Below are 72,089 nucleotides of genomic sequence, written 5' to 3' on the forward strand. Positions count from 1 at the left end.
AATGTGAGGAGAAATGGGGTAGGGGTATTTCTGAAGGAAGAGTATGTCAAGAGTGTGCTGGAGGTGAAGAGAGTGTCAGACAGAGTAATGAGTATGAAGCTGGATATCGAAGGTGTATTGATGAATGCTATCAGCGCATATGCCCCGCAAGTTGGGTGTGAGATGGAAGAGAAAGAAGAATTCTGGAGTGAGTTAAATGAAGTGATGGAGAGTGTACCCAAGGAGGAGAGAGTGGTGATTGGAGCGGATTTCAATGGGCATGTTGGTGAAGGGAACATATATGATGAGGAGGGATGGATAGGTATGGTGTCAAGGAGAGAAATGTGGAAGGACAGATGGTGGTGGATTTTGTGAAAAGGATGGAAATGGCTGTGGTGAATACATATTTCAAGAAGAGGGAGGAACACAAGGTGACGTACAAGAGTGGAGGAAAGTGCACACAGGTGGACTGTTGACTAATCCGGCGAAGTACCGGAAGTTAACAAGTCGCCATTACTGCGGTGGCACTTCCCTACAATACGCGCATGTTTGAATGCAAGCTGTGCTAAGAAGTGTACAATTTTCTACTTTTATCTTTTTAACATTATTCAACGTTACATTTGACAACGATGTCTAGGAAGTCGGGAAGAAACTGTGCAGTTCTCGGCTGCTCCAAAAGTAGTGGCAAACTTCAAGTTTGGAAAAAGACTGAATGTGAAATACACAAGCCTTTACTTCATGAAGATTGCCCCTGTCTGAGACCATACAGTTTACATAGATTCCTTGGCCGTGCAGAGGACCAAGATATTTTTCAGAAGTGGATTAAGAATACCAACAGAAAGGACTTTGTTCCCAATAAAAACAGCATGGTAGGTTTTGGTTAACAGTCGACAATCTATATTCATCTCACAATGACTAACGTTAGCATGCAGCTGCCTAGCCTAACATAGTGAAACATGTCTTTAAGCTAACACTGCTTAGCTTATTGTAACGTGCATGGATAAGTAGACACGTTAGCCCTTAGCTAATGGGTCGGACCCTTTAGTCGAGCAGTTAGCGATGTCTCCCGCGATGCAGGAGATACGGGTTCGCGTCCCGGCTGGGGCAGTTGCCCCCCAAATTTGCTACATTATGTTAAGCTAACTAACGTTAATGGGCTGCGGTTTTACATCATGAAAAATGGAACAATTTTTCATGATGTAAAATGGTTCCAGGTATCATAGCTAAGTCAGCCATCTCAGGGGATGAAAAGTGTTGCATAACATCTGCATCTGTCTCAAATGCTATACCTGTAACTTTCATAGTTTTCCTATGTCCATGATCTGGCCCTTGAATGTTCTCAACTGTGTCTGGCACCATATATTTTCCAGGTGGATTGATTCCAGGCACACACTTTGTAAGTGCAGGCTGTGCCTGTGAAGCCTTGGGTCACATCTTTGACCTTGTAAAGTAGTCTTGTTGTATGACTGCAGCACTTCCCTCTGTTGGCTATACAGTCACAGTTCACACCTACAACTTTGCCACCCTTTCTCTGCAGAGTTAATTCAACATTATGATGGTTGCTAATGGACTGTGAGTATCGGACAGGTCCTTTTAGAATTATGTGTTCATTATCTGGCAGAGTGTGCAATATTTGGCCAACCCATCTGGAGCTCAGCTAATTTTGACCCTCTATTATAGACCTGTAGTTGGCATTTTGTTGCTCATCACAAGCCAGTCGATTAATGAAATAATCTTGAATACCTACAAAAAACACATTCGTATCGTTAAAACCTGTTTTACTAATATAACTGATCTGTGATTAAATGCAACCCTTGAATGTTTACTAGCTATCTAGTACAGTCACGTTAGCATATTAGCTAGCGACACAAATGTTAGTTACTTCATCCTTCGAAATGCGGCGGATGGTTAAGTGGTCATTTTTTTTCTCTCTATCTGACACGATCACTGGCCAGGGGATCAGCAGCCAACAGGTGATGCGTCTCCCTATCGGCCTGCAGTCAGCCAGTATGAGTGGCACCTGCCCTTGATTGGCCTATGATTAGGTGCACCTGTGCTGGGGACTACTTGACCGAGTACTTTGCAGACATTCGTTGTCGAGTCTTGGAGAAGCTTAGCGTCGGTCTGCGGAAACCTGTGTCTCCTGAACCCTCGTCTGACTCCTGTGTGTGTGAGAGAGTGTTTCCTGTGTTTAGTATTTTATGTTTATATTTGTTTGTATTTTTGCCTGCCCTGTTTAGATTTTTTTTTTTTTTACTGTGCGTTTGTCTAAGTTCAGTAAAGCGACTTAGTTCTTACCAACTGCCTCTGCCTCGTCTCTGTGATTTGGTCCAAACGCCTGGCGTTACACTGTCTGGCTATTGACGTAACCGATGTCTAACTAATATGTTGAATAACGTTAAGATCGCCATCCATAAGGTACCTTCATCAGTAACTGGGGGCCACTATTTAACGTCGTCAATCCAACTACCCATGCTGCTGTCACTTAGCAGGCAGTAGCAAACACTGCTACTTGCCACCGCAGTAATGGCGGCGTCGCTAGATGGCGGGACACACAAATTGGTCGGCAGATTAGTCTGTCTCTTATGTAGAAGGAGCGATTTGAAAGGGATTGGAGATTGCAAGGTGGTGACAGGGGAGAACGTAGCTAGGCAGCATCGGATGGTGGTCTGTAGGATGACTTTGGAGAGCAAGAAGAAGAATTGAGTGAGGGCAGAGCCAAAGATCAAATGATGGAAGTTGAAGAAGGAAGACTGTTGTGTGGAGTTCAGGGAGGAGTTAAGACAGGCACTGGGTGGTAGTGAAGAGTTGCTGAATGGCTGGGTAACCACTGCAGAAATAGTGAGGGAGACAGCTAGGAAGGTACTTGGTGTGTCATCAAGACTGAGGAAGGAAGACAATGAAACCTGGTGGTGGAATGAGGAAGTACAGCAAATTATACAGAGGAAGAGGTTGGCAAAGAAGAAGTAGAATAGTCAGAAAGAAAGTAGACAGGAGTACAAGGAGACAGCGTAAAGCGAAGAGAGAGGTGGCAAAGAGAAAGGCATATGGTGAGTTATATGAGAGGTTAGACACTAAAGGAGGAGAAAAGGACTTGTACCGATTGGTTAAACAGAGGGACCGAGATGGGAAGGATGTGCAGCAAGTTAGGGCAATCAAGGATAGAGATGGAAATGTGCCGACAAGTGAGGAGAGTGTGCTGAGAAGGTGGAAGGAGTACTTTGAGGGGCTGATGAATGAAGAAAATGGGGGAGAGAGATGGCTGGATGATGTGAGGATAGTGAACCAGGAAGTGCAGTGGATTAGTAAGGAGGAAGTGAGGGCAGCCATGAAGAGGATGAAGAGTGGAAAGGCAGTTGGTCCTGATGACATACCTGTGGAGGCATGGAGATGTTTAGGAGAGATGGCAGTGGAGTTTTTAAATAGATTGTTTAACACAATCTTGGACAGTGAGAAGATGCCTGAGGAGTGGAGAAGAAGCATACTGGTACCGATTTTCAAGAACAAAGGGTGATGTGCAGAACTGTAGCAACTACAGAGGTATAAAGCTGATCAGCCACAGCATGAAGATATGGGAAAGACTAATAGAAGCTAGGTTAAGAGGAGAGGTGACGATTAGCGAGCAGCAGTATGGTTTCATACCATGAAAGAGCACTACAGATGAGATGTTTGCTTTGAGAATGTTGATTGAAAAGTATAGAGTAGGCCAGAAGGAGTTACATTGTGTCTTTGTAGATTTAGAGAAAACATATGACAGGGTGCTGAGAGAGGAGGTATGGTATTGCATGAGGAAGTCGGGAGTTGCAGAGAAGTATGTAAGAGTGGTGCAGGATATGTATGAGGGAAGTTTGACAATGGTGAGATGTGCGGTTGGAATGACAGATGGTTTCAATGTGGAGGTGGGATTACATCAAGGATTGGCTCTGAGCCCTTTCTTGTTTGCAATGATGATGGACAGGTTGATGGACGAGATCAGACAGGAGTCTCCGTGGACTATGATGTTTGCGGATGACATTGTGATCTGTAGCGAGAGTAGGGTGCAGGTTGAGGAGAGCCTGGAGAGGTGGAGGTATGCACTGGAGAGAAGAGGAATGAAAGTCAGTAGGAGCTAGATGGACTACCTATGCATGAGTGAGAGGGAGGACAGTGGAATGGTCAGGATGCAAGGAGTAGAGGTGATGAAGGCGTATGAGTTTAAATACTTGGGGTCAACTGTCCAAAGTAATGGGGAGTGCAGAAGAGAGGTGAAGAAGAGAGTACTGGCAGGGTGGAGTGGGTGGAGAAGAGTGTCAGGAGTGATTTGCGACAGCAGGGTACCAGCAATAGTTAAAGGGATGGTTTACAAGATGGTTGTGAGACCAGCTATGTTATATGGTTTGGAGACAGTGGTACTGACGAAAAGACAGGAGGTGAAGCTGGAGGTGGCAGAGTTGAAGATGCTAAGATTTTCATTGGGAGTGATGAAGAAGGACATGATTCGGAATTAGAGGGACAGCTCAGGTTGGACAGTTTGGAGACAACGTGAGAAGTAAGATTGAGATGGTTTGGACATGTGTGGAGGAGAGATGCTGGGTATATTGGGAGAAGGATGCTGAATATGGAGCTGCCAGGGAAGAGGAAAAGAAGAAGGCCAAAGAGGAGGTTTATGGAGGTGGTGAGGGAGGACATGCAGGTGGCTGGTGTGACAGAGGAAGATGCAGAGGACAGGAAGAAATGGAAATGGATGAGCCGCTGTGGCGACCCCTAACGGGAGCAGTTGAAAGTAGTAGTAGTAGTAGTAGTTGTTGTAGTAGTAGTAGTAGTAGTAGTAATAGTGGATCTAAATCATCTCATCTTCAGCCACTTTTCCGGGGTCGGGTCGCAGTGGCAGCGAGCTAAGTAGGGCACTCCAGATGCCCCCCTCACCAGCAATGCCCTCTAACTCCTCCTGGGGGATCCCAAGGCATTCCCAGGCCAGATTGGACATGTGGTCCCTACAGCGAGTTCTGGGTCTACCCCAGGGTCTCCTCCCAGTTGGCCGTGCCTGGTAAACCTCCAAAGGAAGGCGCCCAGGAGGATCTTAATCAGATGCCCAAACCATCTCAACTGGCTCCTTTCGATGCGAAGGAGCAGCAGCTCTACTCCAAGCTCCCTCTGGATGTCCAAGCTCCTCACTCTATCTCTAAGGCTGAGCCCAGACACTCTATGGAGCAAACTCATTTCAGCCGCTTGTATCCGTGATCTCACCCTTTCAGTCACTACCCAAAGCAAATGACCATAGCTGAGGATTGGAACGAAGATTGACTGGTAAATTGAGAGCTTTGCCTTCCGGCTCAGCTCCTTCTTCGCCACAACAGTCCGGTACAACATTCGCATTACTGCTGATGCTGAACCAATCCGCCTTTCAATCTCCCGCTCCATCCTACCCTCACTCATGAACAAGACCCCGAGATACTTGAACTCCTTCAGTTGAGGCAACAACTCATCCCCAACCCGGAGGGAGCAATCCACGATTTTCCAGTAGAGAACCATGGCCTCAGACTTGGAGGTGCTGTCTCTCATCCCAGCCATTTCACACCCAGCTGCAAACCATCCCAGTACAAACTGGAGGTCGCGTTCTGATGAAGCCAACAAAACCACATCATCTGCGAAGAGCAGAGATGCAATTCTAAGGTTCCCAAAATGGACACACTCCTCACCTTGGCTGCACCTTGAGATCCTGTCCATGAATATCACAAACAGAATCGGACACAAGGGACAACCTTGGTGGAGTCCGACACCCACCGAAAACGTGTTTGACTTTGTGCCAAGAATGCGGACACATCTCTCACTTTGGTTATACAAGGACCAAATGGCTTGTAGAAATTGCCCCAGTACCCCATACTCCCGCAGTACCCCCCACAGAGTGCCCCGGGGTACACGGTCATCAGCCTTGTCCAAGTCCACAAAACACATGTAGACTGGCTGGTCAAAACACATGTAGACTAGGTGGTGGTTCCCATATTCAGAAAGGGGGACTGGAGGGTGTGCTCCAATTATCGAGGCATCACATTGCTCAGCCTCCCTGGGAAAGCCTACTCTAGGGTGCTTGAAAGGAGGCTCCGACCAATTGTCGAACCCCAGATCCAGGAGGAACAATGCGGATTCTGTCCTGACCGTGGAACAATGGACCAACTCTTTACCCTTGCAGAAGTGCTGAGGGGGGCATGGGAGTTTGACCAGCCAAATCTAAATAATAAAAAAAAATCAAATATACAGTGCCTTGCAAAAGTATTCAACCCCCTTGACAGCCATCACTAATTTCTGGATTATAAAAGATACTCATACATCTGTTCCTGAACAATATTGTTTTTGTGAACCCATGAGCTCTAACAGCATCTTCCCAAAGCCAAAACAAGTTATGTTTTACTGACTTTTTATTAATAAATTAAAAACTAAAATATAATGCTTGCGTAAGTATTCAACCTCTTGTGCTCTGTAAGCTCCAGGTTTACACAAATGACAAATAATTCCTAAAACAAACACAGGTAAACACAATTGGACACAATTAGTGTGTATAAAATGCACTCTGTGAAAAGTGGGCATGAACTCCATCAGAAAAGGAAGACAAAGGAGCATAATACTGAAGTAAGAGACAAAGTGATTAAAATGCAGAAGGCGGGAAATGGATACAAAACAATATCCAAGTGTTTGGATGTCCCATGCGTTGTAAGTGTTATAATGAGTTAAACAGGACTAGTTTTATTATTGTTCTTTTATGGGGTCCCTGGACCCTTTAGGACATCACACAGGAAGTAAATGTGTTCTGTCCATCAGTCTATTGTGTGTGTGCCATGTCAGTGCTTGCGGACGGTTAGTGCACTGCAATTCGGCTATGCATCGGTCCCATTCAGTCAAGTAAAGCTTTCTTATTATAAAGTATACATGTCGTTCAAGTTACTACACCACGGATCACTGTTGTATCCATTGTCAGAAGGTGGAAGCTGTATCACACCATCCAGACATCTTGTAAGATGTGTGACTATTTTTCTTTTTGTTACATGGTGATGGTGGTGCTGTGACTCAGGTTCAAGGCTGTTCTGGTGGTGTCTGGACACTGCTTGGCATCCTCATCATATTCTTCATATATTTTATAATTCCATTATAATTCTGTTTTCCTCTTTCAATGTTATATTCTATAAATTGTGTAAACCCATCCAATGCACATTGTCCATCTTGGGAGAGAGATTCCTCCTCTGTATCTCTCCCTGAGGCTTCTTCCGATTTTTTTTCTCCCTGTTAAAGGGTTTCTTTTTAGTTTTTTTTTAGGGAGTTGTTCCTTATCTGATGCGAGGGTCTAAGGACAGGATTTTGTGTTGCTGTAAAGCCCACTGAGGCAAATTTGTGATTTTGGGCTATACGAATAAAACTGACTTGACTTTGTAGGACAGGTCGTCCCTCAAAGCTAAGTGTCTGAGCAAGACGTGGGCTGGTGAGGAAAGCCACAGATAATCCTGCAATCACTTTGAAGGAGCTCCAGAGGTCAGTGGCTGAAACTGGAGTAAATGTGCATGAGTCAACCATATCATGGGCTCTCCATAAATCTGGCCTGTCTGGGAGGGTGGCAAGAAAGAAGCCGTTGCTCAAAACTCTGCATATAAAAGCATGCTTGGAGTTTGCTACCAAGCATGAGAGAGACCCAGTTGGGATGTGGGTAAAGGTTTTGTGGTCAATTGAGATGAAAGTTGAGCTTTTAGGCCAAAACTCAAAGCATTATGTGTGGCGCAAACCTAACACTGCTCATGCCCTGAAAAACACCCTCCCTACGGTGAAGCATGGCGGCAGCATAATGCTGTGGAGTTGCTTTTCATCTGCAGGCACTGGGAACCTTGTTCAAATTGAGGGAAGAATGGATGGAGCTAAATAGAGGGAAATATTGGAAGAAAACCTGTTGCAGTCTGCCATAAAACTGAAGCTTGGGAGGAGGTTCACCCTCTACCAGGTCAATGAGCCTAAGCACAAGGCTAAAACAACAATGGCATGGCTCAGCAACAAAAAGGTGAACGTTTTGGAGTGGCCAAGTCAAAGTCCAGACCTCAACCCCATTGAAAATCTGTGGCAAAGTCTGAAAATCGTAGTCCAGGGGCGCCATCCCACCAACCTGGAAGACCTGTACCTACTCTGCCAAGAATGGGTAAAAAAAATACTTCAGAAGAATGTGCAAAGCTTGTACATACTTACCCCAAGCGAATCGTGTCTGTTATTGCAGGAAAAGGGTACTCTACAAGTATTTATATGTGGGTTGAATACTTATGCAAGCATATAGTCATTCATTAATTCATTATCCAAACCGTTTATCCTTAACTCAGGGTCGCAGGAATGCTGGATTCTATCCCAGCAGTCATGGGAGACACCCTGGACAAGCCGCCAGTCCATCACAGGGCCGACAAACACACACACACACACACACACACACACACACACACACACACACACACACACACACACACACACACACACACACACACACACACACACACACACAAACACACACACACACACATTCACACCTAGGGACAATTTTAGTAAGGCTGATTCACCTGACCTGTATGTCTTTGGCCTGTGGGAGGAAACCAAGCACTATATTTTAGTTTTTAATTTATTTTTAAAAAAGTCAGCAAAACATAACTTATCTTGGCTTTGGGAACATGCTGTTAGAGCTTATGGGTTCGCAAAAATAATATTGTTCAGGAACAGATGTGTGAGTATCTTTTATAATCCAGATATTAGTGATGACTGTCAAGGGGGTTGAATACTTTTGCAAGGCAACGTACCTGTGTGGGGGCCCATGTAGGCCATAATTCAAACTCACCTCTTGTACACACCATTGAAAACATTTTGCTTCTCACAAACACTACTGAAATCCACTCATTCACTACTGAACACCTCTCACATAATAGTGAAAATGAAACCTCACACAATGACAACTGAAAACCTCTCATACTCATGAGTAAGAACCTCTCATATACCACAATGAACACCACTCACATTCACAATTGAAGCTGTTACCTCTCAAACTCACAACTGGAAATGTAACCTCTCACACTCACCGCTGGAAATGAAACCGCTCACATATACAAATGAAAATGTAACTTCTCACACACACCTAATTATATGATCATTTACTAAGGAAGCTAAGGCAATTTTATTGATATACTTTTTGTATATGTTTGCATGCACATAAATTTGCTTCACATATACAGTACATGCAAACAGTGAATGTCATATTGGTATTGTCAATAGACCAGTTTACTGAACATTCTGCATGACCAATGTTACAGTCTAGTCGATAAATGTGTCTTCTAACCAAATGTAATGTATCGTGCTGCAATTTGGATTCAGGCTAAAAATAACAGGGCAATAAAATACAACTGTGCATGAGGTGTGGATTCACTTGTGGCAGTGGTTCTCAACCTTTTTGAGTCATGACCCCCCCAGAATAATCACGTTGGTGTTCGCAACCCATCAATAGCAGTGGGACATTTAACTCACAACACCCAGGTGCAAACACGCTCATCAATCATAAACTGTCTGCCCGAGACTGTTCAGGGATTACTATAATGTAACACATGAAAGCTACCATACTCACACAGGAAGACCATCGCTTTGCCAACAGACAAAACAACAACTAATTCGATTTTGGCTTTAATTAGTGTTTTTAGATTTATTGAAATAACCTCGTGCATTCTAATGCAAATTATATCACTGGTAATGTAATGTAAAAACCATTCACCAGGCTGAAGTACTTTATCATATTTTTCCTACAGTGCTGCAGAACTGCCGCCATGGGCTATACGTCACAAATTGTGGTCACTCACGCATGAGCGCATCCTACTAAATGGTAATCTATGTGAACTATATACCTTAACCTTGTTGTTCTGGACTATATCTGCTATTAGTCTGTTGTGTCTGCGCTCTTCTTCACGCTTCCAGAGCTGAGTTTGAATTGTGAACCACACAGCCCCCCATGTATGTATACAAAGGACTGTATAATGTACTCGTGTGCCTGCCCTAAAAGCTGGCCAGAGGAGAAGGAGGGGAACAGAAAAGTATAGATTAAAAAAAGGACAAAAGGTAAATGGAGAAAGGCAAAAAATGGGCTAGCGTGTAATAGGAAAGAAAAATACAGTTGAGTGGTTAAACTTCAGGTTTTAGGTGATTTTATAAACTATTATATGTATATAGTACTATATATATTATCTGCATGTATGTATGTATACATGTATGCATGTAACTATATTTGTACAATATGTATATCATCCTTATTTTTATTGTATTAAGGTTGGTCATTGTCAACTTAATCTTCTTCAAACGGTGTTTTGTTCATTTTATCATGGCTTGCCTATAAAAATCAATAAGGTCTTGGTCACAAAAAAAAAAAACGTTTTCATAATAGGAGTGTTTATCCTGTAGGCCATCTATCAACGGATAGATTTCGGAACGCCTTGCAAAGCCTGCTGGCAGGAAAAAGAAAAAAAAGGCCAACAGGCTTTCTGTGTTTAGTTAATTGACAGAGTTTTGGTTTGTTCATTTTTTTTTTAATCAGGCACTTTTTACCCTGTGGCTGTTTGCCTACCCAAAGGCATACCTCCTTCATTAAATTAAGTGCCTCATTAAACGAAAATTACGTCTGTTTGCATTGGCACCTCTCGCTTTGGCTCGTTTTGCCTCTTCCATCATATATATGAGTAGTTTTGAGCTCTCCTTATCTTTCTGTTTTCTCGCACATCACCAACTTGGCCAGGTAAGAGAACACAACAGAAAATGTTTGACAGGATGTCTCATAGACCGTATCCACGTCTGTCCGTCCAACCATCAAGAGGGCTGGTGGATGAGAAGATCACCGTACTGGTCTAGAACGCGTCACCCAGTAAAGGGTTAATCCTCCGAGCACTCAGCCAATGGGAGCAGGGGGACAACTGGGAGGGGTTCGGCCACTACGCCAGCGATGCTGCAGGGAATGTGAATGGTAAGACCAGTGCTGAACGATGAAACCAACATTTACGGTGTTCACAGTTGGTGTGATACTGTGAACACCGATGACGTTCATTTCTCTCTCTCTCTCTCTCTCTCTCTCTCTCTCTCAGCACAGCGGTAAGGAAGAAGATGACATGACAAAACTATCAGAGACCCTCAATCAGTACTTTGTCCAAAGACATATTGTATGGTTGTGACCATAAAAAAAACAGAGCCGAAGGAACGGAGAAGAACCGTAGGTTCACACTTTAGCCGTGTAGGCAACTTTCTTTAATCAACGGTAAATCAGAGAGACAACAAAACCACAGCTCGACTGAGCGGAGGCGGCAAGAATAACCAGAAAACTGGCTGAACAACCATAACTTAACCCTGCGTTAACCTGCCAGGGCAACCCTGACTTAACCCTTAGTTCCTGGGGTGAATTCTGTCCCCAATACGTGTCCACCACATGAGCCTCCCCAGAATTCGCCCTAGTAATCGAAGTCAGGCAGGCGCAGGGGGACGACAGGCCGTCCGCGGCGGCTCCGGGTAACAGGGGCCGGAGTGTCTCTGGGAGGCATTGACACGGGCCTGTGGAGGTCGGCCTGAGGAGCAGAAGAGGCAGCGCGGGCCTCCACGGGGGGAGGAGGCAGAGCCGGGGGACGACCGCGACGAGGAGGTTGGGCTAACTCCAACGGCTGCGTCAAGTCCAGGTATGCGGGTTTAACTCGGTCCACTGAAACATGCTCGGCCGTGCCCCCAAAATCCACCACTAGGTGCTTAGTTCCCCGTTCCAGGACGCGGAAGGGGCCGTCATAAGGGGGTTGCAGAGGGGGGCGGTGTGCGTCGTGACGGATGAACACGTAGTCCGCTGACTGCAGACCTGGGGGCACCTGGGACACCGGAGCGCCGTGTTGGGCGGTAGGGACAGGTGTGAAAGCTCTGACCCCATCCAGCAAGGAGGCTCGTTGGTCCACAGCTGACCAGGGACGCGTTGCGTTGGGCATGAAATCACCTGGGACTCGCAGCGGCGTGCCGTACACCAGCTCCGCAGAGGAGGCTTGTAGGTCTTCCTTCGGGGCGGTCCGCAGGCCCAGCATGACCCATGGGAGCTTGTCGACCCAGTTGCAGTCCTTGAGAGTAGCCCGAAGCGCAGCCTTCATGGACCGGTGGAAGCGCTCACATAGGCCGTTCGCCTGAGGGTGGTAGGCGGTAGTGCGGTGAAGCTTGACGCCCAGAGCCTCACCCACAGCATTCCATAGCTCTGAGGTAAACTGTGGCCCACGGTCAGATGAAAGGTCGGAAGGCGTACCGAAACGTGAGACCCACGACCCAATAAAAGCCCGGGCCACATCAGCAGACGTCGTGGATGCCAGGGGAACAGCTTCAGGCCAGCGCGTAGTCCTGTCCACCACAGTGAAGAGGTAGGTGAACCCATGGGAGGGTGGTAGGGGACCAACCAGGTCGACGTGGACATGGTCAAATCGTCTCTCCGGCACTGCGAAGCGTTCCAGGGGCGCCTTAATGTGGCGGTGTATCTTAGCCCGCTGACAGGCAACACACGAGTCGGCCCACGCTTTCACGTCTCTCTTAAGTCCCTCCCACACAAACTTAGCAGAGGTCAGGCGCACGGATGGCTTACCGCCTGGATGTCACACAGAAGGGTGACACCTGTGTCGCTGAAAGGAACGTCCTGCAGGCGGAGCCCCGTGTCGGAGGTCCGGAGACGGAGGATGCTCGGGTCCGTGGCCTGGTCAGCGGCCATCTGTGCATAGTCCAGGCCTAGGTGGACCACTCCAATCACTGCCCTAGAAAGGCAGTCAGCTACCTGGTTAGACTTACCAGCGACGTGCTGGATGTCGGTAGTGAATTCTGAAATGTAGGAGAGTTGTCGCTGCTGGCGAGCGGACCATGGCTCGGCCGTCTTGGACATGGCAAACGTGAGGGGCTTGTGGTTCACGTACGCAGTAAACTCGCGGCCCTCTAGCAGGAACCGGAAATGCCGGACGGCGAGCCAGAGACCGAGGAGTTCCCTGCCAAAAGTACTATACTTGCGCTCTCGGGGTGTAAGCTGGCGACTGAAAAAGGCCAAAGGCGGCCAAGCCCCCCCCCCCAACTACTCGTGAACCGCACCAACAGCATAGTCCGATGCATCCGTGGTTATGGAAAAAGGCGCTGTAGGTGAAGGATGCGCTAGCAGGGTAGCCTGGGAGAGCGCAGCTTTAGTCTCGGTGAACGCACGGTCCCGCTCTGCTGTCCAGTCGACCGCCTGGTTGGGGGACTTGCCTTTCAGCGCCTCGTACAGTGGCCGGATGATAAAGGCGGCTCGGGGAATGAAGCGGTGGTAGAATGTCACCATCCCGATTAACTCCCTGAGCGCACGAGCTGTTTGGGGGCGTGGAAAGGCCGCCACCGCTTCCACCTTTGAGGGCAGGGGGACCGCCCCGTCCCCAGTGATGCGGTGCCCGAGGAAATCAATGGCCGTCAGCCCGAACCGGCACTTCGCCGGGTTGACGATCAGCCCATGCTGGCTGAGGCGTGTGAAGAGGGCGTGAAGATGGGACAGGTGTTCTTCCTCGGAGGCGCTGGCGATGAGTATGTCGTCCAAATAGACGAAGATGAAAGGAAGGCCATGGAGCGCTGAATCCATCAGCCGCTGAAAGGACTGGGCTGCGTTTTTGAGTCCAAATGGCATTCGTAGGAATTCAAATAGGCCGAATGGGGTAGTCACCGCTGTCTTGGGGATGTCCGAGGGGTGCACGGGAACTTGATGATAACCACGGACCAGGTCGACTTTTGAGAAGACGCGCTTGCCAGACAGGTTTGCAGAAAAGTCCTGGATATGCGGGACAGGATAGTGGTCGGGCGTGGTGGCATCATTTAGTTGGCGGTAGTCCCAGCATGGGCGCCAACCTCCATCAGGCTTAGCGACGATGTGGAGTGGGGACGCCCACGGGCTGTCAGAGCGGCGGATGATCCCCATGCATTCCAGGTGCTCGAACTCAGACTTGGCAATGGCGAGTTTGGCGGGGTCGAGACGCCTGGCTCTGGCATAGACCGGAGGCCCCTTCGTAGCAATGTGATGCTCCACCCCATGCTTAGCGGTGGGTGCAGAGAAGGTAGGCTGGGTGAGGTCAGGGAACTCAGCGAGGAGGCGGTTGAACTTGTCTGCCTCTGAGCGAGAGTTGGCTAGACCTGCATAGGCCGCTTCCCCCCGCGTACATGCGAAGGGGGAGAAGGTTAAGGCGTCGACCAGACGGCTGTTCTGAATGTCCACTAGCAAACCGTAAGCGCACAAAAAAATCAGCTCCGAGGAGGGGAAGCGTTACATTGGCCAAGACGAACTCCCACGTGAAACGTCGTCCACCAAAACACAGTTCTACAGACCGCACGCCGTAGGTGTGGATAGGGCTGCCGTCAGCCGTCGCCAACTGGGGGCCCCGCTCCCCGCCCATGATGTCGACGTCAGTAGCAGGGAGCACGCTTCTCTGTGCGCCCGTGTCACAGAGAAATCGCCGACCGGAGATGGTGTCGAGGATGAAGAGTAGCCTGCTCGTATCGCCAACACTCATGGCCACTACTGAGTGTTGGCCCTCTCGTTTCCCATCGGCCTGTAGTAGCAGGGGGAACGGCACCGTTTAGCTTTCGCACCAAATCGAGCGTGGTACATACAGAGTCTAGAGGGCTTGTAGCGGTCTGACGCTGTGGCGCCACCGTCGGGCCACGACCGCGATGTCGGGCGGGGAGCCAGTGAAGGTAGGAGCCAGCACCCCGGGGTGGGAGGAACGTTGTGTAGCGACGAAGAATCGGTCAGCCTCCTTTGCCAGCTCACGGGGATCAGTGATGGTGGAGTTAGCGAGCGCAGTCTGGACGTGGGGCGGCATGTTGCGCAGAAAAAGCTCCATAAACAGGAAACACGGCTTTTCTTGACCCAGTAGATTTAACATCCTGCTCATTAGCTCCGATGGTTTGCCATCTCCCAAGCCCTGAATTGCGAAGAGGCGACGTGCTCTCTCCGTTGTTGACAGTTCAAAAGTTTCAAGGAGGAGATTTTTAAGTGCGGCGTATTTACCATCAGCCGGTGGGTTGGTTATGAAACCGCTTATCCTGGAAGCCGTAGCGCACCCCAGCGCTGCCACTACGTAGTAGTACCTGGTCACGTCTGCTGTTATGTCTCTGAGCGCGAACTGTGCCTCAGCCTGCGCGAACCATGTAGCCGCGGAAGACTCCCAAAACTCCGGCAGTTTAATTGCAACGGCGTTCGTAGCCATAATGTGTGTGGTTTCAGAAAACTTATCCGAAAACTGACGTCGGGGTCACCAGTGTAGAGCCAAAGGAACGGAGAAGACCGTAGGTTCACACTTTAGCCGTGTAGGCAACTTTCTTTAATCAACGGTAAATCAGAGAGACAACAAAACCACAGCTCGACTGAGCGGAGGTGGCAAGAATAACCAGAAAACTGGCTGAACAACCATAACTTAACCCTGCGTTAACCTGCCAGGGCAACCCTGACTTAACCCTTAGTTCCTGGGGTGAATTCTATCCCCAATACGTGTCCACCACAGTCTGTCCTTTACTGTTAGGACAGGTCGACCTCCCCAGCAAATACTTGCTAAACCTGCGTCGAGTACCGACCAGCCCAGATCTTCCATCGGGGCGTCCCGGACACCCAGAGGGCCTCTGATTTGAATATGCAAAATATTAAGAATAATTAAATTACATTAAAAACATTAAAATGGAGAACGACTTAGTGTTGTGGCCCCGTGGTCATAAACAACAGCCCATATATAGCACCATAGCATCACAGAATGATAATAATGATAGAATAGTATATAGATAGTTGTGGCGGACACTGGGGGCTATGCCTCTCACCCAGCAGGACTGTGAGCTGGGGGCGTGGTTTACGTTCCCGGGCTTGCTGGTGCAGGGTTGTTCCTGCTGTAGTTTGGTTTTGGAGCTGAGGAATAAACAGCAAACTCGCCTTCGTCTCCTGTGTTTTTTCCTCATCCTGCCACATTGGTGACCCCGAATTGAACATGTTTGGAGCAGAAGAGGAGTGTGAATCCACTTCGGCCACGCCGCCCCAACTCTCACAGCCGGCCGTTCTCGCCGCGGCTGTGAAACTCCCAGAGTTCTGGCAGAGCGACTCGGCTTCGTGGTTCCAGCATGTCGAGGCGCTGTTCCACCTGCGTGGAATCTCCGCGGACGACTCCAGATACTATTTGGTCGTCGCTGCGCTGGACCAGCAGTCCACACGCCGGGCCATGCAGCTGTTGCGCGCCCCTCCGCAACACGATAAATACGTCGCCCTCAAACATCTTCTGCTCCGGAGGTACAGCCTATCTGCCGCAGAGAGGGCAGATAGAATCCTTTCCCTATCCGGTTTGGACGACGGGACGGCTGTGGATCTCATGGACAATATGCTGTCGCTGCTAGGCTCGGACGAAGGTGGATTCCTTTTCCCGCACATTTTCCTGCGCCAGCTTCCGTCTCCTGTGCGCGCGGCTTTGGCTAACTCCCCTAGTCTGGCCGCTGGTGACTGCCGAGGTTTGGCTGAGGAGGCCGATCGGGTGCTCCTGGCTACCAGACGGTTCTCTGTGCGGAGTGTGGCATCTGAGCCTCTGCAGCCGGTGTCGGAGGACGCGGACCCGGCAGTGGTGGCTGAAGTGGCTGTCCGGAGACGGCGCAGGAGCGGCCTCTGTTTCTTCCACCAGCGGTTCGGCGGCAAGGCGAGGCGCTGCGTCCCTCCGTGCATGTTTGAGGCGCCGGGAAACTCCAGGGCCAGCGCTCAGTAGCAGCTGTGGGCGCTGGCGGACGTAGTGAGCTGCTCTTCATTAAGGACACGATGTCAGAAAGACGGTTTCTGGTGGACTCAGGCTCGCAAAAGAGCCTACTCCCTCCTGCTAAGACAGACAGGTCGACCGAAGGCGGCGGCCCACAGTTAAGTGCAGCTAACGGTTCGTCCATTGCGACGTTTGGCACAAGGTTGGTGACTGTTTGTTTCCACGGGCGCCATTTTGAGTGGGACTTTGCAGTGGCCGCCATTACTGTTCCGATTATCGGCGCGGATTTTCTGTGTGCTAATGGTCTGCTGGTTGATGTTGCAAACCGCCGTTTAATTGATGCTGTGTCTTTCGCCACTGTTCCGTGCGAGACAGGGGGAGCCGGGCCGTTAACACACGCTAACTTTTTAGCATTAGGGATGTTTTTCAGAGTTTGCTGGCGGATTTTCCATCGGTTACTACGCCTGCTGACCCCCCCCTTCACCCCGGCAATCGCCCTCACCCTTAAAGGGCCTCCACTATGGACCAGTCTTCGCTGGAACGTCGCCATTCATGGACTTCTGCCTGCTTGCCTACCTGCCACAGAGCCACCTCCTGCTCTACCCCCGAGATCGGTCACTTCAATAAAGACTGGATTCTTCCCTTACCTGGTTGTCCCGTCTGCTTTTGGGTTCTTTCCCGATACTTGACAGTACGTTCCAGCCACTATGGACCCAGCAGACCATTCCACCACAGACCTGGCCACGGTCTGCCAGGCTGTAGCCAACCAGGAATCGGTCCTCCGCCAGCACAGCCAGGTGCTACACAGGATGGCTGACGCCCTCCGTGGGCTCAGCTTAAAGATCTCCGGAATCCAGACCCAACTTAGTGCCTTCGCTAGCCCGGGATCCGCCCCTCCAGCTCCGCCACTCCAGCGCCATCAACTTCGGCTAAGGAACCATGGGTTGCCCCGCCCGATAAGTATGATGGAGATTTTGGACTTTGTCGCCCTTTTTTGATGCAGTGTGAGATTGTGTTTAACCAGCAGCCCCAATCATATTCCACGGATGGAGCCAAAGTCGCTTACATCATGGGTCTTCTCCGGGGAAGCGCCCTGGATTGGGCTACAGCGGTGTGGGAGATGCGGGCCTCCACTTCCTCATCCTACGCTGAGTTCACCACTGCTTTTCGCCAGGTTTTTGATCATCCCGTGCGGGGAAAGGATGCGTCAAAAAGACTGATCTCTCTCTGCCAGGGTTCCCGCAGCGTCGCTGAGTTCCGTACGCTATCAGCGGAGAGCGGATGGAACAACGAGTCCCTCCAGGCCGGCTTTTCCCACGGGCTAAGCGAATCCATAAAGGACGAATTGGTTTCCTACCCCGAGCCTGGAGGGTTGGAGGAATTGGTTACCCTGGCCATTCGTGTTGACAACCGTCTCCGGGAGCGGAGGAGAGAGAGGACGCGCCGCTTTCCAGGTCACAACAACTTACCACGGGCCACACCTCCAAACTCTGGGGGCCGAGCTCACTCAACTGAGGTTGCCGTCCTCCGAGAAAGCCCGAGGCGTGACTCTTCCCCAGCTTCGGAGCCGATGCAACTCGGCCGCTTCCGGCTCAACCCGGAGGAGCGTCAACGCCGCATCACCGAGAACAGCTGCTTGTATTGTGGTCAGCCTGGTCGCTTTCTCGCCTCCTGCCCTCACCGTTCCGTCAAACTAGCAGGCTCACGAGGGAGGGGGAGGATCCTCGTGAGCCCAACTGTCTGCCCTCTGTCTCCTCGTCCACGTACCCAGTTGCAAGCTACCATCAGTTTTAAAGGTCTGTACACTAAACTTTTGGCTTTAATTGACTCTGGAGCTGATGAAAGCTTTTTGGATGCAAGTGTTGTGAAGCAGCTAGGTCTTGCCACTGTGAGTCTGGACCAGCCTCTTGAAGCTAATGCCCTGGATGGACGTCTCCTGGCCCAGATAACCTCTAAGACCGAGCCTGTGCGCCTCCTGTTGTCGGGAAACCATCAAGAGGAGTTAAGTTTTTTCGTTATCAATTCTCCCTTTGTTCCCATTATACTTGGTCATCCCTGGCTGGTTAAGCATAGTCCCCATATTGATTGGTCATCGGCCAGAATTTCAAGTTGGAGTCCCGTCCTTTCTCAGCACTCCAGTGAGGATGGCAAGACACACCCCTGTGCCTTCCTGTCTCGCCGTCTCTCCCCAGCTGAAAGGAACTATGATGTGGGGAATCGTGAGCTCCTGGCGGTGAAATTGGCACTGGAGGAATGGCGACATTTTCTGGAGGGGTCTGAGCTTCCTTTTATAGTGTGGACTGACCATAAGAACCTGGAATACATCCAGTCAGCAAAGCGACTCACCGCACGCCAAGCCAGGTGGGCGCTCTTTTTTGGTCGTTTTAATTTTTCTTTGACGTACAGACCTGGCTCCAGGAATGCCAAGCCCGATGCTCTGTCTCGTGTGCATGGGGAGGAGTCTGAGCCCAAGCTCCAACCTGACACCATCGTTCCCACTACCTGTGTGGTTGCGGCTGCGGCTGTCACCTGGAACATTGAAAGGGAGGTCATGGCAGCACAACAGACTCAGCCTGACCCAGGTAACGGTCCCCCCGGGCGCTTGTTTGTTCCAGACGCTGTTAGATCTAGCGTGTTGCAGTGGGCTCACTCTTCCAAACTTACCTGCCATCCTGGAGTAACCCGTACCCTAGCCTTTCTCCGCAGGCGGTTCTGGTGGCCTTCCATGACAGAGGATACTGGGTCTTTTGTTTCTGGCTGTCCTGTTTGTGCCCAAAATAAGCCCTCCACTCGGGCCAGTGCCAATCTGCTGCGCCCCCTGCCTGTTCCACACCGTCCCTGGTCGCATCTGTCCTTGGATTTCATCTTTGGTCTGCCCGCCTCCGACGGTAACATCGTTGTACTGACTGTTGTTGATCGCTTCAGTAAATTTGCTCACTTTTTGCCCTTGTCTAAACTGCCTTCGGCCCGAGAGACTGCGGATCTGCTGGTCAGGGAGGTTTTCCGGGTCCACGGTCTTCCCCGTGATATATTGTCTGACCGTGGCCCCCAGTTCACTTCTGCTGTCTGGAAGGCTTTCTGCTCTGCCATCGGTGCCACCGTCAGCCTGTCATCGGGGTTCCATCCTCAGACCAACGGCCAGGCCGAGAGGACCAACCAGGCATTAGAGACTGTCCTCCGCTGTCTGGTGTCTGCCAACCCATCCTCTTGGTCCTCACAACTTCCCTAGGTAGAATATGCCCATAACACCTTGCCATCGTCTGCTACTGGGTTGTCCCCTTTTCAATGCCTTTACGGCTATCAGCCCCCCCCTTTTTCCTTCTCAAGAGGTAGACATTCCGGTTCCGTCTGTCCAGGCCCATGTCCGTCGGTGCTGTCGGACCTGGCGGCGAGCCCGTGCTGCACTGCTCAGGGCCTCTGGCCGTTACCAGCGCTTGGCGGATCGTCATCGCAGCCCTGCTCCGGACTACTCCCCCGGTGACCAGGTATGGCTCTCTACCAAGGATCTACCCTTGAGATCGGACGCTAAAAAACTGTCCCCCAGGTATATTGGTCCCTTTCCCATTGTCAAAGTCATTAACCCCTCTGTGGTCCGTCTGAAGCTGCCCCGCACTCTCCGGGTTCACCCTTCCTTCCATGTGTCCTGCCTCAAACCTGTCTCTACCAGCCCTCTAGTTCCTCCGGCCCCCCCGCCCCCACCTCCTCGTATGATCAACGATCATCCGGCTTACACCGTTCGTCGTCTCCTGGACTCTCGTCGCCGCGGTCGCAGCCTGCAGTATCTCGTGGACTGGGAGGGATATGGCCCAGAGGAGAGGTGTTGGGTCCCTCGTCACCTTGTCCTGGACGCGAACCTCATCCGGGACTTCCACAGGATGCACCCTGACGGGCCTGGTAGGTCGCCCGGTGGCGCCCCTCGGAGGGGGGGTACTGTCACAGCCTCTCGCCCTTGACATCAAAGCGATCGCCCGTGACACCTGCTACACCAGCTGACACCTGCTACACCAGCTGACACCTGCTGACCCCCCCTTCACCCCGGCAATCGCCCTCACCCTTAAAAGGCCTCCACTATGGACCAGTCTTCGCTGGAACGTCGCCATTCATGGACTTCTGCCTGCCTGCCTACCTGACACAGAGCCACCTCCTGCTCTACCCCCGAGATCGGTCACTTCAATAAAGACTGGATTCTTCCCTTACCTGGTTGTCCCGTCTGCTTTTGGGTTCTTTCCCGATACTTGACACCTTCAGCCACTTTACGAAGCCCTGCGGCTTAAGAAGGCTAACGACCCTGTCGACTGGACTCCCGAACGGGTCCAGGCCTTTGACGGAGCTAAGTGCGCCCTGGCTAACGCTGCCCTCCTCGCCCATCCCACACCCACGGCGTCCATAGCTTTTACAACCGATGCGTCTGACATAGCCGTGGGGGCTGTGGTTGAACAGCGTGTGGCGAATGCGTGGCAGCCACTCGCATTTTTTAGCCGCAAACTGCGAGATAGCGAGCGCAAGTACGGCGTTTTTGACCGGGAGTTGCTGGCACTGCACCTTGCAACCCGGCATTTCCGCTTCCTGCTGGAGGGTCGCCCATTCACGGCTTATGTGGATCATAAACCGCTCACTTTCGTCATGTCCAAGGTGACTGAGCCGTGGTCTGCTCGTCAGCAGCGCCACCTAGCGGCAATCTCCGAGTTCACAACGGACATTCAGCATGTGGCCGGGAAGTCCAACCCTGTTGCTGATTGTCTGTCGCGTGTGCTTGTGTGTCCTGTGCACCTCGGTGTGGATTTCTCCGCTATGGCTGCCGACCAGCCCAGCAACCCGGACGTCCTTGCCCCTAGGTCAACGCGTACCGGCCTCAAGCTGGAGGACGCTGTGATGCAGGAAGGCAGTCCTGCCCTCCTCTGCGATGTCTCCACCGGCCGCCCCCGCCCCGTTGTTCCAGTGGCCTGGCGCCGTCGAGTTTTCGATTCGATTCACTCCCTCTCGCACCCTGGAGTTCGGGCGTCGGTGAAGTTGGTCGGTTCCAAGTTCGTCTGGCCTGGCCTCCGCAAGGACGTAAAGGGGTGGGCCGCTGCATGTGTAGCGTGCCAGCGCGCTAAGGTCCACCAGCACACTAAGTCGCCCCTCGAACCGTTTCCGATCCCGGCCAGACGTTTCGACCACGTGCATGTGGACCTGGTGGGCCCTCTACCTTCTTCACAGGGTTTTACGCACCTGCTCACAATGGTGGATCGGACCACCAGGTGGCCAGAGGCTGTCCCTCTGTCCTCCACAACATCCTCGGATGTTGCACGCGCTTTTCTTTCCTCCTGGGTCGCTACGTCAGATATCACCTCAGACAGGGGCCCCCAGTTCGTGTCAGAGCTCTGGTCGGCACCTGCGCGATCCTTGGGTGTGCAGGTACACCGCACTACCGCGTACCACCCTCAGGCTAACGGCTTCACCGGTCGCTCAAGGCGGCGCTGCGCTCTCGGATGGTAACTGGGTGGATCGTTTACCTTGGGTTATGCTCGGGTTGCGCTCGGCTCCTAAGGAGGAACTCGACGCTTCGCCCGCTGAGCTGGTGCTCGGTCAGCCGCTCCGCGTCCCTGGGGAATTTTTGCCTGGGAGTTCCGCTCCTCGACCCCGTCCGGCCGTTTATCCTTTTTTGTCCGACAGCACTCGGGTTCCAGGCCCCGTTCACCACTGTTTTCCGCGGTCGTTCGTGCCTGCGGAGCTCATGTCGGCTCGTTTTGTTTTTGTACGGCATGATGCTCACCGCTCGCCCCTCCAACCCCCATACGATGGCCCATTTCGGGTTCTTGAGACGGGTCCAAAGGGTTTTGTGCTGGATATGGGTGGGCGTAGGGAGCGTGTCACGCTTGATAGGCTTAAACCGGCGCACAGGGTGGCAGGCGAAGTTGTGTTTCCGGCCCAGGTTCCCCGTCAGGGTCATCCTCCTTCCAGGACCCCGGCAGTGTCTTCACGGTTCAGCGTTCTGCTTCTCAGCCGACTTTGGACAGTGTTTCACCTACTGTTTCGGCTGAGGGACGGCGCAGCCGTTATGGCAGGCTGCTTAAGCCTCCAGTGAGACACTAATTTTCTTTCCAGGAGTCCCTTCTGGGTGTTCGGGGGGGGGGGCTGTGTGGCGGACACTAGGGACTATGCCTCTCACCCAGCAGGACTGTGAGCTGGGGGCGTGGTTGTTCCTGCTGTAGTTTGGTTTTGGAGCTGAGGAATAAACAGCAAACTCGCCTTCGTCTCCTGTGTTTTTTCCTCATCCTGCCACATAGTAATGATAGTAATCATAGAATAATAATAGAATATTTGACAAATAACCCTCAACTTTTTTCATTAAAAAAACTGTGACTGGACGACATGCATGGGGCATACAAAAAGCAGTGTTTAACTGTTTTGTTTTGTTTTTTCACAGAGCTCAGGTCACCGTCATGTGTCAGTTACGATGATACTGGTGGTGAATGGGAAGAAAAGCTATATTTGCAAAATCGACCAAATTTGCAAAATCAGCAGAAAGCCCACTAAAAAAAGGTAAAAGAGACAAAAATCAGGGCTTGTGTGATAGTATGTATAGAACATGTATTGTAGTCTGATGGTTGGGATAATCGTGCTGGGGCATATGCATAGTCGCGGGAACGTATTTTGAGCAGGGGGGGGCTGAGAAAAAAAGGCGGGGGGGTCGAGTTTTGCCAGGATTGATGTTATGACTGTGCATAGCCTAGACGCTCAAGTAAAACATTGATAAATGACTAGAATGTGAGATTAGTTGCTGCTGAGGGCCAAATTCTCTCTCTCTCTCTCTCTCACACAAACGCACACGCACACACACACACACACACACACACACACACACACACACACACACACACACACACACACACGGTGGTGCCAGGCCTAACGTTATGGGCGCTGCTTTTCTATGCGGAGTGCTTGTACGCTGACCATGATGCTGAACATCAACACTCATTTATACATGACACACAAAAGCACATCACCACACAAATGCAGGCTGCTCGGCGGCAGCATAAAAAAAACAAACAAACGCATAAACATACGTAATATGTATGCCTATAGCCAAAGCACAATCTCCAAAACACAACTGCAGGCTGCGTGGCGGCAGCATATAAAAATCGACCCATACACAGGCTTATCAGTCACAATCTCCAATCAAGAAATATATAATTGTCTTGCCTTACTGCCGGCCTGCATGCAGAACTCCAAACGTGGAGTTCTCTCTGGGTTGGCGCTGATAAAGTCCCTCATGAGGGCATCAATGTCCAACAATATATCTCCATAAACATGCATCAGAGCAAGGTGGTTCGGTCTTTTTTTGCACCACAGTTGTGCGTAACCATGTCTTCAGACGGCGGACAGCGGAAAATGTCCTCTCCGATGAAGCAGCTGAGATGGGGAGACTTAGGCAGAGTTTGATGAGGTTTTCAACTTTGTTGAAAAGAGCCCTTGTTTGTGGATTGAGTTTAGCCATAGTTGTTGCGGTGTCTTTTACTGTCTTGGAGAATCACTGCAGAGGTCTCCCATCAATTTCAGCTGGATCTCCAGTCGCGCTTTGTCAAAGTACAAGGGAAGGTGAAGGGAATCTATAGCCACTATTTGTTCCTTGTTGTCTGTCTTAATAAGCACCGTTTCTCTGAGAGCTGCTGTTTTCATACCATCTTGATCAAATCTCCTCTTTACTTCTGCTGTGACCAAGTCCACAGCTTCATAGAACTCTCGTCCCCATGAGTGTTGCGCAACTTGTGTGTCCGCTTCTGGCTCTGCCGTGTGTCAGTAACAGGCTGGGGTTTGTCACCCTGTACTCACCTGGCATTTTATGCTAACATTCTACAACAAACTGTATCTGCTGTGGATACAGTTTGTTGTAGCATGTTATCCACCACTGTATCATCCCGAAGGGCCTCCATGCGCCTTCTAAGCAGTTCGGCACACTCAAGGATGCCCAGTGCGCTGGCTTTGGTATGCTGCAAACTCCTGGCTACCGACTTGCATATTGCTTCACAACAGAGGAGGCTATAGTAGGTTTTAGCCTTCATTGCTTGCTTGAGCAGGCCTCCGATCTTAGCTCTGGTCTCTCCCCTCACACTTTTGTCATCCTTAAGCTGTTCCAGTGTATTGATGATCTCTCTGTAGGCACTACACACACGTTTGATAGCTATTGTTCATATGCACCATCTTATTGGACATATAGCCAGTATGGTAATCTCACTGCAGCCAAACATGGACTCCTTCGTTTTGCTGATTCACGGATTACCGCAGCTATGCCCTGAACAAAGTTCATTGAATCAGTGATGAGGCCCACCTCACGTGCAGCCTCCTGAAGAACTAGGTCAAGTGAATGGTTGGCAGATGAAGAGGGACTCAGGGCATTTTTCTTTTAGCCATGCCCAGGCGCGGATCTACGGGGTGGCAAGGGGTGGCAGCTGCCACCTCTGGGACACAGTCTTGCCACCCCTGTTGCCACTCCATTTATAAATCAGATAATATGTTTTTAAAGTATATTTTATGTACATGCATGGTGAAGGTCAATGAGACCCGCACCAAACTCATCTCAAACAGAAGTCGCCGATTTGGAATCCCCCTCCACCTCACAGGCGCGGATCTACAGGGTGGCAAGGGGTGGCAACTGCCACCTCTGGGACACAGTCTTGCCACCCCTTTGCCACCCCAGAAAAAAATCTCTAGATCCACCACTGGCCATGCCTGAACACCCGAAAACAGTCCTGACATGTTAGAAGCTCCATCAAAACAATATCCATGGAGACGCTCAATTGGGATGTTCAGCCTGATAAATACATCGTTGATGCACTTGAAAAGAGTCTCTCCGCTGCTGTTGGGGGCAATGTAAAATCCAATGAATTCAGAATGAATCTCCAAGTTCTCATCCACATACTGCAGCATCAATGAGAACTGCTACTGGAGTCCATAGTACGGACTATTTCTGGCACGGGATACAATCTCACGTTGAATAGCGCAGGCATACTGTTGAATGACTTCATTGTGTCCGAGAGCCAGTTACCTCTCCTCTCAATCCACCGTCTCTCTCCTGGGAGGTTGTAGGTACATTCAAGTATCAGTTCATACAAAATGCCATCACGGGTGCTGTCACCCCGAAAAGCCACCCCCTTCTTTCCCAGGAAGAGCACTGACCTGAACATCAGCTCTAAAACATGCCTTGCTGTATCTTCAGTTGGGCGGGCAGCGTCAGATAAAAGGGCAGTAATTGGGATGTCTTGTAGAACAGCGATTTTTTTGAATGGCATCACTATGTGGTTTAGACTTTTCATGCTCGTTGAATTTTTCTACGGCTTTCTGCCAGTTTGTGAAGCCTCCCTTGACAAAACTGCTGTCAAACCTTACACATCTTCATTGATGAAACGTTTCTCCACTGCTTTCACACAGCTAAAACAGACAATGCGATCACCTTCCTCAATATAATGCAGCCACCTCCATTTGTTGAACCAGTTTGCATTGAATGAATGGGAAAACGTCTCTTTTCCAAACTGCTTTCCAGGAAAACTGAAGTTGGTTGGTGTGGAGTGATTGCCTCAACTGAAACCATGTTAACGCTAGCATTTTGTCTTGCTACTGCCGTGACATTAGCTTGAATTAGCGCGGGTCCTGGGCAGATGTGGTGGCCACTTCGGAGGTACTACAGCTGCTGCTGGTAGGCCTAATTGGGTTAGGCTCCAAATCTGCGTCCTCCTCCTCCGCTTGATCCGCCAACTCGAGGCTCAATCTCTGTCTCCCAAAAAAGTCAAATGCGTTTTTGCGCCATTTGGACTGGTGTTCAGACACTTGACCTGACTGAGTCACTGACGGGTGCCGTCATGAGACAATTGCTGCTTGTTGTCATTATGGCTTAGGCCACATATTTTTTACAGTCAAGTTATTAATGTTTCCAATGAATTGACGAATGAATAAAATGAATTTTATTTATATATTTTTTGTTTAAAATATTTATTTTTACCCCCCCCCCACAAATTTTTCTTGGGCTCCATGCCAGGGGGTGCTGCAGCACCCTCAGCACCCTTACTTCCCGTGGCTATGGGCACATGGAGGTCATAATCCATGGAGCCAAAAACATTTCCCCAATCTGAAACAGACTTGAAACAAACTCTTGATGTCCAAGGCTTTTAGACATTATATTTGCGCAATAGCATAAGTCAATATCAGCTCCGGATTTACCATCAGGGCGTCCCTGGTGCCTAGCAGCCCATGATCCCACAGTGCACTTGAATATGTAAAATATTAAGAATAATTGAGTTAGATTTTTTTTTAAAACTGCACTTAAAGCTTCGACACAAAGGGATTCATGGATTTTATAATCCAGGCTTGGTCAATATACACAATGAAGTGTTAAAAATGTGCTAAATGTTACTTTGCCATTGTTTTAGATCTACAATCAGTAAGTCCCAAAACTATCTTTTAATTCCATCATGTCTTAATGTCAAGATCTGCAGACCAAAAAGGTCCCCAACTGAAGTTCTGCAAAATCCCTCCCTCATCCTAACAATGTGCTGGGCAGGTTGGTAGAGAGGAGAGAACCAGGGGTTGGTAAACCAAAGTAGCAGACATGACTTGCTTAGACCAGAGCATAACTTTGAACTGCTCTGGTGGTGTTGTCACTGGCAAGGACTTCTGATTCACATTCTCAGCAAGCAGCCTACCAATAACACCAATTGAAAATGCTGTGCAATGTGCGCATAAAAGTCAATTTTCATGCAGTAGTGGCAGCAACTAAAATAACAGTGGTTAAGTTTAAGTTTTAAGATTAGGCTGTGGTTAAGTTTAGGATTAAGGTTAAATAGTTAAGTTTAGTGTTAAGGCTAGGTGGTGATTATTGAGGCTGCCACTGAGGTGAGTCAGGGAGTGGAGGTCGGGACATACTGGGTTGTATGCTGTTTACTATGTCTCATAAAGGTGGGTTTCACCCTATACAAAAACAGGAAGGGGAGGGGGGTTTGTGACACTAATGCTTTCAGTCATTCACTATAGTGACAGATTGGGCATTTCACTAAGAGGTTGAGGCTGTTTGGGAATAAAGATTGAAAATATTTATGGACTTTTTTGCAATTAAAAAAATCACATATATTGACTTCTTAGATGTCAGGGATGCATTGGAAATGAATTTAAGACAACTGCAGGTGTTCTTTAAATGTGATTGTCAAGTCAAGTCAATTTTATTTGTATAGCCCTATATCACAAATTACAAATTTGCCTCAGTGGGCTTAACAGAAACACAGCATCCTGTCCTTAGACCCTCTCATCAGATAAGAAACAACTCCCTAACAAAACAAAAAAAAATCTTTAACAGGGAGAAAAAATAGGAAGAAACCTCAGGGAGAGCAACAGAGGAGGGCTCTCTCTCCCAAGACGGACAACGTGCAATGGATGTTGTGTTTACACAATTTACAGAATACAACATTGAAACAGGATAAAAAGAATTATAATGGACTTATAAAATGTATGAACAATATGATGCGCAGGATGCCAAGCAGTGTCCAGACGCCACCGGAACAGTCCAGGACCCAAGCCAGGCGACCAGCATCATCATGTAAAAAATAAATAAATATGGATTTATAAGATATATAAAAAGAAAATGTGATGAGGGGAATGTCAGGCAGCACCCAAGTGGCGACCACCATCACCACGGAGTCCTGGGAGGAGAACCGACTGCATGTGCACACAAGGGAGACTCACATGACACCATTCACACACAGAAAAAGTGAAAAGAGAAGACATCATTCAGAGAGAGAGAGAGAGAGAGAGAGAGAGAGAGAGAGAGAGAGAGAGAGAGAGAGAGAGAGAGAGAGAGAGAGAGAGAGAGAGAGAGAGAGAGAGAGAGAGAGAGAGAGAGAGAGAGAGAGAGAGAGAGAGAGAGAGAGAGAGAGAGAAAAAAGACAGTGTGTCTTTTCTCTCTCTCTTTTTTTTCAAATTTTCAAAGATTGTGTGTCCCTCTTCATAGTTCCCACTGATCCGAGTTTGGGAGGGACTTATGATGGAGTGGAGCCCATGTGTCTGCTGTGGAGCATGACCCCGGTCCCAGGAAGTAGACCTGAGCTAAGGTAGACCCACATAGTCAATAGCTGGAAAGAGGATGCTTGTTGAACCGTTTTCAGTAACATCTTCTGTTAAGCCCATGTTTATACTATGAGTGAACTTATAATGTATTATAAACTTTGTTTATAATGTGTATTTAGCTATCTGTAAGTTACAAACCATCCATCCATTTTCTGAACTGCTTATCCTGCTCTCAAGGTCACAGGGATGCTGGAGCCTATCCCAGCAGTCATTGGGCGGCAGGCGGGGAGACACCCTAGACAAGCCACCAGACTATCACACAGGGCTGACATACACACACACACACACACATTCATACCTAGGGACAATTTAGTATGGCCGATTTATCCGACCTGCATGTCTTTGGACTGTGGGAGGAAACCAGAGCACCCAGAGGAAACCCACGGAGACACGGGGAGAACATGCAAACTCCACACAGGACGACCCCCCAAGGTTGGACTATCCCGGGGCTACGTTTAATGGTACAAAATTGAAATAAAATAATAGGCCTTAAGCAACTATGGCATGGGAAATGAATGCAAATATGTACTAATAGTGCGAAATTAACATGTTCTCCCCGTGTCTGTGTGGGTTTCCTCCAGGTGCTCCGGTTTCCTCTCACAGTCCAAAGACACGTAGGTCAGGTGAATCGGCGTACTAAATTGTCCCTATGTGTGTGTGTGTGTGTGTGTGTGTGTGTGTGTGTGTGTGTGTGTGTGTGTGTGTGTGTGTGTGTGTGTGTCTCGGTCCTGTGACGGACTGGCGGCCTGTCCAGGGTGTCTCCCCACCTGTCGCCCAATGACTGCTGGGATAAGCCCCAGCATCCCCGCAACCCTGAGAGCAGGATAAGTGGTTTTGATAATGGATGGATGGAGTAGGCCTTAAATAAGTAGCCTAAATAAGGCATGGAATATAAATGCAAATAGCTCTCAATAAATGTTGTGTCTGGATGAACTGATTCACTTTTCTGTGATTTCCTCACCTGGATTATTGAGCATGCATAAAGACTTAAATGCAAATATGTAGACCTAGAATACAATAACTACTAGTAGGCTACAGATGCACTACTGCAACATTAATACTAAAATAGGCTATAGGCTAAATCTACTATTACTACTGCTTTCAGCTGTTCCTGTTAGGGGTCGCCACAGCAGATCATCCATTTCCATGTCTTTCTGTCCTCTGTGCATCTTCCTCTGTCACACCAGCCACCTGCATGTCCTCTCTGACCACATCCATAAACCTCCTCTTTGGCCTTCCTCTTTTCCTCTTCCATGGCAGCTCCATATAGGCCAAATAAAATATTAAAATAGGCTATGCAGGCAGATTCAATAGTGCACAATTAAATAAAATAATAAAATTACTATTAGATGGACTAGAGCCCCCTGAGGCTAATTTGTAATATTGTTCTATGCAAATAAAATTGACTTGACTTGACTAGAGCAAAATTGGAATAAAAACAAAGTACATAAGCAGATTCAACAGTGCAACATTGGAATAAAGGAGGACTTCCGGTGACGTCGGAATGTAGAAGACGTGTCGGTCTAGCACACACACACACACACACACACAAACACACAAAAGCTCTCCCGTGAGTTTACTTGAAAATAGTACTTTTTCGTAACCCCTGACAATCAAAAATATATCTGTGAACAGAAACTGCTATACATCGTACATACCGAGGTAATGTCGAAATCAAGGAAGTCATCTAAGAGGGGAGACGTCGAAGTTTCGACCACACTACGCGATAGCCCAAGTATGGCTAGTTACACTAGCCTGCCAGAACAGCACAGGGCTAACATCTCTGCCGATTTTAAAGCGGTCTTTGCGGCTCTGGAGGAGACATTGAACAACACCCAGGCTACAGTTACTGAACACGGTCAGCGTGTCGAGGCTCTGGGGTCGGCGGCTGACCTACATGATCAAATCCAAGAGCTGGAGGACCGATGCAAGGTCTTAGCCGATAGCAACGCCAAGCTGATTGCCAAGACAGCGGATTTGGAGAGTCGGAGCCGTAGGAATAATATCCGTATTATTGGACGCCTCGAATCTATCGAGGGGCCTCGACCTACGGACTTCTCAAAACTCCTGGTCGTCCGCGAAGCCTTCAAGAGACGAGGACATCTCCAGTACCGCGGGACGCTCCTGCAGATATTTGAAGACTACACCCTGGAGGTGCTAGAGCAGCATTCAAAGTACCGGGATGTCATGGCCAAACTGTACAACCTGGGTCTCAGACCAGCTCTTCTGTTTCCAGCTCGCCTGCAGATTACGCTGAGAAGCGCAACTAAGCAGAGGTTCTCTTCGGCCGAGGAGGCTGCAGCCTTCGCTGCTAGCCACTAAAAGGCGCTGGTGTCCAACTAGCTTAACCGCTAAACTGGGCTGGGTTTATCAACAGCCATCGTAGTACACTTCGTAAATCGCCTGGTTTGTGTGCTGTATGAAGAGCCCATGGTTTGTTTGTTTGTTTGTTGTTGTTGTTTTTCCCCCGGAGATCGACCCACATCGTATCTACGGCTAGCTTGGGAATTTAGCAGCTAACAAATGGCGGCGGCTTCGCTGGCCATACTTCACAATATAGACGGTGACAAACTTTGCATTTCTATTTGTGATGTGCCACAGTATTAATGGTTTCACAGATGGTGTTCCCCAACGTTTTATGATGCCTTTTGCCTTTTTATGTTATCTGGTCACGCCATGTTCGTTACTGTTTCTGTAGTAGACCAACAGCGCTACCTAGTGGTGGTTAAGCTAGGCTCTCATATACCCCGGATGTTGACTGCTGCGACAGTCGGAGAGTTACAATAAAGAGGACCAGACGTTGGAAATTGGTCTCCGGCTCAAATCACTGTTATGGATATATTAGCAGTATAAGATACATCCAGATAATATAGAGAATATATTACAGTTTCTAATAGAACTAGTTTAATATTGATAGAGCCTCTTGGTAGGTTTACATTATTGGTGGTGTTGTGCAATGTTTTGTATTGCGGTTTGCCATCGGTAAGCTCGGGTTGTGCCCTCAGAGCTCTGTTGGTGCTACATTTTATATGTTAAGTGTGTGTGTGTGTGTGTGTATGCATATGTGTATGTAGGTGTATGTGTATATATGTATGTATTTAGATTATGCATATGTATGCATGCACATATACATCATTTTTATTTATTTTCTTTTTTCCTTTTTTATTGATGATGTTTGTTCTTATTTTATTTTTATTTAACTACTTTTCTATTCTGTCTTGTCCTGCTGTGTCTTGTGTCTAATAGAGCTATATTTGTAGTACTGATAGAGCCTCCTGGTATGTTTACACCACTGGCAATGTTTTCCGACAATTTCTTTTACCACGGGTAAGCCCAAGTTGTGTTCCCGAGGCACTTTGTTATTCTTTTAATTCATTACAATTTTCTTCCCACGGAATTTGCAAATCTATTGTTCATATATATAGCATAACTGTTCACAACTGTTTACATTTGTTAATATAGGGGTTTTAGTAAAGGGATGGGGGTGCTGAGATGGAAGGAAGGATGATAAAGAAAGGGAAGTCTGTGTCAATTCGTTTGGCAGAGAAGGTTTGTATTATGGGAAGCAACGGGACAGGGAGGTGGGAGGGGGCAGAACGGGAGGGTTAGATCTCTCGGGGCTACAAGTCTGGGTTGGGTTGGGAGGACTAGAACGGGGAGGGACGGCCAGGTTAGGGTGGGTGAGAAGACCTCTTTGTTTGTCTACTCTTTAAATGGGAGTTCTTCTTCATCGGACTCATGTACATTATATTGTGTTGTTTCCATGTGTTGTACTTCCTCTGCTCGTTGTTGCTTGCATTCTAGGACCGACCTGACATTCCTAAAGTTATATGCAATGTCATGGCTAGTGTGGCTGGCATACGGACTGGTGGCGAACAGGCAGTGAGCATCATCTTGCTAAACACTGGTGGGTTGAATGCACCTGTGAAACGTGCAAATATTTTTGCACATCTCAAAAGTCTAAATGCGGACATAATGTGTATTCAGGAGACACATTTATGTAACTCTGACCAGCATAAACCAAACAGGCCTTGGATTGGACAGGTGCTGCATTCCAAATTTAATCTGAAAATGAGGGGTACAGCCAAACTAATTAGAAAAAATATACATTTTACTCCTAACACTGTCATCACTGACATAAATGGCCACTATGTCATTGCCTCTGGTATGCTTTATCAGAAACCAGTCGTTTTAGCATCCATTTATGCCCCCAACTGGGACGACGATAGGTTTATGAAATTACTGCTGTCCTCTATCCCAAATTCAAATTCACACTTATTGATACCGGGAGGAGACATGAATTGTGTTATAAACCCAACAGTCGACAGATCCAGCCCAAGACATATTGCATCCTCAAAAATGTCTCAAGACTTTCTCTGCTTTTATGGACCAATCTGATTATGCCGACCCATGGAGATTTCTAAACCCCTCTACTAGAAAATATTCGGTTTTTTTCCCATGCACATCATTCATTCTCTCGTATAGATTATTTCATCGTGGATAAAACACTCATCCCATCTATTGTATTCACCCAATATTCATCAATAACTGTATCAGACCATTCTACTGTGATTCTAGACTTTCACTTGGACCTTAAGCCCAAGGTATTTAGATTCTGGCGTTTTGACCCTCTTTTGTTAGCTGATAAAAACTTTTGCAATTACATCTCTGAGTCAATTACATTCTTTTGTGAGACAAATAAAAATGAAGAGACTCTCACGCCTCTGATATGGGAACGCTCAAAGCCTTTTAGGGGCAACATTATTTCACATACGTCTCATGCAGTGCTTGAATTGGAATCAAAAAGGTGCCAGTACTCTGAATCAGCAACTGCTCGGCACACGTGCTTCTGGCTCTCGTGGGTACCATGTGTTTTTGCCTGGTTTTCCTGGATAAACCTTATACTAGTTACTTAGATAAACCACATCGTAGTTGATCATTTTCAGACACATTTCCCTGTAAAGAATAATAATAATGATGAGTAAAAAAAACTTAAAACCTTATCTTCAAATTTATTTAGTTCATAGTTTTGTACAGGAAACGAGGGTTTGTCTAAATTGATACAATGTACAGTGAGTTAGCAACTATATGTGGTTTTATTGTAGCTACTTGCTTTCTGCTTGCTTGTTTGTTCTGTCTCTCAGGTTGCTTGCCCTTGTCCCAGCTCTGTCATCTCTGATTGAAGTAGCATATCTGCAAATTAGACACAAACAATTAGAACAGAGGTGAGAGAGAGAGATGACCACTTGATTATACAAGTGTCTTGGAATAAAGACATCACAACTTAGATACATTTTAAGAAAACCAGACTGGACAGTCGGCTGACAGAGAGTGCATTCATTTTTGCAGTAAGGATATCATTCATGCTGCTGAAGCCCGTTCAGTTGCTGTAAATTCAAATCAATTGGCATGTCCGTGAATGGCCAGCTATGCTTGCCAATTTTATATGCCGTTTGAAAAACTTTGCAAGTGGTTTCATAATCTGATCTATGCATCGTCTGCACCTGCTTTTGAACTGATTCCCGTGAAGCACATTTAAGTTTGTCAGCAGCTTTTACATGGGCTTGTGATTCTTTGTGTTCTTTGATTTTTTTTCTCAGGCTAGTTTGTTGTTTACACTTGTCACTACCAAAATGAGACACCGCACACTCACCCCATTCAATCGAGAGTTTCAGTCCTTGTCCAGTGTGTATTCCCAAAGATCTGACCTCTTTACATATCCCAGCAGCTAACGACTTTAGCGGGAGAGAAGGCTCTGTGGGAGCCACTGAACTTGGAGCAGGAGGATGGACCAGAGAAGGCTCCCAGTCAGACAAAGTTTCGAACACAGCATTTTCTGTATTTGCATGTCAATACACGCGGTAAAACGTTGAATTCTGGGTAGAGAAGTCTTTATATTATATAATATAATTAGCTTGAATTTCACAGGCTCTTCTTAGGAACTACATAGATGGTGTTTGAGATGGGATTACTGACGCACTCTGTAGAAGTCCATTAAAACACACAGGCACTACAATATGCGTACCTGGGTGCATCATGAGGTGGCGGTACGAAGTAAGAAGTACCGGTACGCAGACGGGTAAAAATCAGAAGTCCCGGTACTGCGTACTGGTGAGTACCGGCCCGATTCAAGCACTGGTCGCATGCCAATAAACTTCGTAGAGCACGCCAAAAGGAACTAGAAGAGTCTATTGCCAACATAGACAACCAGCTCACAACTAAACAATCACCCAATCTATATAAAGAAAGGATGGGACTCAAAATGGAGCTCGATCTTCTAACAAGAGAGGCAGAAAGTATCTTACTTGCGCTCTCGGGGGACCATGTATGAACAGGCAGACAAGTCTGGTTGCTTATTGGCCCACCAACTGAAGGCCAAGATGGCATCAAATCAAATCACCCAGATTAGACATGATTCAGGCTCCCTTACTTCTAACCCAGATGAGATTAATAATATCTTTAAAACATTCTACTCCCAGCTTTACACATCAGAATCTACCAAGGATGAAGCTCAACTGCTTAACTCTTTTGAGAATTTACACAAGCCCAAGATTTCTACCAGCAATCGCCAAATGCTTGACACCCCTTAACGCTTTCTGAAATCAAAGAAGCAATTGACCTTTCGCAAAGTACCGCCCCAGAACGGTGCTTGTCCAATCCTACCTTAGCAACGGTCCGTCAAGCTTTCAAACACACAACAAAATGCTGAAACAGTGTGCCTATGGGATCTGCAAATCGGATACTAGATATCTGAAAAGTTTGGAGGGGGTGTAATTTTCTTTCCCTTCCTGAAACCCAGAACGCAAGAAGCACAATGTCTGCAATAGATTTTGTAGTATAGCAGACCCCATGGCCAGCTTAATCCATCCAAAATCAACAAAAATACCTGTCTGCCCCAAGCTAAGTTTGCTACTAGCTATTATCGATAGCTAATACAGCTAACGTATTATTACTGTTACTTTTACCCACACAATGTGCTGTTTTCTTCCTTCATGTTTTGGTGTTTTCCGGCTACTTCCTGGATAGTTCTGAAATGCTTGATGGGCATAGCAACAGTAACTAAGGGGGGCGGGACTTTGCGAAAGGTCACTTAAGTCAATGCATAGCGGCAAGTCCCTTGGCCCTGATGGGTACCCGGTGGAATTTTATAAAAGTTTTCAGATCAGTTAGCCCCATTATTACTTGAAATGTTTAATCAGCCTCACCACCAGGCCTCGCTGACGCCTACCCTTATGCAGGCCTCTATTGCTCTAATTTTTAAGAAAGGCAAGGATCCATTGAACTGTGCATCGTATCGTCCAATCTTACTTTTATCTGTGGATGTGAAAATACTAGCTAAAGTATTTGCTCGGCGATTAGAATATGTTGCGCCTTCAATCATTTCAGAAGATCAGACGGGATTCATAAAGGGGAGGCACTCTTTCACAAAAGTACGAAGACTTCTCAGCATCATTCACACTCCACCCTCTACTGAACCAGAGGTGATCATATCTCTTGACGCTGACAAAGCCTTTGACAGGGTGGAGTGGGCGTATTTGTTCGCGATGCTACAACAATTCAGCTTCAGTGAAGGCCTTGTTTCATGGATTCAATTACTTTACTCTTCCCCTCACGCATCGGTATGTACAAATACCTAACGCTCTGAACCCTTCCCCCTCTTCCGTGGGACGCGCCAGGGATGTCCATTGTCACCTCTCTTGTTCGCGATTGCTATCGAGCCACTGTCGATTGCTCTAAAGGCAGAGAGCGGGCTTAAGGGTATTCAGAGGTGGGGTACAGAACATAGAGTTTGGCTATATGCTGATGACCTGCTTTTAGTATATGTGCTTGACCCCTTGTCTAGTATCCCTCATCTTCTTTCAGTCTTGGAATCTTTTGGTGTGCTCTCGGGTTATGAATTAAATACCCAAAAAGCATATACCAAGTCCAGTTGCACTTGATTCAACTTGATTCAACTCCTTTGGATAACCATGACCTGGATGAATGAGAACATTCACAGACCAAAAAGCATATGTTTCCCTATCAATCAATTTGATGCAGACTTACCAATGTCATCAATACCTTTCAAACTATAACTCAGGATTTGAATATTTGGGCATAGTTATTACTAGATCCATTCGTTCACTACAGGAACAAAACCTTATGGCACTAATGGCAACAGTAAAATCTGACCTACAGAGGTAGAGTCATCTACCACTTTCTTTAGCGGGAAGGGTACAGATTATCAAAATTAACATTTTGTCTAGGTACTTATGTGTTATCCAATGTCGCCCTATCTTTTTGCCTAGATCGTTTTTCAACTCTCTTGATGCCATTATGTCCTCGTTTATCTGGGCTGGTAAGCATGCGAGAATTGGTAGAACCTTGCTACAGAGTGACAAGTCGTTGGGTGGGCTTGGCTTACCCAACTTCCTTGGCTACTACTGGGCCACCAATGCACACAAGGTCATGCTCTGGTTTGTTTCACCTCAGAGTAGCTGGTATCAGACTGAGGCTGACTCGTGCTCCTCATCGTCACCCCAAGCCTTGGCATGCAGCACCCTGCCCCTTTCCCCCTCACAGTACACATCTAACCCCATTGTTATCAGCACTCTGAGAATCTGGGCACAGATTAGGCATCACTTTGGGTGGCGCACTCTCCCCCAGGTGACCCCTATTTGCAATAATCATTTATTTTTTGCTAGCTGGAATTGACCCTAGATTTACCTCTCTAAAGAGGAAAGGGATCCACCGCTTGGAAAACTTGTACATAGACAGCCTGTTTGCCAGCTTTGATCAATGGCATGCAGTTTTCGATTTAGGCAGCTCTGATTTTTTTAGATATTTTCAGCTACGGGATTTTGCTAGAACCCACTCCCCCCAGCTCCCCAGTTATACTTAGAGCCAGATCCTTACCCAAGGGCCATGTCTCCTACTTGTAGGGCCTCTTATCCCCAGTGGATGAGTCTATCATTAACAAGGTCAGAACCGGTTGGGAGAATGAATTGCAGATTACCTTCTCTGATAATTTCTGGGAAGAAACCCTAAGAGCAGTCAACTCATCCTTCAGCTGTGCTAGGCTTAGCCTTATACAGTTCAAGGTATTTAATAGACTCCATTATAGTGAGGCTAAACTTTCCAGATTTTACCCAGATAGACTAGATGACATATGTAATAGATGCACACAAGCCCCCTGTGATCTGACCCATATGTTCTGGTCGTGCCCTAAATTTAGTCAATTCTGGCAATCCTTTTTTGATGCACTATCAGAAATGCTAAAAATCAAAATCCCTCCCTCCCCTCATGCAGCTATTTTTGGTAGACCTCCAGACGAAATCACTACAACAACCATCTAAACCAACGTTATCATGTTTACCTCCTTGATCGCCCGTAGGAAAATTCTCCTTTTATGGAAGTCCACCCTGCCACCTTCATTTAAATCCTGGCTGTTCAATATTCTGTCTCTCCTAAAACTGGAGAAAATTAAATTTACACTGAGAGATTCTTCTGAGAGTTTCCTCTCACTGAAGACCATTGATCAATTATGTTGACCAGCCTCCCCCTGGCAGGTTGTCGCAGTAATGGTATGCCTCGTGTCTGCCTGCATGGGCTGCAGATTTCGCTGTCTGTCTGCCACATGGCCCCCATATAAGATTCCAGTATACGAAGGGGTATACGAAGGCTCTGCGTGTGCAGTAGAGCACATGTTGTGTCTTCCCAAGCTTCGGATCTTCAATAGTCCAGCATAACAGCCTGAATGTCAGCAACTACCAACTCTTCTTTTCTAGTGTTTGTTTATACATCTGTATTATTATGGTTTTTACTTTTTGTTTGCTCGCTCATGTCACTGTGTATGTGAGTGCTCGATTTGACTTCATGCTTTACGCTCTGTTTCAGTCCCATCAAGGGGGACTGTGGGGCGGGAATCATAGTTGGTTCATAGGGACCCTGGTTTGAGGGAAAGCGGGTTTGAAATTGTAAAAAAGAAAATACCTGTTCTTTTGTGGTTGTGCTGTTGTGCTACATCCTTGTCCTAATAAAATATTGTAATAAAAAAAAGAAGAGGGACTTTCTCATTGTATGACTGATCCAGGCTCACTAATACTAGAACAGACACACGTTTGCTTGTACCACAAGCGTGTTGGGGGAACTGAAGCTCCACTTCAATGTACCCTAAATAGGGAACTTGTTGTCCCGCTGCTCCTTCAATGTCAAGTACTTTCCCAATTGTGCACAGCTGTCTATGGGATAGATGTTGGAAATAAAATGACTGAGATACAAAAATGACCGGTGACCCAGAATCTGTTAAACAGTGACAATGAACTCCATCCATCCAAGCTTCATCCTCAGAGAGTTTTCCACACCACTGGGGATTTGAATGATTTCGGCTTGCAATTGTGAGAGCTCATACATACAGTGGCCAGAGCGGGTGGAACGAATTTGGCTCTGAGCTACCACTTGTTCCATAGCAGGAGCTCCTACATGTTTAAAGGTAGACTTGACTGTGGGGCCACCTGTTGGCTCTGTCTACTGTTGTACCTCTCACACAATTTCCTTTGCACCAAAACAGCATTAGATTGGTTAGTGCATTGTGGCAGCAAGTGAGAGTCCTTCCCACGATTGTAACAGAATTTCCTGACTTTTGTGCATTGTCCTGTAGACAACACAGGACCTGGGAAAGTCATGTTAGTGTTCTTAGATTCGTTTGAGGGTTTCTGCCCATCTTTTATATTTATGTGTCACTGCATAGTTTGTGAAGAAGTATTTCTCCTGAGCTCAGCTTCTACTTGTCTGATTCTTTCTTCTAGTTGTTCTCTAGTGGTAGCAACTGGGACCTTTGTGACATTACTGCTTGTCACCTCAGGCTCATCAATAGACATAAGGGTTTTGGTATGAACTTTGGTTGATGTGACATGCGTATGTCACTTTCTTCTTGCTTCCTTTAACTGACTTTCTTTCTCAAAAGTTCGGATTTTAAGGAGCAACTCTGAGAAGGTGGGTGCTATTTTAAAGGGATTGCTGAGCAGCACTCTAAGATACAATGTAGTTGTCAAACTATCATCCCAGCAGCCTCTAAGGAACTGCTTAAATAACAGACTCAGAATCTTGTTTATACATGCCATTCCTCTCTATGACATCCTGTATTAGTGTCTGCAGACGCAAATAATCAGAAACTCTCTCGCCATTATCTTGGTATGTCTCCAAGAATTGGACGTACAGTTCCTCCCCTCCTGTGACATTACCATAAGCATTGTCCATTTCCTGTAGGTACACATGTGGGGGCGCTTGAGGACCAATGCCAAGGGCCACATTCAAAGCAAGGGTAAGTAAGCTGACAAGTTCCACACAACACTACAGCCCCTCAGAGAGAGTACTGTCATTTAGCACTTGTTAAGCATGAAGTCGCCATACATTGTAGTCTACTTCAGAGGGCGGTTTTGGGAAATTGCCTGAAAATGGGCGTGGTTCTTTGACAGTGGAAGTATATGGTTGCGAATCACATTTCACAATGTGTTTGACAACAACACGTTGAACATCTGCAGGTAGAGGGATGACGAGGGAGGAATAACCTTTAGGGGGCTGTGTGTGGCCTAAGACATGGGCAGCATTACTGGTAGCCTCAGCTAAAGAGTCAGAGGATTGCTGTGGTTTAAGGTGATGGGCAGGAGTTGATGTTACAAGGCTCCAGTTACTTTCCAATTTTTCACATATATAACTTGCTGCACTCTGGCTCAAGGTAGTGGGGTTGACCTTTTTGGCGATGGTCAACTCAGCAATCTGCTCTTTAAAATCAGTTATCATATCATCAATTACACAAGCAAGGGGCACTAGTTTATCACTAGGTGATGCCTCATCTACACTACCTATGCAGTATTCTACCAGAACAACTTCCCAATAAGAACCATCATAATTAGGGCACTCCCCTTCCACAAGCATTGGGGTGAGAGTCTCACTAAACTGACACAAGATGGTATTGGAAAGGCCATCAAGGCTTTGAATCCTCACTATATCACCTGTTGAAGCAAATGTTTCCTTCACATTATTCAGACGAACATCTGCCCTGACTCCTTTGATCACAACTGTACATTCTGGGTCAAACCCATGCCTTTCACAAAATTCCATTCTGTCTGCCTATTTTAACAAAATCCTCACAATGGAAATAAATAGAGGAAAGACAGAAATTTAATGAAAGAAAGGTGAGATATGTTCCAAGTCCCTGTTCGGGTGCCAATTTTTTCCTTATTCAGTATGTAACCAAGTGTCTATTTCTCCCTGTTTAAATAGAAATAAATCAAGATGAGACCATATTTAAATTGTACTGTAACAAGAAATTTGTTCCAGGGTCTGGTAGTAGTATGCTACGTAAGTCCAAATAATTACCTAATGGACTGGAACGTATCCTCCCTCAAATAAATGTCAATCCTTTGTTTTAAGTAAACACACAAACATAAAATAAAATAAATTATCTTCTGCTGTAATTTGTAAGTTATGACTTATAAATGAAAGAGAATGAATGACATGAATGAATTACAATATAACAATCATGAATGAATGACAATACAGATAGTGTAGCTATTAAGAAAATTAAATAAATCAAATTCTTGTTTACTATCTTTTTCCTTTCAGTGTTAATCAAAAGTGAAATTTTTACTATTGTAAACCAATGAGCAGTTAAACCTCCTAGAAAGGAATGTCTTTATCCTTGATTTGATGCTCCTTGATCCGTGCAAAAACACTCCCAATAGACAGTTGAAACAAAACAAAATTGGGTACCCCGAAAAAATATTATAGCACTCAATATCAAAGAAATATGTTCTCTGATACTCATGTGACCCAAGAACAGAAGCAGGTGATGGTGGCCAACTCGTCTTAATTGTCCAAGGACAATGATGTCTCCCGACCCATCCATCAGCTAGCAAGAAAACATGGCAGAGAGTGGTGATTTGAAAATAAGAAAGGCTAGAGACTGGCAACACTTGGCTAAGTCTTCTCGCTTCTTCTCTAATTTAGTCAAGTGAACCCGCAAACTCTCTTGCTATGAGATCCCCACTCTACAGCGATAAAGCTGTATAGGTATACTGTCTCTAAAAGAGACAGTATACCTATTAACACTGAATCAACTGACTAAGTAACTGCTGGGTTACATTATCGTAGCTTTTTTTTTGTTTTTTGTGATTGAGCTAAAACTCATTTTAATGCAAATATGTGCAATTTTAGGGGAATTCAGGGAGCGGCAGGTCTGTAGCTATCCCCCCCCCCAAAAAAAAGTTATTAAACTTTGAAAATCCAAAACAGTCATAACGATTGTCTTGGTCGTTCTGAGGTAAATAACTCTTACAGAAAATATCGGTAATAAAAATAACAGATAAATGTATCGGTTTAAAATGATTTAATTGTTTTCCATTTTAAAAAAGTGTCTTCTGCTTAAAAAACAGCAGTCAGTCCCATCTCAGAATGGCATCCATGGAAACACTGTCTCCTAATCACAAATTACACTGTTGAATTTCATAATTGATCAATCGGAATCGAGTAAAAGTAAACTACTAAAAAGGGACAAATTAAAATTCATGGACGATTACTGACTGTGGCATGGAACTTGTGGGTGAGTGAGTGATTCGTGCAGCCAGAGACCATCAGCTCTGGGCAGAGAGAGCATTACTGAGTTGAAACAAGTGCCAAAGTGGTTGCTGTTCTCACAGGGCTAGGTTAATACAGCAATTAATTACAGTTAATATGTAAGAGTTGCACAATAGTGACAAGTTGTCTTGCCTTGTCGTGTTCACAGTTCACACTAGCTAACTGGAGGGGTGATTCTGTGAACAAGTCGTCACACCCGACTCAGTAAAAAGAGTATAGTTTGTTTTGAACAATTTGTTAATGATTTGCACATCACTGCTCGGCACAACTAGATGCATTTAAACTGGTGATGGAAACACAAATCAACCAAAAGCGCTAATGGAAAAACCTCATATGTATTATTGTCACACCAGTTTTCCCTCAAAGAAGGTTGACTCAGTTCATCTGGATACAACATTTATTGACAGATACGTTTCATCACCTCATCTAAGTAACATCGTCAGTCTCAACTGACTGCAGGTATCCTCACCCTTATAAACAATACAGTACTGCAATGTTTTCCCTGTTAATTAAAGCCCTCTCTTCAGCCACTCCCTTGTTGTTTTCACAGCTCTTTTGCCACAATTGCTATGCCACGTTCATAGTTTTCTTGCCTTGCAAATATTTTTACTTTGTAGTTTGAGCAGCATCTTTAAGACCTTCTCCCCCTTTGTTTATTCTTTTTTCAAAGTTTAGATATTCTTAGTTGTTTTGTATATTACCTTTTCTTTGTACCTGATTTTGTTTCTCAAGTCAAGTAAGATTGTACTTGAAGTGGGGGGAAAAAAACAAGTTCCAGTACTCCCGTTATTCACATGATGGCTTGTAAATTGGCCGGTATCAGCAAGTCAGATTTGGTCGAACATTTGACAGTTTGCCGAAATATTGACCATTAATCATAGTTTGTCTCCACAGCAGAGGTTGGAATTATATAAGATGAAGATTATGGCTCAGAAATAAACAATGACAATGTTACACAATCTTACTTTGTCATCCTATTTTGTTGTTAAATCACACTGAATCATGGTTCGGTCATATCGTGGACCCCACATGTGAAATCTATACATCATCCCATCCCTTGTTGATTCTTTTGTGGAAATTGGATGTTGCAGCAACATCGAAACAAGTACAGAAAAGAAGAAAGAACTGAAGGTGACACATCACTACTAGAGCAATACACAAAGACCAAGATACACCATTGTAAATAACACTGAAGATGCGCTCTGATCAAATTCACAAGTTAAGCTGGCTCTTCCAGTAAGGCACCCATTTTGGGCAGATAGTCAAACATCCACCCATCCACCCATTATTTATGCCCACTTAATCCAATTCAGGTTTGGAGGGGGCTGGAGTATATCCCAGCAGGCACTGGGTGGAGGCCAGAAAGACACCCTGAACAGGTCACCAGTCCCTAACAGGGCCAACATACACACCATTCACACCTATGGCCAATTTAGAAATTCCTCTAACTTAATGTGCATGTCTTTGGAATATTGGAGGAAACTGAAGTACCCTGAAGACACCCATGCAAAAAAGTAGGAGAAGATGCAAACTTCACAGAGATGGGCTGGAATTTAACCCAGGACCCTTTTATTGTGAAGTGATTGTGCTAACCACTAGGGCTAAGGCCACACTACAAATTAAAGCACTGTAAAGCACCACTTCAATCCATCCATCCATCCATTATCCAAACCGCTTATCCTACTCACAGCCACAGGGATGCTGGAGCCATCCCAGCAGCCATTGGGCGGCAGGCAGGGAGACACCCTGGCAGTCCACCACAGGGCTGACACACAAACAAATTCACACCTAGGGACAATTTTGTATGGCTGATTCACCTGACCTACATGTCTTTGGACTGTGAGAGGAAACAGGAACACCCAGAGCAAACCCACGCAGACATGGGGAGAACATGCAAACTCTACACAGAGGCACACCTGGGGCAACCCCCAGGGTTGGACTATGCCGGGGCTCGAACCCACGACCTTCTTGCTATGAGGCAACTGTGCTAACCACTGTACCACTGTGCCACCTGCCTTGATTACAGATTAATCAAAATTTTAACGTCAATCACCACTTCAATTCAGCTTCCATATCAACAGACGTGCCTGCACATACCAGGCACCTGCAAAATGCAAAGTCTGGAGTGCATGATCTGGATTTTCCATTCCCCCTCCGGTGACCATAGTGTAAGTCACCATGCCACCAGTACTCAAAAGATTAGAAGCAAATATACCCTGGGCTATACTCTGGGCTATTTTTGTGCAACAATAATGGTACACAGATGTTGATTTATTCACACATTATTTAATGTCAATGTCTCCAGGCACATTACCTGTATACTTCTCTGTTGGCTTTGTGAAATAACAATGTTTGTTAGAATCAGACCTTTGGCTTTCTGTATTTAAAATGTACCAGCATATTCTGAGATTCCTACCTTTAGCTTCTTATGATGAAAGTTTTGGAAGCACATGAAGTCATAAGTCCTGAGCAGCTTGTGGGTACTGTTCCTTCAGACTGCGTTCACCCTGCTGAAGCAGCACCCCCAAGTGTGTGAGGACAGGATAGCCCTGCTGGGCTTCTCCTTCGGGACCTCTGTTGCTCTGAGAATGACTGTGAACTCCACTGTGAGTAAGGTATGGAACGATTCATAGAGATTTAGATTGATACAATTTAATTGTTTGCATGTGTGTGTGTGTGTGTGTGTGTGTGTGTGTGTGTGTGTGTGTGTGTGTGTGTGTGTACACACACACACACACACACACACACACACACACACACACACACACACACACACACACACACAAATGTGGGGAGGCTTGGCCACAGCACATTGCTAAAGGGCTGTTCAACATCCTGCTAGGATATACCTAAGCAACCCTCTGGTTGAATGGCCACATCTCCTTTTATCATAGTGGGTCCCAATTTAGCCTTAATCATACCATTTGTAGCTAACACTATTGTTTGTAAGCCGTGCAAATAGTAAAGTAGTAGTTGTAATAGTATTAGTAGTAGCAGAACTGGTACTAGTAGTAATAACAGTAGTAGCAGTGGTAATTGTAAAAGCAATAACAGCTGTAGTAGTCAAGTCAAGTCAAGTAGGTTTTTATTTGTCCCCAGAGGGGCAATTATTGTGTAGCAGTGGCAACATTCAAACACACAAACACTCCACAGAACACATAAGGCAAATAAATACAAATAAATACAACATGTAGTTAGGAGAACAAAGCCAACAAAAACCAGTGCAACAGTGAACAGTGTTAACAGTGTTTATCAAGCTGGAGCTGGTATTACCTCTTACTATAGGAGTTTAGCAGTGAAATGGCTGAGGGAATGAAGGAGTGTTTGTATCTATTGGTTTTGACTACTGGGTATCTGAAGCGGGAACCAGAGAGCAAGGTCTGAAACTCTAGGTGCAGGGGGTGGGTGCTGTCAAACTGGATGGATTCTGCTTTCCTTAACATGTTTGTTGTATAAATCAGACTTTTCTTTTGAGTACCTGTGATGCTACTGCAGATCTTGATCACCTTCGTTAGTGCATTTTTCAGTTTAAGGTTGAGAGAGGCATACCAACCGATATAAGAAGAAGTAATAACCGACTCAATGAAAGATCTGTAGTAATAGTAGTAGTAGTAATGGTAGCAGTATTCTTCTGCTACTTTAACCACAACATGTACAGCCATGCTCCAGAAGTCTTAGTGTTAGAAAGTGTAGCCAAGACACAACCCTACAAACAAGTGCATGTTCCGGTCCATATACTTCAAAACAAAGTATATACACTGGCCTAACTACATAAAACTACAAGCAAAAACTACAAGCTAACACCAGCAAGACTGCTCAGTCACTTAACAGCTCCCACTGGAGTGTAGTGGTTATAGGGGTACATAATTCCCCTTATTGAGCTAGTAGGAACGTTGGTTTACAGCTGCTGTTTTCTCGGTTCGGGTTTACAGGGATACACTTCCGCTGCGCGGGTTTTTGTCGTTGTTGTTATGGTGAAGGAATAAATGGTGCACGTTGTGTAGCCGAAAGAGAAAGTTGTCACGACTCCTGCTTGAGCTCCTCTACAGGGGCACAGTAAGCTCATAGACGATAAGCCCATACCAGCTCCAGTATAGAGCTAACTGATTTTAACTCACTGCACCCCTGAACAATGGCATGGACAATCCAAAATACATTAAAAAACTAATGTTTTTCTATCCCACTCAGTACTACTATTGGTGGTATGTTCTTTCAGTACCGTGCCCAATGTTTAACTTTCACGTACTACATGGCACACACTGTCTGAATACACATGGTGATGGAATGCCTAAAGCTACAGGCCTGAATCCTGACACTAAAGAGGATACTGGTAATTCCATTGGCATTTGATTACACCAAAAGCCAGAGAGTCATTTGAAATGGAAGAGCGTAGCCGGTGCGGTAGCATCTTTTCCCACTGCCAAGAAAAAAACATGGCTGAACCTGGGTTTTGGATATCGATGTTGTAGCGTCTGTTTATAAAAGTCTTCTGCAAGCTCAGTCTGCCTTATCTGCTGGTTAGCTCCAATAACTTCACTTTTTCTTCACAATCATCATTTCCTCTCTAGTTCTTCTGCATTTGGATGCGGCGTTGAATACATAAAATACTATTCATATTATTTTTGCAGGAAGCTCCTCTCCGACAGTAACCATTAAAATTGGCAACTGCAAAAGTGTTGATGGCTTGATTATTCATGGATCTGTTGTTTTAAGCGATAGGAAGACTCAAGAAGACATCTGTCTGCATATGAACCCTCAGAATTGTAGCTTCAATCATGAACACATATTGATATTTACTGTCAAATGTCTGTTGTGCATACTGCATTCTCCTTCTGCACCAACGGTTAGGTCCATTCATTCTTATCAGTACGCACTTAATGCATTTGCTATAACAGTGCCAGCAAATGGAGAGATTGTAATCTGTAACCTACTACTACTACTATTTTTGGCTGCTCCTGTTAGGGGTCGCCACAACGGATCGTCCGTTTCCATTTCTTCCTGTCTTCTGCATCTTCCTCTGTCACACCAGCCACGTGCATGTCTTCCCTCACCACATCCATAAACCTCTTTGGCCTTCCTCTTTTCCTCTTCCCTGGCAGCTCCATATTGAGCATTCTTCTCCCAATATACCCAGCATCTCTCCTCCACACATGTCCAAGCCATCTCAATCTTGCCTCTCTTGCTTTGTCTCCAATCCATCCAACTTGAGCGGTCCCTCTAATATACTCATTCCTAATCATGTCCTTCTTCGTCACTCCCAGTGAAAATCTTAGCATCTTCAACTCTGCCACCTCCAGCTCCTCCTCCTGTCTTTCTTTTCATCAGTGCCACTGTCTCCAAACCATATAACATAGCTGGTCTCACAACCATCTTGTAAACCTTCCCTTGAACTCTTGCTGGTACCCTTCTGTCACAAATCACTCCTGACACTCTTCTCCACCCTGCCTGCACTCTCTTCTTCACCTCTCTCCTGCACTCCCCGTTACTTTGGACAGTTGACCCCAAGTATTTAAACTCATATGCCTTTGTCACCTCCACTCCTTGCATCCTGACCATTCCACTGTCCTCCCTCTCATTCAAGCATAGGTATTCCGTCTTGCTCCTACTGACTTTCATTCCTCTTTTCTCCAGTGCATACCTCCACCTCTCCAGGCTCTCCTCAACCTGCTCCCTACTCTCGCTACAGATCACAATGTCATCCGCGAACATCATCATCCACGGAGACTCCTGCCTGATCTTGTCCGTCAACCTGTCCATCACCATTGCAAATAAGAAAGGGCTCAGAGCCAATCCTTGATGTAATCCCACCTCCACCTTGAACCCATCTGTCATTCCAACCACACACCTCACCATTGTCACATTTCCCTCATACATATCCTACACCACTCCTACATACTTCTTTTTTTTGTAATCTGTAACCTAATAATGAATAAATTAGAAGTGCCTCCTGATTAAGTGCTCTATAGCTCTCCAACAACTGTATGCTGACACTGAATTCATGCAAACATGTGAATGACAGCAGAATGGCTGATAGTATTATGTGGAAAATGGGTGTAAAACACTGAATCCCTAAAAGCTCCAGGATTGCTGCTCTTCAGATGACCCTGAACTATGAACAGATTTTTCAAATGTGCATTATTTGTGGTCCTAGACTGCTAAAAATGAAGACAGTTTGACAAGGAGGAGCAGATGATCTGGCATGATTTGCTCTTACCTATTCCAACTGACCCTACAATGAAAGTGGATGTGAGTAATATCATAGAATTTGTCTCATTTGTGTTACTACTGCTTAGTTTTGGAATTTTCACCAAAACAAAAAGAATTCATCTCTGTCTTAATTTCATTGACTTGATCATACTACGCAACTATGGAACTACTTGCAACTCTGTCATTTAGAAAACTCAATTCTATTAGGTTTGCATATATAAACCAGATTAAAGTGAATGGAGCATGTGTAGTTTGGGTGGAGTGGAATATCATTTACCGTTTCCTGAAATGGTTGCCTGATGTAATGTTTAATGCAAGTTCACTTATCCTATTTAGCATGCGAGTGATTCAGACAAGTCCTGTTTACTTGTGTTTTTATACATAAGGGATTTGTAGAATTACCAAATTCAGCACTGAAAGTCAGTGCATTAAGTACATACACTTCAGTAGTCAAGGTCCCCGAGGTGAAACCATTTCTTTTAGCATTAACTATAAGCTTGAGCTTATCCCAACAAGTTCTAAATATATCCCAGTGGGTTTGTTTTAGATCACTGAACCATGTTTCGAGGGCTGGTCTCATTCTGCTATGTCAGATCCACCATGTCAGCCTTCCTTCAGTTGTAACATGAAGGTCTCCTGCCTTAATTTGTTACATTTGTCATCACCTCACCAGGTTTATCCGCTTTGCGGTCCTGTTTTACTGGTTGTTGGTGAGGACGATCAGACCTGGCCTGCCGTAGAATCTGCCAAGGATGTGGGTTCTCTGCTTGTCTGTGCTTTGATCTTGTGTGAATAAAATCTAAACTCAGTGATAGTGTCGGTGTTTAAGGCCTGCTGTGATAGGGAGAGTAATCTCCTCTCCTCTCTGTGATCCAGATGGAAGAGATGATGCAGAGAGCAGGCAACAGACACCTGCTGACCATCCTGTCTTACCCCAAAACAGGTCACCTGATTGAGCATCCTTACAGCCCACACACCCGCTCAAGCAGCTTCTCTGTGGGTAGCTCAGGAGAGAGGTGTAAGTTAACTTCGATGTGTGCGTTTTTGTAAAGCACATTTGTGCATGTGTGTTTGTGTGTCTGTCGGTCTGCCTATCTGCCTGTTGTGATATATGATACTATAGGTTAAATGCAGATAGAGGCCAGCTCAAATAACTAGCACAATTCTGCTTTTTGCATTAAACTGTTGGGATGACGGAGAGGACGGTTTTAATAATTGAAAACATCCTCAAACTATGTCATGCGTCCCAAATATATTTGAAGTTGACGTCAATGACAATGATTAAATGTAAGGCAGCGTTCAGGTGGCATGGCGGTCTATTCCGTTGCCTACCAACATGAGGATTTCTGGTATGAATCCCCGTGTTACCTCCGGCTTGGTCGGGCGTCCCTACAGACACAACTGGCCGTGTCTGTGGGTGGGAAGCAGGATGTGGGTATGTGTCCTGGTCGCTGCACTAATGTCTCCTCTGGTTGGTCAGGGTGCCTGTTCGGGGGGGAGGGGGGAACTGGAGGGAATAGTGTGATCCTCCCACGTGCTACGTCCCCCTGGCGAAACTCCTCACCGTCAGGTGAAAAGAAGTGGCTGGTGACTCCACATGGATCGGAGGAGCTATGTGGTAGTCTGCAGCCCTGCGCGGATCGGCAGAGGGTGTGGAGCAGCAACCAGGACGGCTTGGAAGAGTGGGGTAATTGGCCAAGTGGGAGAAAAGAGGGGAAAAAATGTAAGGTAAACAACAGTTGTGGTTCTGTGGGATGGAGAGACAGCGCCTCATTGTCATGCACAGGAAGATACCTGGAAGAAGATACTGGACTTCATGAATGAGCATTTGTACGGTGGTACAAACCCAGCTGCAACCTTACCATCTCATCTCTTGTACTGCTCTTTCTACATGTTGTGCTTCCTACGCGTTAACATAGATTAAACAGCCAGCCAAACTCCCTTTCAAGAGCCAGGAAAATGAGCCTTCTTGCTCCTTTAATGAATTCCAATTGTAGCAGTCAAGTTGACAACATTGAATCGGAGTGAAAAGCCATTGCTTTCTGAAGGATTAACATGACAGACTGAGATAGATAGAAGTAACATGAATTTGCGTGACAATAGTGACCATGCTTGGTTTGTTTATATTCTAAACTTCCTGTGGTGTTACCTCTTTATGCTTCCCTTATCTCTGTGGGCATCAGAACAAAGTCCCACTCAAACGCTGACACATATCAAATAGTGCTTAAAGTGATGTGAACATACAAACACTTCAAGTTTAAAGTTACTTAAGAACACATAAATCACATTATGGGCAGAACATCTCTGTTCTCAAAAATAAAATCTTATTTCGGAGTCAGTTTTACTTTCCAAATCTCTTTTATTTGCCAGTTAAGACTTCACATATTTCACAGCAGGAATTTCACATGGCATGCATCCCTGGGACACATCGATAAAGGCCCAGAGGCACTGACAGGCTCACAGTAACAAAAGAAACACAATCATGATTAATGAATGCTTTTAATTAATTTTGACACATATATGAAAGCTACATGAAACAATAACAACAACACCATGACAGAAACAAATAACTTTGACACCAACAATCAACACGCCAACAAACATGAACCGTGATCATGCAGAACATGAAGACCAGCAGCAGTTAAAACCGTAGGTGCCACACAGTGCAGAGGTTCATGTCTCTATTTTGTAAAGTCATTCAAACCGGAATCAAAGTCCTACATATATGCATGTTCTCTGTAAGTTGCATGTGTGCCAGCAGTGTAATAACAGCAGTAAAAGCAATGTATTAGCATCTTTGTTTCTCACTTTTTTAAATTAATTTAGCCAGTGGTCGCTTGTGTTGTCTCCCATATCTATATCTATATCCCATATCTCTGGACATATTTGATTTACAGTTCGGGTTTTAAGTTCAGGATCGCAGACCTGTGCAATGTATCTGTTCGTAAATGTAGATCCTCCACAATAATCAATGAGTTTGACAAAGAACTCGTTCAAAAACCTCTCCATGGGGAGCAGATTAATTTCAGTACAGAATCCATACATGCTTTTAATCATTATTCTACTGCAAATGGATCGTTTCAATCCAGACGTTCAAGGGATTCATTCATTCATATGTGCTAATAATGCATGCTGGGCCTGTTTCTGCCCTTTTATGAAAAATGGTGTTCTGTTGTTTTTGTAATGAAAAGTGAGCCAAACTAAAGTGAATATTTACTGTATTTATGTACCTGTGTGTTTATGTGAGGTTCTGTACAGAGAATCTATCAATAAAGAATCTATCTATCTATCTATCCATCTATCCGTCAATTAAGTTCCATTGCTCAAGCATCTGTCAGTAAAGCATACCACATATAGATCATTGGTAAACTGGTGTTATTTAAAGCCTGGGGAAGAACTATTTATTTGACAGCATGGTTGCGATTGGGAAGCCTATTTTCAAGCTACTCCAACAGGCCATCAGTCATTTGCACAGTGTACCGTTACCTCAGCCTTTAGAGATGATTACAATGTCATGTCAATACCAAAGCCGGTACAAGCCATTATTAGAATAGTTTAACAATTATAATAATAATTATAATAATAATCATAATAAACATTTTCTATTTATATGGCACTTTCTCAGACTTGAGTTGACTTTACACTATAAAGATAAGTTAAGATAAAATAGAAAACAGAAAATAACGAATAATATAAAACAAGGAATTGTAGGACAAATGGAAAGATGAGAAGAATATATAATGCACAGACAGCATACAGCATTAAACAAAAACACACTCAGTGATATAAAACGTCAGTGGGTGAGTGTGTGTGAAAGGATAATTAATAATGTATTACACTGGAACGTCTGGGTAGCATAGCAGTCTATTCCGTTGCCTACCAACATGGGCATTGCCGGTTCGAATCTCCGTGTTACCTCCGGCTTGGTCAGGCATCCCTACAGACACAGTTAGCTGTGTCTGTGGGTGGGAAGCCGGATGTGTGTATGTGTCCTGGTCGCTGCACTAGCGCATCCTCTGGTCGGTCAAGGCACCTGTTCGGTGGGAGGGGGAATAACGTGATCCTACCACGCGCTGCGTCCCCCTGCCGAAACTCCTCACTGTCAGGTGAAAAGAAGCGGCTGGCAACGCCACATATCGGAGGAGGCACGTGGTAGTCTGCAGCCCTCCCCGGCTCGGCAGAAGGGGTGGAGCAGTGACCAGGACGGCTTGTAAAATAGGGTAATTGGCCAAGTACAACAGGAGAGAAAAAAGGGGGAAAATCCAAAAATAAAATAAAATAATGGATTACATTTATCAATTATATAGCACTTTATCTAGACACCCAAAGCCCTTCACAGTGAAGGGGGGAAACTCACCTCAACCACCACCAATGTGTAGCACCAACTTGAGTGATGCACAGCAGCCATTTTGCACCAGAACGCTCACACACACATCAGCTTGAGGTGGAGAGGGAGGAACCATTGAGCAAATTACACAGGGAGATGATTAGGTGGTCAGACGGAGAAATCCTAACATCTGTAGCCATGAAAGCATTTGAGCGCATCATTTTGTCACACTTGAAATCTTGCACCTCCCCAATGGTGGACCCATATCAATTTGCCTATCAAGCCAACCGGTCTGTTGAGGATGCAGTTAGCATAGCCCTGCACCATACCCTGCAACACCTGCAATCACCAAACACCTATGCACGCATCCTGTTCATAGACTTTAGTTCCACCTTCAACTCCATCAACTCACTCAAACTCTTTACCATACTCTTGGATATGAACATTGACCCATCCATATGCCACTGGATTCGGAACTTCCTGTGGAACAGGCCACAGAGGGTGAAAGTTAATAACCTAACCTCACACCCTCTTACCCTCAGTACAGGTGCTCCTCAGGGCTGTGTTTTCTCCCCCTGGCTCTTCTCACTTTACACCACCCACCTCACATCCACGGATAGCTCTGTGAAAATGATAAAATACACACAACCATTGTAAGCCTCATCTCCAACAACACTAAAACCCAGTACCGCACTGAAGTAGACCAAGCTGTCACTTGGTGCGCAAACAACAATCTTCTGCTTAATACAGCCAAAACCCAAGAACTCATTATTGACTTCCGATGCATGCTGAGTCCTAAAACACCCATACAAATGAACGGAGACCCCATCACCACCATCAACTCTTTTAAATTCTTTCGAACATACATCAGCAATAACCTGAAATGGAAAATTAACGCTGAACACATCATTGCAAAAGCTCAACAACAACTTTACTTTCTTAGGCAGCTTAAAAAATACTGGATCAAACATCAACTGCTCGTTCTGTTTTACTCAACCATTATCATGTCCATCATAACATCTTCTATTACAGTATGGTATGGCGGCACAGACAGTCAAACACGGAAAAAACCGCAGCGGATTGTCAACAAGGCATCCAAAGTCATAGGCAACCCGCTCCCCTCAGTTGAATCTCTACATACTAAATGGACTGTAAAGCGAGCAGGGAAGATCACCTCCAACTCCTCACATCCTGCTCATCACCTCTTCCACCTCCTTCCCTCAGGGAGGCGCTATAGGTCACTGTCAACTAAGACTAAACGCTTCGCAAACAGTTTTTTTTGCCCTAGCCATAAGGACTCTGAATTCCTCCCTATAGTCCCCTCCTCACACATCATTGGCATAAATACCACCATTCACCTGTTATGCCTGATATGTTTATTTCTGTTATTGTGTAACTGTATTGTTCATGATAATATGTGGAGTGTCTGTTGTTGTCCATGTATGTATTGTGCTGCAGAGTGTAAAGCGTACCAAAAACAAATTCCACCGGCCTTGGTCATGTGGCTAATAAAATAATCTATCTATTTATCTATCTATCTATCGAAGTTGGGAATTTTGCCAGGAGAGACCCCCTTCTCTTTGCCATAAGTGCCATGGGATCTTTAATGATTACAGTGAGTCAGGACCTCCGTTTAACATGTCATCCAAAGGATGGTATCTCCTACATTTTTTTTTCTGTGGCTGTTTTTGTTTTTGTTTGTTTTATTTTTTTTTAGGACCAGGGGGGATACTACCTCCTACTGGCCCACCTACACCACTTCCAGCAGCAACTCAGTTTTCCTGGGAGGTCTCCCATCCAAGCAGCTAAGCCCATACCTGCTTAGCTTCCGTCATTAGGCAGAGCCAGGGTACATGTTGGTATGGCTGTACGGTTGCTGTATAAGCATGGTAGGGTATTGTGAATAAGTAAGTCTTGCGCTTGACTTTGAAAGAAGAAAGGCTGCGCATTCATGAAGGTGTTGAGGTGGAGAGCTCCACAACGTTTGGGGCAGTGGCACCAAATGATCTAGCTCTCACTGTTGACAGTTTTGTGCAGGGAATATAGAGTAGACCAGTGTCAGAGGATCCGAGTAAGCAGCTTGATTTCTGGGGTTGAGGAAATTCAGAAAGGTAGGAAGTAGCAAGTCCACTTAATGGACTTAATACTTCCTACCAATATAATGAGGAGGAGTTTGAATTGTATATGGGCAGATATGGTAAGCTGGTGCGGTTGGTAGAGGGCAGGAGAGAGATGCACAGATTTCCTTGTGCAAGTACGTAACCTGGCTGCTAAATTCTGAATGTATTGTAGTTTATTGAGAAATCTGATTGGGAGTTGCAGTAGTCAAAGTGAGAAGTGATGGAAGCATGAATCAAGGTTTCAGCATCCTGAAAGCTAAAGGAGGAGCAGAGATGGGCTATATTTCATAGGCAGAAGAATGCTATTTTGGTTATGGAGTTAATATCATCTGAAAAGAAAGTGTGAGAAATGTGAGCTCAAGAATAACACCAAGGTTGTGAACAGCAGTGGACAGGACTATGGTAATGACATCTATGTCAAGGCAGAGATCACCAACCTTGGAGGGAGCAACCTTGGACCCTACCAACATGATCTCAGTCTTGTCACAATTCAACTTAAGGAAGTGCTGAGATACATTTGTGTGTCACCTACATAAAAGTGAAACTGCAATCCATGCCGACAAAAAACAGAGCGGCGGGGGGGGGGCATAAAGTTAATGGTGAACAGAAGGGGACTTAAGACAGAGCCCTGTGGGACACTTTTGAGACAGAATGCTATCTGTCAGTATAGGATCTGTCAGAGATTCCTAGATGGAACAGGAGGTGAGAGAGTAAATTGTGATTAATTATATCAAAGGCAACACTCAGATCAAGGAGTAAAATGTTAATGAGACCAGAACCAGTGGATCAGAGGCGATCATTAACTACTCTGACAAGGGGGGTTTCTGTGTTGTCACAGGAGTGAAAACCTGACTGGGAAGGCTAGTGTAGATCATTACAGGACAGACATATCTGCCTGTTACTGAGAGGCCACCACCTTTTCCAAAATCTTCAAAATAAAGAGAAGTTTGGAGATAGATTGTTTATTGCTGAGGACTTAGGGCCAAGAGACGGTTTATTAAGAATATTAAGAACAATAAATTGTTCCCGATTCCTGATCTGGAAAAATCATATTATAGCATAATGAATGAAAGAAGGGAGTCCTTCCTTGCTGAAAGTATTAAATTAAATAGATTAAATGGATCCAAAATTGGCTTTATGCTAAAACAGAGAACAACAGTTCACATATTTACCCTCCACGGCGTTATTAAAAAATATGTGCCCCAAACAAAAAAGAAAAAAAATGTTCTTTTTTCCCCCACTAATCTCTATACTGGTTTATCTCCTGCTTTACGCTTTAGTAACATGATGGGGGGTTTTTTTCCTAATAAAAATGTCATACCAATAAAGCTTGAGTGAATTGAATTGTGTGTGTGCGCGTACGTGTGAGACAGAGGGAGGGAGAGAGAGAGAGAGAGAGAGAGAGAGAGAGAGAGAGAGAGAGAGAGAGAGAGAGAGAGAGGGAGAGAGAGAGAGAGAGAGAGAGAGAGAGAGAGAGAGAGAGAAGACAAAGCCAATGCGACAGCAGCTACAAGAGTCTGCTATGGGCATGTAGTGGAATCTGAAGTGAGCTGATGGTGCAAATTCTGAGATGCAGTGAGTGTAACAGCAGGTGGGGGCCGTTGACAGTTTATAGTTCAAATAGACTCTTTTTTGTACTCAGCAACAGGCTTAAAGAGCAAGAACAGTTTAACAACCATCCCCAAAAATCAGAGCCCCTAACTCCTGACTGCACATATTTTAAAGCAACTTTCTGAGGGAAAAAAGCCCCTAAATGTCTATAATAACTTACATGGCAACCATGCATGTAAGAGCTGCGTCTCTTGTTTTTATTTAATAATACTCAGTATAGGGCCGAATTTGGTTTGATGCCGTTAAAAGTCAAGCAGTTATGGTCTAAGTGCCAGCTGCTGGTTACAAGATAGTCTGTAAAACATATTTTATTTGGTTACAAATAATTGTACAATAATGGATCTCTATGTGCAGCTGAAACTGTTTGTGAAGGACTAATATTAAAGATACTCTATATGTGCATCTCAACCTGGCCTATATTTGACCCTATGGTTGTAGAGTAATGTTTGTCCACTTCTCCCCATTTTGGTTTGTTAGTGTCACTTGTACTTGTGTATCAGTTTTGGAATATCGGCCCATAGTTTAGCTCCTCTCCTATCTTATTTATTGCCAGTTGCAAACCAATGTGCAGCCAAATTAATCAATATAAGCAAAACCTACGACCTCCTATGTCTGTATACAGTTTTAGGTAGAGGGTCATCTTTTTTTCTCAGTAAATTACAGTCTACTTTTTCAAATGCTACTGGATTTGGTAATGTAATTTTGCTCATTTTGTGAAAGACATGAATGCATTATTGTGATTCAGATCACATGTGCCTCTATGGGTCTCCCTCTTACATAATATACCTTTAACGTGACAATGTGCAAACTTGCTGTGGTGTTCTACAGTGGTAACCTTAGTGAGAGGAGACAAAAGCAGACAATTTACTGGCTGGTGGGCCATGCCATTGAAACTGTTGTGTGGTTTAAGTGTCCGTGGCTCCGTCCTTGTAATAATGATAATAATAAATCAAAGTTATATGGCGCTTATCTAACAATCAAAGTCGCTTTACAATAAACGGCGGTGAAACAGATAAACATAACACGGACATACAGGGGTGGATGGGAAGGGGTGGCTAAGAGAGGAAGAAGCGACAGCCACACATAACGCCAGCAGTACTCTCCAACTTAAACAGATACAAAAGGGCAAGAATTTTTTTTTTTTTTAAAAACACAACAGCACTGTGGACGTTGGTTTTCTGTAGGGTTTTACTCCCATAGACTATTCCTCTCCCGAGGTATCCACTAGGCAGTGACACTATTTAACCCATAGCTGGGGGCTGGTTCGTGGGCATCAGGAAATTTCCACACACCGGTGGGCCTGCGTACCGCACGTCTAGGGACCAGACCTCCTCCGAGTCCCTTGTACTTCAGCCAGGGTCCAAGGTGTACCCAGTTACCGTGTGTTGCCACGAGGAGGCACTACATAGGGCTTGCTGTTGGAGAGGGCAGGGAGAGACTTACGTGCTCGGGTCTCCTGTTCACATTTCTGCAACTAGCCAGCGGTGAAGGTTGAGAGTGAGGCATGACAGGCACAGAACACTGAATCTGAAATAGCAGTGCTCTCGTCACACGCAATTGAAAAGGCGGTAAATTCAGCAGCTTTTGCCTTAATTTGCTCGCTGATGTCCTGAGATATGTCTTCAATGCGGCATGTTATTGTATTCTGTGACAAGCCGATTTGGGAGAACAACTTTGCCTGAGAGGAACACAACAATTCAGCAGCCGAAGAGAGCCACTGTTTGACAAATTCTCCAGTGGCAAATGATCTTCCGCTTTTAGCAATCAGTGCTGCAATTTCACAGCTGGCCTGTGACACGCTCTCCTGAATTGCCAAGGGCCGGATGAGAGCGCCTTGCTATGAGCGAAATTTAGCTAGCAGCTCGCTGGTCTTTAGCTTTCGTGCATCACTGCAGTACTTTGAAAAAGCTGCTGCATGTTTAGTATCGTAGTGTTGGCGGACATTGTACTCCTTCAGTACAGCAACAGATTGCTTGTGTAGCGAATTCAGGGGGGCAGCTCGGGACGCCGCAGCTCGGGACGCCACATCCAGGACGTGAAACCGTGGCTCCCACACCGCAAGCGACTACTTTAACCAGTCGACTAAAGGGTCCGACCCGTTAGCCAAGGGCTACCGAGCGTATTTATCCGTGAATCTTACATTGCCCCCTTCCTTCGGGAAGCGCGTCCACGCGCATCCCACTTCTGACACCAATGTAGCGAATTCGGGGGACAACCACAGGAACCGCCGCAGCCGGGATGCGAACCCGTATCTCCCGCACAGCGGGAGACATCGCTAACCACCTGACTAAAGGGTCCGACCCGTTAGCCATGTCTACTTATTCGTGCACGTTACACTACCCCCGTTCTTTGGGACGCGCGTCCGCATGCATCCCACTTCTGACACCAATGTAGTGAATTCGGGGTTGGGGGGGCAGCCTGGCCGGACCGTCACAGCCGGGACGCGAACTCGTGGCTCCCGCACCACGGGCGACAACGTATCTATTCTTGACATCAGTACAGTGTTACATTCTTCATACATTCATTGTTCATACAAGACATTCATTACATTTTCGTTTTTTTTTTCTCAAGAACTCTGTACACTCTTTGTACCCAGTCTTTGTACACTGTTGCCGGGGTCAGAGGTTTCTAGCACATGACCCTCTGTAGGAACATAACTTTTACTGTTAGCCCATTTGAAAATCACTGAATTTGGTAGGCTGCTTTACCAGCCTGCCACTTCTGGTGTGTTGGACCTGTGTGTCTGAACAGTTAACTGGTTGTTCCACATTTCTTGTCGCGCCATGTACATGTGGTTCTGCAGGCTCGCTTGGAGGTGGCTGCTCAGTGACACTGACATTACCGTCCTCTATTTCAGTATGTGTGTCATTCCGAATTGTTCTCAAGTGCTCCTATTCCTCCAGTGCCTTTGTCCTGCAGCCGGCACAACATTATATGAGCTCGGCTCCTGTCTCTTCTGTTCTACCAGGGCAGGTTTCCAGCCTTGTGGAGTCTCTATACTGAAAGCCATTCCTGGTTCGAGCACAGAGAGAGATCTTGCATGTTGGTTGTAGTATTCTCCTTGTCTTTGTTGCAGTTTAAGTAGCCTCTGATTGACTCTTGCCGGATGCCTCAGTTTGAGCACAGCACTGGCTACTGGCAATGTGCTTCTTAGGACCCGACCCATCAGCATTTCTGCAGGAGAGAGACCAAGTCCAGTCACAGGAGTGTTCCTTAAAGTCAACAGAGCCAGGTGGGGGTCTGTCTTAGTCTGCTCCGCCTTCTTCAGCATGAGTTTAATGGTCTTTATTGTGCGTTCTGCCATCCCATTAGACTGTGAATTGAGAATGGGCTTGAGAATGTCCATGTTATGCCCCAGTCACTTGCACACTGACTCATCTCAACACTAGCAAATGGCATGTGGTCACTCACCACTTCCTTCGGAACACCATGTCTGGGAAACACAGCCTTCAGCTTTGCTATTACTGTGCTTGCTGTTTTGTCGCACATGTGTTGGACCTTAGGATATTTTGAGAAATAACCTACCGTGAGGAGGAAAGATTTGCCTTGTAGCTCAAAAATGTCCACACCTACTTTGTACCATGGTAGTTCTGGCAGCTCATGGCATTTTAGTGGCTCCTTCTGATTCTTAGGTAGGTGTTGTTAACAGGTGGGGCAGCTCCCAACCGTTTGCTCTATATCAGCCGATATGCCTGGCCAATATAGATACTTGCATGCCTGTTCTTTGGTCCATTGTACTCTTTGGTGGGCTATGTGCAGTCTGTAGCATGTCTGATCTCAACTTTTTCGGGATAATGAATCTGTCTCCTGTCATCAGGACCCCCCCCCCATTTACTGTGATTGTGTCTCTGATTGGCCAATACGCTGAAGCTGTAGCAGCATTCGTTGTAGTCTGGCAGGTGCATGTCCTAATGGCTTTGTGAATATAGCCTCCAGAGGCTTGTAGTCTGACTGCACCACCACATGTGCACCAAACACGTACTGGTGGAATTTTCGTGTCGCAAACATGACCGCAAGCAATTCTTTTTCAATCTGCGCATAGTTGCACTCAGCCTGTGTTAGGGCTCTGGATGCATATGCCACTGGCTGTCCTTGCCGCAGCAGGCATGCACCTAGCCCATCTTTTGATGCATCAGCTTGGAGGACTATCTGCTATTTTGGGTCGAAGAATTTCAGCACTGGAGCCTCAGTTAGTGCTGTCTTGAGTTTGGTCAGGGAAGCATCGTGTTCATGTGACCACAGCCACTGCATATCTTTCCTCAGTAGCTGCCGTAAGGGTGCTGTCACTGCTGCTTCATTAGGTATGTATTGGGACAGGTACTTAGTCATACCTAGTAGCCTTTGTAGACCCTTTCTATCTTCTGGTGCTGGCATGTGTACAATAGCATTCACATTGTCACTGTCTGGCCGTACTCCCTCAGGGTTTATCACGTGTCCCATGTACTTCACCTCCGTCACTTTGTACTGCACTTTGTCTGCATTGAACTTAACATTCATCTCTTTGGCTCTCTGTATTACCTTGTGCAGTATCTCGGCATGTTCCTTCTCATCAGCTGCAGCGATGATCATATCATCAGCTATCACCTGTACACCGTCAATGTCACAAAATGTTTCACTGTTCTTCTGTTGGAAGACTTCGCTGGCTGATTTTATACCAAATGGGAGACGCTTGAACCTGTAACGCCCCCATGGCATGTTGAAGGTGCATAACAGTGACGATGCTCGGTCCAGCTTAATTTGCCAGTATCTGTCTTTTTCATCAAGTATTGTAAATATTCTCTTGCCAGAAAGTCTGCTTTGGACATCTGTAGGTGTCAGTGTGGAGTAGTGCTGTCGTCTGATGGCTTTGTTCAGCTCTCGATGATCAAGACAAAGTCTAAGTGAGCCATTTTTCTTTTCAGTTATTACCAAGCTGTTCACCCACTGTGTCGGTTCTGTTACTGGAGTGATGACATCAGCTTTTTCCAGCTGACTGAGTGTCTTTTTCAGTTTGTTCATGATGACAAACGGGATTTTTCTGCAGCCATGGATCACGGGGGTCACTTCTGGGTCAATGAGAATATGATGCTCACCAGGGAACTCCCCTCCCTCTTTGGTTGCAGGTGAGCTCTCCTTGATTTCATCAACACGTCTCACCAAGTTCAACTCCTCACATGCTGCTCTTCCAAGAATTGGAGATGCTGACTGCTTAATGACATAGAACTGGAGCTTGGACTCTCTTCGTTCAGTACTGCATTTCAGGTAGGTGCTACCGGCTGGCTTTATCTGGTTACCTCCATAAGATCTTAATACTGTGTTTGTGGGACTAAGGCGTACTTTGCCTGGAAGTTTTCTGTCCTGTTCTAGAGGGAGAACAGTAGCGTCAGCACCCGTGTCTAGTTTAAAGATGATGGGAACTCCTCAAAGTAACTCGCCATGGCATATTACTAGCTTTACTCAGTGCATTTACCTGGGTGCACTCCAGACTGCCCACAAATAGTGAATCCACTGTCTGCACTGCTTGCACTCCTTTCATTCTGCACATCTTGGCAAAGTGATTGCCCTTCCCACAAGCTCTGCACTTCATTCCATATGCTGGACATGTTTTTGGGCCATGTGTCTTTCCGCATCTGTTGCATACTTTTGTTTGGTTGACATATTTATCCTTTTTATGATGAGCACTGAACACTGTTTTGTTGACATTAGCTTTATTTTGCCTTATTGGTCTTGTTGCCTCCGTTATTGCATACACCTCATTTTCCTTCTTTGCGCACACCATTATGCTGATTTGCTCCTTGGCTATCTCTGATGCCTTGCAAATATCAATGGCTTTAGTTAAAGTCAGGTTAGGTTCTCTCAGCAGTTTCTCTTTCAGATGCTTATCTGTAACACTGAAAACAATTTTGTCTCTCAGCATGTCATTTTCAGTTGTACCGAACTCACAGTCTTTGCTCCTGTGTTTTAGCTCTGTGACAAATTTGTCAATGTGCATCGGTTCTTGCATTGCATACATCCAAAATTGGTGCCTTTCAAATATCACGTTTTTCTTTAGTGTACAGTAATCTCTGAAAGCCTGCAATATGTGGTCCACCTGCACGTTTTCAGCAGGCCAGTAGCCAGAAACATATTTTTGGGGGGGGGGGGGGTCGGGCAACACTGCCGAAAGCTACCGGTAAATAAAATTCCCACACTGTATACTATAGCCTAATACCCAACCGTACGGTAAATGTCAACGTATTAATGGCCCATAGATAATCATCAATGCATTAATAAATAAAAGTGGGTCTTACTGTTATGTCTGCACACATCGACAGTGCTGCATTTGATTTGGTGCGGTTCTATTGTGCTGGGATCGATTGGTGATGCCTGCGGGCTCTGGGTTGTTTGATCGGGTCTGCCTTTGATGCTGTGTCAGTCTAAATAAAGAATGCCACGGAGAGGTTGTGTCAAGCGACAGCGCTGTGTCCTGAAGTGATTTAAAAATACAATATTGGCGACGAGCATGGCTGAAATCTCTCTTCCACCACCTGCCCCCTTCCTGGCGTTACCTGGCGAGCCTCCGGTACCATGGACTCGCTGGCTACATAGTTTTGAAAATTACATCATCGCCTCAGGGCTCGACGACGTGAGCCAGGCTAGGAAGACGGCTTTGTTGCTACACTGCTTGGGAGCAGAGGGTCATCGTGTGCTCGGGACTCTGGAGAACGTCACAAGCTTTGCCGAAGCTGTGGGACTTATGAGCACCCATTTTGCTGCTCCACAGAGTGCCCTCCTTCGGCGATTTATATTCCGTCAGCGACGCCAACTGCCTGGTGAGTCTGTGCGGCAGTATGTAGCTAATTTGCGAGGGCTAGCTAGCTCATGCAAGTTTGGCGCGCTTCAGGACGAGATGGTTCGCGACCAGCTAATCGAACACACCAACAACGCAAGGGTGCGTGAGACTCTCCTGCTGGAAAAAGATGATCTGCTGCTGTCCAGAGCAATTACCATCGCACTACAGGTTGAGGGAGCAGCTGAGTGTGCTGCTATGCTAAATACACAGCAAGTGGCCACCTCCAGTCAAGCTGCCAACGACTCCTCCCTCTACTCACGGCTGCCCCTCGGGACGCGACCCAGCCAGAGCGAGGCGGGCGCCGACTCCACTGGGGACGTCTTGCAACTGCAACGACGGCGTTCTCGGCCCAGCCCTCAACAGTCCTGTGGTAACTGTGGGTCTCGGTCTCATGTTTCAAGGGCTCAGAACTGCCCTGCCCGTGGCCAGACATGCCGTAGCTGCGGTAAGCACAATCACTTTGCCAACGCCTGTCGATCTTCCTTCCCCGGCTGGGTCAGAGGGCCACACCCCCCAGTCTTCAACCGCCGTCATTCACAAGCTGAGCTCTGGGCCAGTGTCATTCAAATCATGCACAGTCAACATTAATGATGTGTGCATCCCCCTGCTGTTGGACACCGGTGCAAGTGTGTCTCTCCTGAATGTTGATACCTACAGTCAATTTTTCGGTTCACTGCCACTGTCCGCACCCTCAGCTGTCCTCTGTGGGTATGGTGACTCCAAAATCGATCTGGTTGGCTCTCTCCAAGTGACTGTCCGCTATGGAACCAAGCTGGTGCCCAATGCAGTTTTTCATGTGGCACGCCGTGGGGCCAACCTGATGGGCCTGGACCTGTTCTCCGCTCTGGGGTTCTCCCTCTTAGACACAAGGGGGGCAGCAATCCTGACTGTTGCCACACCTTGGCAGCAGAAGTGGCCATCGCTGTTTATGGGGCTGGGCTGCCTCTCCGCCTTTGCCCATCAACCTCTCCTCAACCCTGCTGTGAAATCTGTCATCCAACCACTGCGCCGCATCCCGTTGGCTCTCCGTGATGGGGTCTCCGCCAAGCTGCAACAACTGCTGGAAGCTGGCATCAATGAACCGGTGGACGCGTCACCTTGGGTCTCAAACCTCGTGGTGGCTAAGAAGAAGTCGGGGGGCCTGCGTGTCTGCGTCGATCTACGTGCAGTAAATAAGGCAGTGGTCCCTGATAAGTATCCACTGCCCACCTCAGAAGAACTCACTGCTCAGTTCTATGGCTCTGAGGTGTTCTCCAAGCTCGACCTCAGACAGGGGTACTTACAGGTGCCCCTCCACCCCAGCAGCCGAAACCTCACAGCCTTTGTGACACATGCAGGAGTGTTTCGCTACACCAGGATGCCTTTCGGTCTCAGCTCCGCCCCTAGCTGCTTCCAGAAAATCATGGTCTCTGTGCTGGCTGGCATACTGGGCGTGGCCATTTATCTGGACGATATAGTGGTACACGGGCCCACCAGTGAAATCCACGACAAGCGCCTCAACATGGTCTTCGCAGCCCTGTCCAAGCACAAGCTAACTCTCAATGCTGAGAAATGTGTCCTCTCTGTGCCAGCCATCGAGTTCGTGGGGTTCCGGCTGTCAGCGAGCGGTGTAACTCCACTACAATCCAACGTGGACGCCATTCAGGCCATCCCTGAGCCCAGCTCGGCCGCCCAGGTCGCCTCCTTCCTGGGTATGACAAGTTACTACCTGAGGTTTCTTCCCCAGTACTCTGCGACCACAGCCCCCCTGCGCCAGCTGCTGTGTAAGGACGAGCCATGGGTGTGGTCAAAGGCATGCAGTGACGCTGTGCGTGATCTCAAGACTCAACTGACTTCACCACCAATGTTGGCTCACTTCGACATCTCCAGCTCCACCTTTGTGACCTGTGACGCATCAGCCACAGCGATAGGGGCTGTGCTGTCTCAAACCCAGAACGGTGTGGAGAAGCCCATCGCCTTCGCCTCCCGTGCCCTCAACCTGACCGAGCAGCGGTACTCCATGGGTGAGCGTGAGGCGTTAGCCTGTATCTGGGCTTGTGAAAGGTGGCACCTCTACCTCTATGGCCGCTCCTTCACCCTCAGGACAGATCACCAGGCCCTGACAGCGCTGCTGTCCACATCTGGGACAGGCCACAAACCCCTGAGGCTGCACCGCTGGTCTGACCGCCTCCGCCAGTACAACTTCAGCCTGCAGTTCACCCCAGGCAGAGACAATGTTGTCGCTGCATGCTCTCTCGCTCTGTCTCCACCCCAGCTCCACAGATGGACACTGACTGTGTGGAAAAGGACATTGTCCAAATGCTACACACACCCCTCCAGGCCACTGTCTCTCTGCAGGAGCTGAGGGCAGCCTCCGAACAGGACCCTGTCCTCTCCCAGCTCCGCACCTACATCCAGAACAGCTGGCCTCACAAGGTCCCAGAGGAGCTGGCTGCGTTCGCCCGAGTCAGACAGGAGCTCTCCTGCTGGAACGACACCTGCGTGGCACGTGGGTTTTGCACAGTGGTCCCAGGTGCTCTCCGTGCACGTGTTTTGAATACGGCGCATGAAGGCCACCTGGGCATTGTGAAACTGAAACAGCGCTGCCGAGACCTGGTGTGGTGGCCGGGCATAGACAGAGATATTGAGGCTCTGGTGAAGGACTGTTCTGCCTGCCTTGTGAGTGGCAAGACTGGCCACCAGGCTCCCCCACCCCTGCAACCTCTCGCCTGGCCCTCTCAGCCCTGGGAACACCTGCAGTTGGACATTTGTGGTGAGATCCATGGAGTTCCCCACCACCAACGCTTCATGGTGGTCGCCTACGATCTACACTCAAAATGGCCTGAAGTCACCACTTCCGGCACTGTGACCTCACAGATCATCATCGACTTCCTGGACTCTCTTTTCTCTTGCTGGGGCCTCCCAAAGACCATCACCACTGACAACGGCCCTCAGCTGGTCTCTGCGGAGTTCACTGCTTATCTCGAAAGCAAGGGCATCCATCATATACGCACTGCATACTACCACCCCCAGGCCAATGGCGGCGTTGAACGTTTTCACCAGTCACTGAAGAACGGCCTCAGAGCACACATGGCCCAAGGGTGCTCTTTCACGCAGGCCATCCGTCACACTCTGCTGCACTATCGGGCCACACAGCACTCGACCACAGGCGTCTCCCCAGCCTCTCTCATGCTAGGCCGGGAACTGTGCATGCCCCTTGACAGGCTCCGCCCCTCCACACCTCAGGCACCTCCCTCTGGGGTCAGAGCCTCAGTCACTCGTCAGCAGACGCGGATGAAGCAACGGTTTGACCAGTCCAAACGAACCAGGGTGCCAGACATCAATGTGTCAGACTGGGTCAGGGTCCGCAGGCCCCACAGGGACAATAAAATGGCTTCATACTGGTCCTCTCCTCTCCAAGTCACCCGTCAGCTGGGCCCAGCCACTTACCTCCTCAGCGATGGCACTCGGTGGCACTCCAGTCATCTACGGAAGGTGTCAGCTCTGCCACACACAGCTGGTGACACAACCATAGCCATTTCCTCAGCATGGCGAGACGCCCCAGGGCTTCATGCAGCTCCTACATGGGCCCCAGACATTCCTGGGCCTCAGCTTCCCCTGCCTTCTCCCTCCCCACCTTGGCCTGCCCAGCCTCAGGCCCACCCCGCGACCGGTTCGCACACGTTTACGCCCTGGCCACCTAGAGGACTTTGTGTCAACCTTTCATGTTTGAAATCCTGCCGGGGGGGGGGAATGTTATGTCTGCACACATCGACAGTGCTGCATTTGATTTGGTGCTGTTCTATTGTGCTGGGATCGATTGGTGATGCCTGCGGGCTCTGGGTTGTTTGATCGGGTCTGCCTTTGATGCTGTGTCAGTCTAAATAAAGAATGCCACGGAGAGGTTGTGTCGAGCGACAGCGCTGTGTCCTGAAGTGATTTAAAAATACAATACTTACCTTATAAAAGCAGGTCCAATTGTCTTTTTTGTCTGCAAAAGATGTCCATTACCTCTTCCGGCGTCACCACAATGTCTCTGTGCTCCGAGTGCAATGTCAGTCCATTAAGCCGTCTTTCCGTCATTGTACTGCGCATTTTGTCCTTGATCCTTCCCAGACGGCAAAAACTTCTCTCGACATGGGCACTGGTGACAGGAAGCGTGGTAAAAACGCGGAGAAGCTTGAAGATGCTTGGAAACAACTCACTGGCTGGTGATGAAACTACATATTTCCAATTCAGGGGCCAGTTTTACAGACAGAAACACGGCTGTGCAATGGGCTCACCAGTATCTCGCATTGTGGCCAACTTATATATGGAAGAGGTAGAACACAGGGCCCTGAACTCCTTCAGAGGAACAAATCCGAGCCACTGGTTCAGATATGTGGACGACACATGGGTCAAAATCCAAACACAAGAGGTGCAAGCGTTTACCAAACACATCAACTCAGTGGGCAAGAACATTACGTTCACAAGGGAAGATGTAAAGAACAACAGTTTGCCCTTCTTGGACTGTGACGTCCACATTGGGGAAGACAGAAGCCTCCACACTGGGGTTTTTATAGGAAACCTACACACACAGACCAATATCTACTTTTCGACCCCCACCGCCCGCTGGAACACAAACTGGGAGTCATCAGAACTCTGCAACACAGAGCTGATAATGTGCCCAGCAGCACTCAGGCCCAACGGTAAGAACACAAACACCTGAGGGAAGCTCTAAAAACCTGCAGCTACCCCAGTTGGACCTTTGTGAAAACTGCAACACGTTCCAGAAAGACCAACTGGGTGAGCGATGAGGAGAAGAGGAACAGAAGGAATAACATAGTCATCCAGTATGTTTCTGGGGTCTCTGAGAAATTCAGGAGAATTTTTAACAAACACAGCATCCCGGTATACTTCAAACCCAGCAACACACTCCAACAAAAACTGGTTCATCCCAAAGACTGTGTACCACACACCCAGAAAAGCAATGTGGTGTATGCTGTACAATGCAATGAGGAGTGCACTGACCTATACATAGGAGACGCCAAACAACCACTACACAAACGGATGGCCCAGCACAGAAGGCCAAACTCCTCAGGACAAGACTCAGCAGTCTATCTACACCTAAAGGAGAAGACACACTCCTTCGAGGACAGCAACGTACACATTTTGGACAGGGAAGATAGATAGTTTGACAGAGGGGTGAAGGAAGCCATCTATGTGAAACTGGAAAAACCATCCCTCAACAGAGGAGGAGGTCTGCGACACCACCTATCTCCAACTTACAATGCCGTCCTTTCATCTCTACCCAGGAGACTCAAAAGCTTAGCCTCCAAGAACAACAGTCGGTCACTAACGGCTCCAACGACTCATGACCACTGAATGGAGCACTAACGAAGTCGAAACTAATACCTCCAACGACTGTCGTTGCTAAACATCGGAACACAAACGAGCCATTGACATCAATAGCTCTGATAACGACTCCAAAGAGGATAAATATCTGAGTTTCATCACCAGCCAGTCAGACTAGCTTGGTCTAGTCAGGAAGGCACGAACTGATGAAGCCTCTTGGATGAGAGGCGAAACGTCTTCACGGATATATAACCAAGTCCAGTTGCACTTGATTCAATTCCTTTGGACATTTTCCTTTTTCAACATTTTAATTGCCGTCGTGTATAACCTATATCTTTGCTCCGATCTGCGCCAGTTTTCACATATGTTGCCTATTAATACTAACGGAGAAGGTGACTTAAATTGTTCCATTTTGTTTTCTCTTCCGCGTTAGCGTGACCCCAAACACTATTGACTTTAGCGCCGTCGGCCCTAACACGTTTACGTTTAGTCACTGGGACTTTTCAACAAGCTCACCACTCTCTTCTCTCGGTCTCTCGTCTTCTTCGGCGATTAAACATCAAACGCCGCCACTTTTGACATCATATTGTGGTTTATACTGATGAGGAGTCTGGCGGGTAGTCCTTTTTATGAACTTTATTCAGAAACAAACAACAACAACCGCGCATGCGTGTCCTAACCGACTTCAGTTCAGCTACGTACATCCGCCGGAGAGGACGCCTATTGGCCTCTCGTCGTATTACCTATAGTATAGGCTCGCCATCGTATTACTCCGTGTATATGTTCAAACCCATATACTACAACCTCAACCCGCGGGCAAAAAAACAAAAAACAACCCGCGGCAACATCTTGAAAGTAGCCCAATTCCGCAGGAAAACCGCGGACCTGGCAACACTGTCTCACATTGACGCTACCTTATAAACGCTGCTTAACCACGCCTCCAATCATTTCTCCGTGAAATCCAGTCCAAGTAAGTAAGAAAAAGAAGAGGGGAAAAGGCAGTATCAGTGGATCCTTGCTGCACAACCCTCTCAGTGGATTCTGGAACATTTACAGGCATTGCTACACATGCATGCGATACCTTTGGAACAACCCTCAGATCATCATCAGATTCATCTGACACATTACAGTTCTCAATCTCAGTATTGATCATTTGATTGACATGTCTCCTGTACACCTTTCTATACACTTTCACAAGATATGTGACAGGACCAAGTGCCTTTACAGTGCACCCAGGCACCCATTTAACACCTTCCCCTCCCCTGTGGTTTCGAACCAACACCTTCTGTTTTGGTAGGAAGTGTCTGACTTGTGCCAACTTATCTGCTTGCTTGGACTGTTGACTGTCCTGTCTTTGTTGCATGGACTCTGCGAAATTAGGTTTGGTGAGAGACAACCTGGTTTTGAATTGACGTCTGAGAAACAATTCTGCAGGTGTATTCCCTGTAGTAGACTGTGGTGTACTCCTATAACAGAATAGGAAATTGTGTATGCAGTGCTGCAACGTCATATTGCTACTCTTTCCCTTTTCAAGAGCTGTTTTCAGGCTCTGCACCAAACGCTCTGCAGCTCCATTAGAAGCTGGGTGGTGAGGAGAACTCTTAATGTGTTTCACCCCATTGTTTTTCAGGAATGTTTCAAACTCAGCAGATACAAATTGTGGTCCATTATCAGACACAAGTTCGTCTGGAAGACCCCAAGTGGCAAAGTATCCCCTCAAAACTTCTATGGTCTTTTCAGATGTAGTACTACTCATCAAAGCTACTTCTGGCCAACGTGAATAGCTATCAGTGACCACTAGGAAGTTGAACTTTCCCTTCTGAGCATAATCTATGTGTATCCTCTGCCAAGGATGGTTAGGCCAGCTCCAATTGTGAACAGGAGCTGTGGCAGGTTAGTGTCTGTTTAACTGGCATGTCTGGCAACTGTTTACCAGTGACTCTATGTCAGAATCAAGGTTTGGCCACCAAAAGTGACTACGGGCTAATGCCTTCATCTTTACCATTCCCTGGTGATTTTCATGCAATTCACGTAACATCTGTGGTCTTAACACCTCTGGTATGATTACCCGGAAACCCCACATCACACAGTCAGATTCAACAGTCAGTTCAGTGTTTCTTATGAAGTATGGCCTTAACTCATCTTCATTCAAATGCTTGGCCAACCATTCAATGTGAAGTGCTTCACTCGCTGTAGTACTGCATCAGTCTTTGTCTGTTTTGCAATCTCTTGTGAGGACACTGGCACTTTATACAAGAATGAGACCCTAAACACAGAACTATAATCTGAGTCTGCCTCTTGAGTCTGTAGTGGTAAACGCGATAATGCATCCGCAGTTACATGTTGTAAGGATGGCTTGTAATGTATGTTATACTGGTATGCTGCTAAAATTAATGACCACCTCGGCAGCCTAGCTGCTGCCAATGTAGGCACTCCAGTCTTGGGCCCTATTATCTTTAGGAGTGGTTTGTGGTCTGTAAACAGAGTAAATTTTCGTCCATACAGATAGTCATTAAACGTGGTCACCCCAAAGATGATACTAAGTGCCTCTCTCTCTGTCTGAGAATAGTTGACTTCTGTTTTAGTGAGTGTCCTAGACACGTAGGCTATAGGTTTCTCACTGTTGTATGGAAACTGATGTGAAATCACGGCACCTATGCCATAAGGCGAAGCATCACATGCCAAAATTACAGGCAGTTTAGGATCATAATGTGTAAGCACTGGCGCGGCTACAAGCTGTGGTTTAGTACGCTCAAATGCCTCTTGACATTTTCTTGTCCAATCCCACTCTTTATCTTTATGTAGGAGCTCAGTCATAGGCTTAATCCCGCTGGACAGGTTTGGTATAAATGTGCCATAGTAATTGAGCATGGCCAAGTATGACCTCTCAATTCTGTCACATTTTTCGGCACAGGAGCTTTGTCAATAGCCTCAGTTTTCTCTTTAATTGGGTGCACACCCTCGGCATCAATTACATGCCCGATGTAGGCCACACTGTTCTGAAAGAAGGCGCATTTCTATTTGTTAAACCTAAGCCCATGTTCTTCCAATCGCTGTAACACTTGTTCAAGATTGCGCAGATGTGCGGTGGTAACTGTTCCTATTATCAAAATATCGTCTAAGTAGCATACCACGCCATCAAGCCCTTGTAATACTTCATCCATAGTGTGCTGGAAAATAGCGGGCGCGCTAGCGACCCCATATGGCAAGCAGTTGCATACATAGAGACCTGTGCGTGTATTGATGTTGAGAAA

The 72,089-nt window shown here is 46.7% G+C and overlaps 1 pseudogene; it reads left to right on the forward strand.

Moving 5' to 3' along the window:
* The first annotated feature begins 10,773 nt into the window (after positions 1-10,773).
* Positions 10,774-50,874, forward strand: LOC130114521 (peroxisomal succinyl-coenzyme A thioesterase-like; annotated as a pseudogene).
* The last annotated feature ends 21,215 nt before the right edge of the window (positions 50,875-72,089 follow it).

Source organism: Lampris incognitus, chromosome 6 (assembly GCF_029633865.1).
Source record: "Lampris incognitus isolate fLamInc1 chromosome 6, fLamInc1.hap2, whole genome shotgun sequence".
NCBI lineage: Eukaryota > Metazoa > Chordata > Actinopteri > Lampriformes > Lampridae > Lampris > Lampris incognitus.